Source organism: Apodemus sylvaticus, chromosome 20, assembly GCF_947179515.1.
Source record: "Apodemus sylvaticus chromosome 20, mApoSyl1.1, whole genome shotgun sequence".
In the NCBI taxonomy this organism is placed as follows: domain Eukaryota; kingdom Metazoa; phylum Chordata; class Mammalia; order Rodentia; family Muridae; genus Apodemus; species Apodemus sylvaticus.
In genome coordinates, this window is record NC_067491.1 from 55,432,715 (window position 1) to 55,488,768 (window position 56,054).

The 56,054-nt window shown below is 38.2% G+C and overlaps 1 protein-coding gene across 1 annotated transcript; it reads right to left on the minus strand.

The window, feature by feature from the left end:
• Positions 1-9,871: 9,871 nt before the first annotated feature.
• On the minus strand, positions 9,872-33,537 carry LOC127670573 (vomeronasal type-2 receptor 116-like). Its single transcript, XM_052165074.1, has 6 exons — positions 33,332-33,537; positions 26,251-26,516; positions 25,047-25,894; positions 24,051-24,275; positions 21,366-21,462; positions 9,872-10,779 (listed from the first exon to the last, which is right to left on the minus strand). The coding sequence occupies exons 1-6, from the start codon at positions 33,535-33,537 to the stop codon at positions 9,872-9,874; spliced, it is 2,550 nt and encodes an 849-aa protein (XP_052021034.1).
• Positions 33,538-56,054: the final 22,517 nt, after the last annotated feature.

Here is a 56,054-nt window from a genome sequence, read left to right on the forward strand (position 1 = left end):
TTGTTACCAATTGTATGGTTGATTTTGGAGAAGGTACCATGAGGTGCTGAGAAAACGGTATATTCATTTGCTTTAGGGTGAAATGTTCTATAAATATTAGTCAAATCCAATTGGTCCAAACTTCAATTAGTTTTACTGTGTCCCTGTTTCGTTTCTGTTTTCCGGATCAGTCCATTAAAGAGAGTGGATTGTTGAAGTCCCGCTCAATTATTGTGTTAGGTGCAATGTGTGCTTTAAGCTTTAGTAAAGTTTCTTTCAGGAATGAGGGTGCCCTTGCATTTGGCGCATAGATGTTCAGAATTGAAAGTTCTTCTTGGTGGATTTTTCCTTTGACCAGCAAGAAGTGTCCTTCTGTGTCTCTTTTGATGACTTTAGGTTGAAAGTCAATTTTATCTGATATTAGAATGGCTACTCCTGCTCGTTTCCTGTGACCATTGGATTGTAAGATTATCTTCCAGCCTTTTACTCTAAGGTAGTTTTTATCTTTGACCCTTAGGTGTGTTTCCTGTAAGCAACAAAATGTAGGGTGCTGTTTACATATCCAGTCAGTTAGTCTATGTCTTTTTATTGGGGCATTGAGTCCATTGATGTTAAGAGATATTAAGGAATAATGATTGTTACTTCCTGTCATTTTTGACGTTATTTTTTAAATTTGATTGGTTAACTTCTTTTGGGTTTGATGAAAGGTTACTATCCTGCTTTTTCCAGGGTGAAGTTTCCCTCCTTGTATTGGAGTTTTCCTCCTATTATTCTTTGCAGAGCTGGGTTAGTGGAAAGATATTGTGTAAGTTTGGTTTTGTCGTGGAATATCTTGGTTTGTCCATCTATGGTGAATGAGAGTTTTGCTGAGTATAGTAGTCTTGGCTGACATTTGTGTTCTCTTAGAGTCTGCATGAGATCTGCCCAGGATCTTCTAGCTTTCATGGTCTCTGGTGAGAAGTCTGGTGTGATTCTGATAGGTCTTCCTTTATATGTTACTTGGCCTTTTTCTCTTACTGCCTTTAATATTCTTTCTTTGTTTAGTGCATTTGGAGTTTTGATTATGTGACAGGAGGTATTTCTGCTCAGGTCCAGTCTGTTTGGAGTTCTGTAGGCTTCTTGTATATTCATAGGCATCTCTCTCTTTAAGTTAGGAAAGTTTTCTTCCATAATTTTGTTGAAGATATTTGCTGTCCCTTTCTGTTGTAAATCTTCACTCTCATCTATACCTATAATCCTTAGGTTTGGTCTTCTCATTGTATCCTGGATTTCCTGGATGTTCTGGGATACAACCTTTTTGCATTTTGCATTTTTTTTGACAGTTGAGTGAATGGTTTCTATGGTATCTTCAGCATCTGAGATTCTTTCTTCCATCTCTTGTATTCTGTTGTTTATATTTGCATCTATGGCCCCTGATTTCTTCTCAAGGTTTTCTATCTCCAAAGTTGTCTCCCTTTGTGATTTCTTAGTTGTTTCTACTTCTGTTTATAGATCCAGGATGGTTTTTGCTCAGTTTCATCATTTGTTTGTTTGTGTTTTCCTGTAATTCTTTAAGAAATTTTTGTGTTTCCTCTTTCATGACTTCTGCCTGTTGACTCAAGTTCTCCTGCATTTCTTTAAGGTTTTTTTTTTTTTTTGCCTTTCTTTTTTATTGGCTTCTGTCTCTTGGGCCTTATTCTCCTGCATTTCTTTAAGTGATTTTTGTGTTTCCATTATATGGGTTTCTAGCTTATTCATGTTCCCCTGTATTTCTTTAAGAGATTCATTCATGTCCTTTTTGTGTTCTTCTAACAGCATCATGAACAGTGATTTTAAATCCAAATCTTGTTTCTCTGGTGTGTTGGCATAACCAGGACTTGCTGATGTTGGAGAGTTTGGTTCAGATGCTGCCATATTGCCTAGATTTCTGTTAGTAGAGTTCCTGTGTTTGCCCTTTGGCATCTTGTTCTCTGGAGCTAGTTGGTCTTGTCTCTGGCTAGTGTTTCGGCCTCCTGAGAGGCTCTAGGGCTATTTCTGCAACACTGGATGGCAGGGTTTCCCCTGTTGCAGATTGCTGATGTGCTGTCCTCCTCTTGGGTGCCCTTGCAGCCCTAGTGTTCTTTGCCCCAGATTGTGTCTGTGAACAAATGGTGCCCGTTTGCTCCTTCGGGGAGTGCTGAGGGTATATGCTGCAGGGACCTTTTCTGTGTGCTGATCACTCTCCTGGGCAGCGGAACTCCCAACCAGTTTGGTGCACACAAGGCTAGCCTAGCTGCTCAGGCCCTGAACCTAGGTAAAAGCCTGGCAGGCCAATGTCCGAGCAAACTTCCCCTCAGCTGTGAGTGTTAATTGGGTCTGTCAGGTGGCCAGGATGGCGGCATGCGCGTGCTTCCTGAGAGTGCTGGGAGAGTCTGCTGGGCTAACAACCTCCTGGCCGGGTTGGCACACAGATGGCCCACCGAGCAGCCCAGGGCCTGAGGGCAGTCCAGGGCCTGAGGGCAGTCCAGGGCCTGATTGTCTTAGACCACTCCTATGTGCGCCTCAGGCTATGCCTGTTAGCTGGTTTGGTTTTGCCTGCTAGGTCTCTCTGGCTTCCCGTAGGCAAAATGGCAGGGGTGCGGGTGCAGCCAGCCTGGGCAAACAACCTCCTGGCTGGGTTTGCACACAGGTGGCCCCCCGACCAGCGCAGGGCCTGGGTGCAGGCCAACGCCCGTCAGACTTAGACCCCCGCAATGTTGGTCTCTGGTTGTATTTGCATACCTCAGTTTGTCTGATCTCTCTGGTGTCCGAGAACCGATATGGAGGCCTCGTAACTGGCTGGCTGGAGGCAGAGTTCTGATGTGGCCTCTTTTTGGTGAAATGCGCCATAAATCCTCTGCTGCTTGCAGCAAGGCTGGCCAGAGATGGCCAGTGGTCGTGGGTGCAGGGTCTGCCTGGACCCTGTCAGCTGGGTTCTACTGCTGCTAGCCCTTCCTCTGGACCAGCCACTGCTGCTGTTGCTGCTGCCGCCTCCGCTCCCATGTTCCTTTTATTGATATATTTTTATTTACATTTCAAATGATTTCCCCTTTTCTGGGTCCCCACTCCCTGCAAGTCCCATAAGCCCTCTTCCCTCCCCCTGTTCCTCCATCTACCCCTTCCTGCTTCCCTGTTCTGGAATTCCCCTATACTATTGCACTGAGTCTTTCCAGAACCAGGGGCCACTCCTCCATTCTCTTTGGACATCATTTAATATGTGGATTATGTCTTGGGTATTCAAAGTTTCTAGGCTAATATCCACTTATCAGTGAGTACATACCATGATTGATCTTTTGAGACTGGGTTACCTCACTTAGTATGATGTTCTCCAGCTCCATCCATTTGTCTAAGAATTTCATGAATTCATTGTTTCTAATGGCTGAATAGTACTCCATTGTGTAAATATACCACATTTTTTGTATCCATTCTTCCATTGAAGACACCTGGGTTCTTTCCAGCTTCTGGCTGCTACAAATAGGGCTGCTATGAACATAGTGGAGCATGTGTCCTTGTTGCATGCTGAAGAATCCTCTGGATATATGCCCAGGAGTGGTATAACCGGGTCCTCAGGAAGTGTCATGCCCAGTTTTCTGAGGAACCGCCAGACTGATTTCCAAAGTGGTTGCACCATCTTGCAATGTACCTCTTTCTCCACATCCTCGCCAACACCTGCTGTCTCCTGTGTTTTTGACCTTAGCCATTCTGACTGGTGTGAGGTGAAATCTCAGGGTTGTTTTGATTTGCATTTCCCTAATGATTAATGATGCTGAACATTTCTTAAGGTGTTTCTCAGCTCTCTGAAGTTCTTCATGTGAAACTTCTTTGTTTAGCTCCATACCCCATTTTTTTTTATTTTTATTATTTTTTTTATTCGATATACTTTATTTACATTTCAAATGATTTCCCCTTTTCTAGCGCCCCCCACTCCCCAAAAGTCCCGTAAGCCCCCTTCTCTTCCCCTGTCCTCCCTCCCACCCCTTCCCAGTTCCCCGTTCTGGTTTTGCCGAATACTGTTTCACTGAGTCTTTCCAGAACCAGGGACCACTCCTGCTTTCTTCTTGTATCTCATTTGATGTGTGGATTATGTTTTGGGTATTCCAGTTTTCTAGGTTAATAACCACTTATTAGTGAGTGCATACCATGATTCACCTTTTGAGTCTGGGTTACCTCACTTAGTATGAAGTTCTCTAGCTCCATCCATTTGCCTAAGAATCTCATGAATTCATTGTTTCTAATGGCTGAATAGTACTCCATTGTGTAGATATACCACATTTTTTGCATCCACTCTTCTGTTGAAGGATACCTGGGTTCTTTCCAGCATCTGGCTTCCGGGCGGCCAGCTGGGAGAAGTTGGTGTGCTCCAATAAATCCTGCGGGCCCCAGCGGGAGCCTTCAGGTGCCTGCTTCGGGATCTGAACAGCCTGGACAGCAGCACCCTGTCTACAGGCAGTGCAGGGTGTAAGCTGTGCACCAGAGGCCAACGGGGAAGGGGCAGCTTGCACTGGTGAGTCCAGCACTGACAAGACCAAGTAACACCAGTGAAAGCTAGATGGCAAAAGGCAAACGCAGGAACGTCACTAACAGAAATCAAGGCAATATGGCAACATCTGAACCCAATTTTCCTCTACCAGCATGTCCTGGATACCCCATCACACCAGTAAAACAAGATTTGGATTTAAAATCACTGGTCATGATGCTGGTACAGGAACACATGAAGGACATACTTAAAGAAATTCAGGAGAAAATGGATCAAAAGTTAGAAGCCCTTGCAAGGGAAACACAAAAATCATTGAAAGAAATCCAGGAGAATACAAAAGCCAACAATGAGGAAATGCAAAAAACACTTAAAGAAATACAGGAGAACTTTGGTCAACAGGCTGAGGTCATGAAAGAGGAAACACAAAAATCTCTTAAAGAAATACAGGAGAACTTTGGTCAACAGGCTGAGGTCATGAAAGAGAAAACACAAAAATCTCTTAAAGAATTACAGGAAAGCACAAACAAGCAAGTGAAGGAGCTAAGCAAAACCATCCAGGATCTAAAATCAGAAGTAGAAACAACTAAGAAAACTCAAAGGGAGACAACTTTGGAGATAGAAAGCCTTGGGAAGAAATCAGGGGACAGAGATGCAAATATCAACAACAAAATACAAGAAATAGAAGAAAGAATCTCAGATGCTGAAGATTCCATAGAAACCATGGACTCAACAGTTAAAGAAAATGCAAAATGCAAAAAGCTTGTAACCCAAAATATCCAGGAAATCCAGGACACAATGAGAAGACCAAACTTAAGGATTATAGGCATAGATGAGAGTGAAGATTTACAACTTAAAGGGCCAGCAAATATCTTCAATAAAATTAAGGAAGAAAACTTCCCTAACCTAAAGAGAGAGATGCCCATGAATATACAAGAAGCCTACAGAACTCCAAACAGACTGGACCAGAACAGAAATACTTCCCGTCACATAATAATCAAAACACCAAATGTTCTAAACAAAGAAAGAATATTAAAGGCAGTAAGAGAAAAAGGCCAGGTAACATATAAAGGAAGACCTATCAGAATCATAGCAGACTTTTCACCTGAGACTATGAAGGCTAGAAGGTCCTGGGCAGATCTCATGCAGACTCTAAGAGAACACAAATGCCAACCAAAACTACTATATCCAGCAAAACTCTCAATCACCATAGATGGAGAAACTAAGATATTTCACGACAAAACCAAGTTTACCCAATATCTATCCACAAACATGGCCCTAAAAAGGATAATAGGAGGACAACACCAATACAAGGAGGGAAAATTCACCCTGGAAAAAGCAAGATAGTAACCTTTCATCAAACCCAAAAGAAGTTAAGCAATCAAGTTTAAAAAATAACGTCAAAAATGATAGGAAGTAACAATCACTATTCCTTAATATCTCTTAACATCAATGGACTCAATGCCCCAATAAAAAGACACAGACTAACTGACTGGATACGTAAACAGGACCCTACATTTTGCTGCTTACAGGAAACACACCTCAGGGTCATACCCCATTTTTTAATGGGGTTATTTGGTTCTCTGGGTTCTACCTTCTTGAGTTCTTTGTATATATTAGATATTAGCCCTCTTTTGGATTTAGGGTTGGTGAAGTTGCTTTCCCAATCTGTTGGTTGAAGTTTTGTCCTTTTGACAGTGTCCTTTGCCTTACAGAAACTTTGTAGTTTTATGAGGTCCCATTTGTCAATTCTTGATCTTAGAGCGTAAGCTATTGGTGTTCTATTCAGGAACTTTTCCCCTGTGCCCATGTCCTCAAGGTCTTCCCCAGTTTCTTTTCTATTAGTTTCAGTGTGGGAGATTTCAACACCACCCTCACTAATGGACAGATCATTGAAGCAAAAACTAAGGAGAGACACAGAGAAACTAAGTTTGAAGTTATGAACCAAATAAATGTATTGAAAAATACATACAAAAACATTTTACCCTAAAACAAAACAATACATCTTCTCAGTACCTTATGGTACCTTCTCTGGTACTGACTATATAATCAATCAAAATAACTAGCCTCAACAAATACAGGAAGATTGAAGTATTCCCATGCATCCTATCAGATCACCATAGATTGAGGTTAGTCTTCAATAACAACTAAAACAATAGAAAGACCACATAGTTGTGGAAATTGAACAACTCTCTACTAAATAATAACTTGGTCAGAGAATAAATACAAAAAGAAATTAAAGACTTCTAGAGTTCAGTGAAATTGGTGACACAGCATACCCAAATATATAAGATACAATGAAGGCTTGCTAAGAGACAAATTCATAGTGTGAAGGCCCCTGTAAAAAAGAGAGTTTCTACACTAGCAAATTATCAGTACACCTGACATCTCTAGAACAAAACAAAGCAAGCATGGTTCTCCTTCCCTAATTACTCTGAAATTCTCCTCACCTCTAGGACAAACCAAATCCACATCTTCACTCCTGCCTCTGGAAAATAAGCAGACATTAAAATAGAATACATTGTATTAACATACAAAGTGCTAAAAAAAAAGCATAAGACACACATCTTTCTGTATAGGTATACACCTATAGGCGTGCACAGAAACTCCATAAAAGGAAAAAAATTGAAAATCCTGTTATAAGAGGAAAAGTACTACTGAGTTTGCTTTCTGTTGACCATCATCTACTGCTTGGCAGAAGACCTGGCCTCCTCAGTAGTTTGCATCCTAAACAGGAATCAGAAAAACAAGCTGTTTTTTTTTTTAATTTTTCTTTCTTTCCTCTCTCTCTCTCTCTCCATCTATCTATCTCTTTACCTATCACCTTAATTTTCATTTGGACATAGCTTCTTGATTAGGATCCAGGTTTTGTAATGACTTCCATACTTAACATTGGGAAGCCATCAACCTCAAATATATCCATGCTGGCATACTGTCTATAAATTCTTAACTGTAATTGTCCTACTATGTTTAGAAGGATGTGTTTTCTTGGTGTTCTCTATCCACTCTGAAACTTACATCTTCCTAACAACTCTCTTGCAGGGTTCCCTGTGTTATGCAGAAAAGGAAATAGTGGAATCATGCAATTCATTACTGAGCGTTCCAAGGTCTCTCAATATGTGCACATGGAGAGTCACTGTAATTACATTCAGGCATTTACTGCAGAAGGCAATTTCTCTTATTATGTCTAAGCTTGAGAATGATCTATGACTATAGTAGAATGTTGTTAGGACTCATTTTATGGCTACATTCCATAATAATATGTGATTGCCCAATATGTGTATGGCCGATCTAGTCTCAAAACAATATTCACCCCAATTGTATATATAACCGGTCCATCTCAGAGGGTAAACCTTAAACCAAATCCCATGGGATTTGTTCCAATTTTTTACTAGTGTATGTTGTAGGCAGGGTACTATAGGGGATTAAAGGGTTTTTACCTGATTTGGTGTTTATCTTTTTCCTCTGGAAACATGCAAAATACCATTGATTACCATGAAGACTACTTAGTAAGAGTGAAGTTTTTAGGTAGGTACTTGCTCAAATCCATGTTTCAGTGTTTTATGTGCCTGTTGTCTTCAGCAAAACAGCAATACAACATTAACATAAGATTGTGTGAATCCAATTTTGTCTTAATTCTTTTCCATCTCTTAAAAAAAACAATGTTTATTTATTTATTTTTATTCAATATATTCTTTATTTACATTTCAAAAGTCCCTGAAAGTCCCATAAGCTCTCTTCCTTCCCCTTGTTCCCCCCATCCACCCCTTCCCAGGCAACTATACAAACGTTTAAAATGGAAATTGTAATAAAAAAAAAACAGAATAAGATGAAATGATGCCTAAAGGAAACAAAGAAAAGTGCCCCACAACATGAACAAAAGAAAATTTGTATTGTGTTTTCCTTTTTTTTTATTCGATGTATTCTTTATTTAATTTCAAATGATATCTCCTTTCCTGGATCCTCCATCCCTGAAAGTCCCACAAGACCTCTTTGCTCCACCTGTTCCCCAATCCACTCCTTCCTTCTTCCCTGTCCTGGTACTCCCCTACACTGCAGCACTGAGCCTTTCCAGGACCAGGGGCCACTCCTTCCTTCTTCTTGAGCACCATTTGATATGTGAATTGTGACTTGGGTATTCCAAGCTTCTAGGCTAATATACACTTATCAGTGAATGCATACCATGTGTGTTCTTTTGTGATTGGGCTACCTCACTCTGGATGATATCCTCCAGTTCCATCTATTTGTCTAAGAATTTCATGAATTCATTGTTTTTAATGGCTGAATAGTACTCCATTGTGTATATATACCACATTTTCTGTATCTATTCCTCCACTGAGGGAAATCTGGGTTCTTTCCAGGTTCTGGCTATTATAAGTAAGGCTGCTATGAACATAGTGGAGCATGTATCCTTATTACATATGGGGAATCCTCTGGGTATATGCCCAGGAGTATTATGGTGTAGTCCTCTGATAATATCATGCCTAGTTTTCTGAGGAACCACCAGACTGATTTCCAGACTGGTTTTACGATCTTGCAAACCCACCAGCAGTGGAGGAGTATTCCTCTTTCTCCACATCCTCACCACGACCTGTTATCTCCTGAGTTTTTGATCTTAGCCATTCTGTCTGTGTGTTGTGTTTTTCAACTACAACACAAGACATGACCCGTCTCTGGAATGTGGGTGGCATGACCACTACAACTACACTGTAGAAAACTGATTTTCTCTTGTAAACAGATATGAAGAGAAAATATTTGTTCAGGGATAGGACTTGGAGTCCATGTCCACTTGCACTACTAGGATATTTTGTGGCTTGTACCTGTGCATATATTATTCATGCTTCCAAAATCTCAGAAATCCTTCTGAGTCTTCAGCTTCCAAAGCACTGGTGACACAGTTCTCTGACACACTACAATGCATCCTGCATAGCAAGACTCAAACTCTACTCTGTTTGCCCTAGTAAAACCTGTTTTGTCATCTCAAGTTCTAAGAGCTAAGAGACACTCCTTCCACTTGGTGTAATGGCCATTTACTTACAGTAGAGGGGGCAATGTCTGAGTCATTTAGCTCAGCTGAGTCTGATTCCTTCTCAGCTGTGGAAATGAGCATCTCCTTGTACAGGAGAATGAATGCTTTCTCTAGAACAGGAATATCTTGAGGGCCAATGGATTATAAAGCTTGTTGTGAGAATATGTTTTCAAGAAATAGAAGGTATAATGTACAATCTGACCCACATGTCCCCAAAATGTGAGCTAAGCAAGAAACACATAAAAGAACATGCTAAACTGCATGGGGGAGATATCAAAACGACTCAAGGCTACAAAAGTATTACAGGCAAGTTATTAAATCTAAAAATGGAAGAGGTGGTTATTCTCAGGAAAATAAATATAGGTATTTTAAAATGTAATACTATGCAAGTTTTAATATCGTAATTTATTCGTGTAATTTTGAAGACAGTTTGAATCTGGCATTTTCAAAATAACATAACACTTTGGAACAAAGATGCAGACTAAAAGTCCTGCACTGGAAGCCAAAATGGAGAAGACCTCCACAGCCACCATGTCCTTCCCTTTGGTGCTGTGGTAGACAGGAAGGAAGGTGACCCACACACTGCAGAACACCAGCATGCTGAAGGTTAGGAATTTGGCTTCATTGAATCTATCAGGCAGATTCCTGGCCAAGAAAGCCACAGTGAAGCTTCCCAGAGCCAAGGATCCCAAATATGACAGCACAAGGTGGAAGGCAAAGACTGAGCCTTTGTTGCACACAATGATGATCTGCCCATGTTCAGACTGTGTATCTGTATCAATAAAAGGAGGTGGTACTGCTAGCCATATTCCACAGAGAACAAGTTGGATCAGCGTACAGAGGGGAATGACAAAGTTAGGTGCCCCTGATATCAACATTGATCTCATTCTTCTTCTTGGAGTAGTAATCTTGAAAGCCAGAACCACAGTAATTGTCTTGGCCAAGACAGTAGATAAAGCCACTGTGAAAAAGACACCAAATGTGATCTGCTGCAGGATGCAGGTACCCATGTTAGGATGCCCAATAAAAAGCAAAGCACAGAGGAAACAGAGTGTGATGGAGATTAATAGGATGTAACTGAGATTGCGGTTGTTGGCCTTCACAATGGGAGTGTCACTGTATTTCACAAAAGTACCAAATACAAGACTTGTGAGTACAGAGAAACACAGGGACATGCAAGCAAGAGCCATTCCCAGTGGGTCTTCATAGGCCAGATAGGAGAGATGCCTTTTCAGGCAGTGTGTGTGCTCTATGTTGGCATACTCATCAGGTAGACAGCTCACACACTGTTCCAGATCTGCTGGAGAACATTAACAAGAAACCTTAATAAATTTCCTCATTATACACTCGATCATTTAGTATCTGTATTAATCAGAGGATATCACAATAAATATTTTGTTGTTCAGCAACAATTCTCTTGTTTGATGTTGTAGGGAGCAGTAAGATCATGATGCGCTGAAGCAGTTTGTCCCTGGTAGTATAACATACCACTTTCAAGATAAAGAGAGAAGACACTTACTTTTAAGAATTATCTCTGATATTGATAAAAGTTTTTAAAAGTCATAATTTAAAAGATCACAAATTGGTGAATTTCTTGGGCATTAAATGTTGAAATGTATAATCTTTCTGATTTTTATTTTAAAGTTTTGAAACTGGTACATCATAAGTACTTATGAAGCTAGAATAACTTCATTTTTTGTTATGGTATAACAAAAACTGTAAGACACCAAAAGTAGGTTACATGGGGTTGTTTGAATGAGAATGACACACATGGGGTCATATTTATCTGCTTGTTATTTATTATTTATTATTATTATTTATTATTTATTGAGTACCAAAATTTGAAATGACTAGAAGCTGTGTCCTAGTTGAAGAAAGTGGGCCAATAAGCATAGGCTATGAGATTTTAAAACCTCCAACAATCCAATGGATTTTTAAATCCTGCTGCCTGAAGATGCTGTATAAAACTCTCAGTTACCTCTCTAGAAACATGCCTTCTCAAGAAACATCAGCATACTCAACTCCCCAATAAATAGACACAGTCTGAGAGGCTGGGTTATGTAAAGAGGTTCCATCATTCTGTTTCATACAAGAAACATACTTAAAAAACAAGGACAAAAATATGTCAACACTGAGTTGTATATTTTAAAATAAATTTCATTTGTTTGATTTTTTAAAAAAGCTTAAAAGGGAGTGAATTCCAGAAAAAAATGGCTCAGCGGTAAAGAGCATTCATTGACAGCTCCTCCAGAGGACCAGGGTTCAATCCCAGATGCATTGTGGGAGTTCACAGATTCCTTTAATTCCTATTACAGTGGATCTGATATACTCACATAGACATACATGCAGGCAAAACAATAATGAGCATATAATACAATAATTATATATTTTAACTTGAAAATAATGAAAAAGAAAAATAAATAATAAATAAATGAATAAAGGTTTGAAGAGAGCAGAAATTCATGACCCATGTGTAAACATAATAAAAATTTTATACACTGAGACAATAGGCAACATCAAATTGAATGGAGAGAATGGTGAATCGATCACATTAAAATCAGGGGCAAGACAAGGATGCTCACTATCTCTCTCCCTATCTTTGAAATATACTATTTGAAATTATTGCTAGAACAATTAGACAACAAATGGAGATCAATGGGATAAAAATTGGAAAGGAAGAAGTCAAGGTATTACTATTTGCAGAATGATCATATGTATAAGGGATCCCCAAAATTCTACAAGAGAACTTCTAAAGCTAACGAACAACTTCATCAAAGTGGCGGATATAAAATTACACTCAAACCAGTCAGTAGCCTTTGTTTGTAGAAATGTTTAGTTGCTGAGAAATAAATTAGAGAAACAAAACCAGTAACTGTAGCCTGGTTACTGAGCAGTAGGATTAACAGTGAAAATAACCATGTGACCAAAGAAATCTGCATGTTCAATGCAATACCCACCAAAATTCCAACACGACTCTTCAAAGGCATGGGAAGAGCAATGCTAAACTTCATATGGAAAATAAAAATTGCACGATAATCTCAACAATTCTGCAAAATAAAAGAACTTCTGGGGTGATCACCATCCCTGTCTTGCAAGTGTACTACAGAGAAATGGTGATAAAGATCACATGCTATTGATACAGAGACAGACAGGTCAATGTATGGCATAGAATCAAAGACCCAGAAATAAATCCCCACAGGAATATACACTTGATCTTTGACAAAGAATTCAAAACCATAAAGTGGAAAAAGAAAATATCTTCAAAAAGTAGTGATGGTCTAACTTGTGATTCGCATGTAGAAAATTGGAAATCAATCCATTTTTATCATCCTGCACATAACTCAAGTACAAATGTGTCAACGAAAAGAAAATAAAACCAGAAACACTAAATCTAATGGAAGAGAAAGTGGGGAAATAGCCTTGAACACATTATTGGCACAGGAGAAATTTTCCTGAACAGAACACCAACGTCTCAGAGTCTAAGTTCAATAATTGATAAGTGGGACTTCATAAAAAAACGGAAAGACTTTGGTAAGGCAAAGGATACCATCAATGGGAGAAAAGAACATCCTGCATATTGGGAAAAGATCTTCCCTGAACAAGGGTTATTATCCAAAATATACAAATAACTCAAAAATTTAGACTCCAGAGAACCAAATAACCCTATTAAAATTGGGTTGCAGGCCTCAATAGAATTTTCAAGACAGGAGTCTTGAATGGCTGAGAAGCTCTTACAGAAATGTTCAGTATGCTAATCCATCAGGGTAATGCAGCACAAAACAACCATGAGATTTCACTTTACAGCAATCAGAATGGCTAAGATAAAAAACTCAAGTGACAGCACAAGCAGGCCCCAGATATGGAGAAATGTGAACACTCCAGCAAACCTGTACAACTGCTCTAAAAAACAACTTTATGGTTCTTTAAAAAGTTGGAAATAGTTCAACCTGAAGACACAACTATACCACTTCTGGACACATACCCAAAAAGATGCTCTAGCAAAGATAGCACAGGACCAGAAGGTTTTAGTGCAGAATTCTAGTAGAACAAAGAACTAATATGAACAGTCTTCGAATATACCACAAAAAATAAAGAGAAGAAACACTACACAACTCATTCAATCAAGTCACAATTATGCTGATACCAATACCACATGAAGATCCAACAAAGAAAGAGATCTTCAGAACAATTTCACTTATGAAAATATCTGTGCAAAAATACTCAAAAAAAATTCATGCCAACTAAATCCAAGAACACATCAATACAATCTTTCACCACAATCATGTAGGCTTCATGCCAGGGATGCAAGAATGGTTCAACATATGGAAATCCATCAATGTAATCCACTACATAAACAAACTCAATGGTCATAAAAAACACATGATCATTTGATTAGATGCTGAAAAACCATTTGACAAAATTCAGCATCCCTTCATGATAAAAGTCATGGAAAGATCAGGAATTCAACACCCATATCTAAAAATAGTAAAAGCAATATACAGAAAACCAATAGCCAACATCAAACTAAGTAGAGAGAAACTTGAAGCAATGCCACTAAAATCAGGGAATAGCTGCCCTCTTTCTCCATATCTATTCAATATAGTACTTCAAGTTAAGGCTAGAACAATTGGGCAACAAAAGGAGGTCAAAGTGATACAGATCGGAAAGGAAGAAATCAACGTATCACTATTTGCAGATGATATGATAGAACACTTAAGTGACCCCAAAAACTTTACCAGAGAAATTCTACAGTTGATTAACAACTTCATCAAAGTGGCTGGATATAAAATTATCTCAAACAAATCAGTAGTATTCCTATACTCAAAAGATAAACAGGCTGAGAAAGAGAATAGGGAAATGTACCCTTTACAATTGTCTCAAACAATATGAAGTATATTGATGTGACTGTAAGCAAACAAGTGAAACATCTGTATGACAAGAACTTCAAGCCTCTGAAGAAAGAAATTGAAGAAGCCCTCGGAAGATAGAAAGACCTCCAAACTTGTGATTGGCAGGATTAATATAATAAAAACAGCCATCTTGCCGCAAACAATCTACAGATTCAATGCAATCCCCATCAAAATCCCAACTTACTTCTTCATAGAGTTAGAAAGAGCAATTCTCAACTTCATGGGGAATAACAAAAAACCAGGATATAAGAACTGGGGGAATCAGAATCCTGGGTCTCAAGCAAAACTACAGAGCAAAACTGGTAAAAAGTAAATGGTCATGGTACAGTGACAGGCAGGCAGATCAATGGAATAGACTGAAGACACAAAAATGAACCCACACAGCTATGGTCACTTGATCTTTGACAAAGAAACTAAAAACATCCAGTGGAAAAAGACAGCCTTTCAAATCGTGCTGGTTCAACTGACAGCATGCAGAAGAATGCAAATCGATCCATTCTTATCCCCTTGATTAAATTTATTCTTAATTAATGTATATATAGTGTATCTCTATAGTGTCCTTTTGCTACTAATGGGGTACAAGAAGAATGGAGGAGTGGCCCCTTGTTCTGGAAAGACTCAGTGAAGCAGTATAGAACAAAATCAGAACAGGGAAGTGGGAAGGGTTGGGTGGGAAAACAGGGGGAGGGAAGGGGACTGATGGGACTTTCGGGAGTGGGGGACCAGAAAAGGGGAAATCATTTGAAATGTAAATAAATATATCAATAAATTTAAATATATATATATCTCAACATCAATAGAAGCAAAGGTTTTCCACTCTTTCCCTTCCTGTTCAATATAGTACTCGAATTCCTAACCAGAGTAATTAGAGAACTAAAGGAGATCAAAGGATTTTACATTGGAAAGGGAGAAGTCAGAGTATCACTATTTGCAGATGATAGGATAGTATAATTAAATGAGCCCAAAAATTCCACCAGAGAACATGTAAACCTGATAAACAACTTCAGCAAAGTGGCTGGATATAAAATTAACTCAAACAAATCAGTATCCTTCCTATACTCAAAGGATAAAGAGGCTAAGAAAGAAATTAAAGAAATGACACCATTTATAACAGTCACATATAATATAAAGTATCTTTGTGTGACTCTAAGCAAGCAAGTGAAAGATCTGTATGACAAGAACTTCAATTATCTGAAGAAAGAAATTGAAGATCTCAGAAGATGGAAAGATCTCCCATGCTCATGTATTGGCAGGATTAATATAGTAAAAATGTCCATCTTGCCTAAAGCAATCTACAGATTCAATGCAATAACCATCAAAATTCCAACTCAATTCTTCATAGAGTTAGAAAGAGCAACTCTCAAATTCATCTGGAATAACAGAAAACCAAGGATAGCAAAAATGATTCTCAATACTAAAAGTAGTTCTGGAAGAATCACCATCCCTGACCTCAAGCTCTACCAGAAAGCAATAGTGATAAAAGCTATATGGTATTGGTACAGAGACAGGCAGGAAGATCAATGGAATAGATTGAAGACCCAAAAATGAACCCACATACCTATGGTCACTTGAACATTGACAAAGGAGCAAAAACCATCCAGTGGAAAAAAGACAGCATTTTCAACAAATGGTGCTGGTTCACCTAACAGTCAACATGTAGAATGATGCAAATTTATCCATTATTATCTACCTGTACAAAGCTCACGTCCAAGTGGATCAAGGACATCCACATAAAGCTAGATACGCTGAATCTAATAGAAGAGAAAGTGGTGAAGAGTTTGGAATACATGGGCACAGGGGAAAAGTTCCTGATTAGAACACCAATAGCTTCTGCTGTAAGATCAAGAATTGACAAATGGTGTAAGATGAAATCTCAGGGTTGTTTTGATTTGCATTTCCCTAATGACTAATGAAGTTGAGCATTTTTTAAGATGCTTCTCTGCCATCCGAAGTTCTTCAGGTGAGAATTCTTTGTTTAACCCTGTACCCCATTTTTTAATAGGGTTGTTTGGTTTTCTGGAGTCTAACTTCTTGAGTTCTTTATATATATTGGATATTAGCCCTCTATCTGATGTAGGATTGGTGAAGATCTTTTCCCAATGTGTTGGTTGCCGATTTGTCCTCTTGATGGTGTCCTTTGCCTTACAGAAACTTTGTAATTTTATGAGGTCCCATTTGTCAATTCTTGCTCTTAGAGCATACGCTATTGGTGTTCTGTTCAGAAACTTTCTCCCTGTACCGATGTCCTCAAGGGTCTTCCCCAGTTTCTTTTCTATTAGCTTCAGAGTGTCTGGCTTTATGTGGAGGTCCTTGATCCATTTGGATTTGAGCTTAGTACAAGGAGACAAGAATGGATCAATTAGCATTCTTCTGCATGCTGCCCTCCAGTTGAACCAGCACCATTTGTTGAAAAGGCTATCTTTTTTCCATTGGATGTTCTTAGCCTCTTTGTCGAGGATCAAGTGGCCATAGGTGTGTGGGTTCATTTCTGGATCTTCAATCCTCTTCCACTGATCCTCCTGCCTGTCACTGTACCAATACCATGCAGTTTTTAACACTATTGCTCTGTAGTATTGCTTGAGGTCAGGGATACTGATTCCCCCAGATTTTCTTTTGTTGCTGAGAATAGTTTTAGCTATCCTGGGTTTTTTGTTGTTCCAGATGAATTTGATAATTGCTCTTTCTAACTCTGTGAAGAATTGAGTTGGGATTTTGATGGGTATTGCATTGAATCTGTATAGTGCTTTTGGCAAAATGGCCATTTTAACTATATTGATTCTACCAATCCATGAGCATGGGAGGTTTTCCCATTTTTTGAGGTCTTCTTCCATTTCCTTCTTCAGAGTCTTGAAGTTCTTGTCATACAGATCTTTCACATGTTTGGTAAGAGTCACCCGTCAGAATGGCTAAGATTAAAAATTCAGGAGACAGCAGGTGTTGGAGAGGGTGTGGAGAAAGAGGAACACTCCTCCACTGCTGGTGGGGTTGTAAATTGGTACAACCACTCTGGAAAGCAATCTGGCGGTTCCTCCGAAAACTGGGCACCTCACTTCGAGAAGATCCTGCTATACCACTCCTGGGCATATACCCAGAGGATTCCCCACCATGTAATAAGGATACATGCTCTACTATGTTCATAGCAGCCCTATTTATAATTGCCAGATGCTGGAAAGAACCCAGGTATCCCTCAACAGAAGAGTGGATGCAAAAAATGTGGTATATCTACACAATGGAGTACTATTCAGCCATTAGAAACAATGAATTCATGAAATTCTTAGGCAAATGGATGGAGCTAGAGAACATCATACTAAGTGAGGTAACCCAGACTCAAAAGGTGAATCATGGTATGCACTCACTAATAAGTGGTTATTAACCTAGAAAACTGGAATACCCAAAACATAATCCACACATCAAATGAGATACAAGAAGAAAGGAGGAGTGGTCCCTGGTTCTGGAAAGACTCAGTGAAACAGTATTCGGCAAAACCAGAACGGGGAACTGGGAAGGGGTGGGAGGGAGGACAGGGGAAGAGAAGGGGGCCTACGGGACTTTCGGGGAGGGGGGGCGCTAGAAAAGGGGAAATCATTTGAAATGTAAATAAATTATATCGAATAAAAAAAAAAGAATTGACAAATGGAACCTCATGAAATTGCAAAGCTTCTGTAAGGCAAAGGATACTATCAACACAAAACAACAACCAAAAGATGATTGGGAAAAGATCTTTACCAATCCTACATATGATAGAGATCTAATATCCAGTACAAAGAACTCAAGAAGTTTGACTCCAGAGAGCCAAATAACCCTATTAAAAGTGAGGTACAGAGTTAAAAAAAGAACTTTCACCTGAAGAATTTCAAATGGCTGAGAAGCACCTTAAGAAATGTTCAACATCATTAATCATTAAGGGAATGCAAATCAAAACAATTGTGAGATTTCATCTCACACCAGTCAGAATGGCAAAGATTAAAAACTCAGGAGACAGCAGGGGTGAGCAAGGATGTGGAGAAAGAGGAACACTCCTCCACTGCTGGTGGGATTGCAAGCTGGTACAACCACTCTGGAAATCAGTCTGGCGGTCCCTCAGAAAACTGGGGATGACACTTCCAGTGGACCCTGTTATACCACTCCTGGGTATATACCCAGAGGATTCCCCTGCATGCAATAAGGACACATGCTCCACTATGTTCATAGCAGCCTTATTTATAATAGCCAAAGCTGGAAAGAACCCAGATGTCCCTCAATGAAGGAATGGATACAGAATATGTGGTATATTTATACAATGGAATCCTACTCAGCAATTAAAAACAATGAATTCATGAAAATTTTAGGCAAATGGTTGGAACTGGAAAAAATACAGAACTTGATCAATGTAATCCACTAGCTAAAATCAAAGAATAAAATACAGGGTCATCTCATTTGATGCTGAAAAAAGTCTTTGACAAAATATAACACCCCTTCTTTTTAAAAGTCTTGGGGAAATCAGGAATGCAAGGCACATATGTAAACATAATAAAAATCAATATACAGCAAACCAATAGGCAACATCCAATTAAATGGAGAGAATACTTAAGCACTCTTACTAAAATTGGAAACAAGACAAAGCTGCCCACTCGCTCCCTATTTATTCAATATAATACTCAAAGTTCTAGCTAGAGCAATTAGACAATAAAAGGAGATCAAAGGGATAAAAATTGCAGAGTAAAAGGTGAAGGTATCACTATGTGTAGGAGATATGACAATATGCATAAGCAATGCCCAAAATTCCACCAGAGAAATGATACAGCTTATAAACAACTTCACCAAAATGGCAGGACATAAAACTAACTCAAATAAATGAGTAGCCCTCCTTTATATAAGTGATAAACAGAATGAGAAAGAAAGTAAGGAAGTGATATCCTTCAAAGTAGACACAAATAATATAAAATATGTTGGTGTAACTCTAAAAATGCAAGCGAAAGAACTGTATGACAAGAATTTCAAGTGTCTCAAGTAAGAAATCAAAGAAGACCTCAGAAGATGGAAAGATCTCCCATGCTCATGGATCAGCAGGATCATATAATTAAATGACCTTCTTACTAAAACAAAACAAATCTACAGAGTCAATATAATCCCCATCATAATCCTAACTCAGTTCTTCACAGAGATAGAAACAGCAATTGCCAACTTCATAGAGAATAACAAAAAAGACAAAACAGGACAGTGAAAACCATTCTCAACAATTAAAGAACTTCTGCGGGAATCACCATCCTTGACCTCAAGCTGTAATACAGACCTATGGTGATAAAGAGCACATGGTTTTGGTAGAGAAAGACATGTGGATCAATGGAATAGAATCAAAGACCAAGAAATAAACTTGGACACCTATTGATACTTGATCTTTGACAAGGAAGCCAAACCATATAGTGGGAAAAGAAAGCATCTTCAAAGAATGGTGCTGCTGGCCTAAGTGGCAGTCTGCAAGTAAAAGAAGGCAAATTGATCTATAATTATTTCCTTGTACAAAGGTCAAGTTCCAGTGCAACAGGGACATGCACATAAAACCATATATCTGTTCTGAATATAACAGAACAGATAATGGGAATAGCCTCAAACTCATTGGCACAGAGGAACTTTTCCAGAACAAAACACCAATGGCTCAGGCCTAAGATCAACAATTGACTAACAGGACTTCATGGGAAAAAAAAAGCTTTGGTAAAGCAAATGACACTGTCAGTAGGACAAAATGGCAGTGTGCTGATTGTGAAAAGATCTTCCCTAACTCTAAATCAGACAGAGGGCTAATATGTAAGTATATAAAGAACTTGAAAAGTTAGACACCAACAAACCAAATAACCTAATTAAAACATGGGGTACAGAGCTAAACAGAGAATTCTCAACTGAGAATCTCTAATGGCCAAGAAGCACATAAAGATGTGCTCAACATCCTAAGTCATTGGGGAAATGCAAATCAAAATGGAAATTCTCCCTTACAACAATCTGAATGAGTAAGATTAAAAACTCAGATAATGGAAGATGCTGGCAAAGATATGAAGTAGAAAAACGCCTCCATTGCTAGTGAGATTGCAAACTAATGCAACTACTATTTAAGTTAACCTCAAGGTTCTCCAAAAAATTGAAAATAGTACTACCTTAAGACTCAGTTATACTACTCCTGGGCATATACCCAAAAGATGCCTCACCATGTCACAAGGACACATACTAAACTATGTCGGTAGCATCTTTATTTACAATGACTAGAAGCTGGAAACAACATTGATGGCCTTCAACCAAAGAATTGATACAGAAAATGTGGTATATTTACACAATGGAATACTACTCAGCTATTAAAAATGAAGACTTCACAAATTTTGCAGGAAAATGAATAAAACTAGAAAATATCGTCCTGAGTGAGGTAACCTAGACCCAAAAGGACATGCATGGTATTTACTCACTGATAAGTGAATATTAGCCAAAATGTTCCAGGATTCAATTCACAGACCATATGAAGCTTAACAAGAAGGAAGGCTCAACTGTGGATGCCTCAGTTCAACTTAGAAGGGGGAGCAATAATCATGGGAAGCAGAGGGATAAGTGATCTTGGTGGGAGAGGTATGATAGGCAGAAGTGAAATTGAGGGCAGAATCATGTATACATGCAGAAAGGAGAGAAGTACAGAGGGTCTGGAGAATCATAGAACTATACAGGGTGTGGGATGGGAGATGGGATATCAATTAGAAAGTGCCAGCAACCAGGAATGTGAGAGGATCCCAGGACCCAGTGGAGATAACATTAGCCCAAATTCCCAACAGTGGGAATATGGAACCTGCAGATACCACCTGTACATTGAAATGGCCCTCAATTGAGGAATTGGGCCATGCACCCATCTCAAAATTTTTAATTCAGAACTGTTCCTGTCTAAAGGAAAAGAAGGGACAAAAAATGAAGCAAATATTGAATGAAAGGCCATCCAGAGACCAGACCAAGTGGGGTCCATTACATGGGCAGGCACCAAACCCTAACACTAGTGCTAATGCCATGATGTGCTTACAGACAGGAGCTGGGCATGGCTGTTCTCTGGAAGGGTCGACCAGCACCTGATTAAGACAGATGTAGAAACTTACAGCCAACCATTGTACTGAGCCAATGGAAGAGTTAGGGTAACGACTAATGGAGTAGAATGGGATTATAACCACATAGGAAGAACATTAGTATCACTGGACACCTCAGAACTCTCAGGAACTAAGCCATCAATGAAAGAGTATATGTGGACTTGTCTATGACCCCACTACATATGTAGAAGTCTGCCTTCTCTGTCCTCAGTGGGTTGGGATGTACTTGGTCCTGTGGAGGCTTGATGCCCCAGAAAAGAGAGATGCTAGAGGGATATGTGGGAGTTGGTGGGGGAACACCACTTAGAGGTGAATGGGAAGGGGTATGTGGTTGTGTGCTTATGGAGTAAGGACCGGGAAGGGGCCAACATTTGAAATGTAAATCAATAAAACAATAAAAATATAAAGAAAACATCGAACCAATTTTTGTGTGATATTTCTGCATGTTATATAATTATAATATTAATATTTTGAAACTATTTTTGCAATTTTTTTAATATTTTTATTTTCTCTATTCTTTGTTTACATTCCAAATGATTTCCCCTTTCCAGGATCCCCCCTCCCCATATGTCCCATAAACCTTCTTCTCTCCATCCCTTCTCCAATCACCTCCCTCCTTTTTCTCTGTCCTTATATTCCCTTCCCATGCTAGATCAATCCTTTCCAGGATCAGGTCCCTCTCCATACTTCTACATGGGAGTCATTTGTTATGCAATTTGTGCCTTGGGTATTCAGGGCTTCTGGGCTAATTTTTGCAATTTTTTAATGTTTTATTTATTTACATTTCAAATGTTATCCCATTCCCTGGTTTTCCCTCCACAAATCCCCTATTCCATTCCCCTCCCCCCAATTCTATGAGGGTGCTCACCCACCCACTCCCACTTCACTCAAGTAGCATTCCCCTAAACTGGGGCATCAAGCCTTCCCAGGACCAAGGGCCTCCCCTCCCACTGATGCCACATAAGGCCATCCTCTGCTACATATGCACCTGAAGTTATGGGTTCCGCCATGTGAACTCTTTGGTTGGTGATTTAGTCCCTGGGAGCTCTCAGGGGTCTGGTTGGTTGATACTGTTGTTTATGGTGTTGCAAATTCCTTCAGCTCCCTCATTACTTCCCCTAACTGTTCCATCGGGGTTCCCATGCTCATTCTGATAGTTGGCTACAACCCAACAACTGGAGCAAAGGCTGACTCTAAAGCTGCTGCCTATCTGTGGAATCCATTCCCAACAGGGATGCCATGTTTATCCTCAGTGGAAAAGAATGCATATAACTGTGCAGAAACTGGACACACCAGAGTGTGGGGGGTACCCAAGGGGTGCCCACCCTCTCAGAGAAGAAGGGGATGCAGAATGGAACGACAGACTACTGTGAGGTGGGGACCAGGTGGGAGGTCAGAGATTGCCATGAAAAAAAGTAAAATAGGGACAGATATATAATTGCAAATAATCTTGCTTAATACGAAGAGCAATAGAGTGTGTACAAGAAAAGAGAAACTCAAATGCTGTGCAGAATATATTAGTTTACTGTGGTCCGTAGAACCATGTAAGAAGAGTTGGGAATATAAAAATAGTTACCCATATCTCCATCAGTGTCAAAATAGTTTAGGGTTATGTGGTTTGATGGCATCTTTTCTAAAGCTATATACTGATAAGAAAAATAACTCTGTGTGTAGGAGTATACTTTTCATTTAAGAGACTTTATTCCTTAAATCAATTCTAGTTTATTGAATGCTTAGCAACTAGTTCAAAGATTTCATTACATAGTGTAGTCAGAGTTCTCTAAGGAAACAGAACTGAATATATATGTTGTAATATATATTATATTAATATGTATTATATTATTAATTATATATTATATAACTAATTTATATTAATATAGTATAAATAATGCATATATTATATATAATTATACAGTATATACATATTATTTATAGTATATTGTAGATGTTTTAAATATATTTCTATTATATAAATATATAATATGCTATATATTATAATATATTGTTAAATGCAGTTTTATTCATATATATATACTATTTCTTTTTTACATCCCCTCACTGTTATTTTGTTAAATGTGTTTTACAGGTTTTACTTTCTGCCATCATAAGGCACTCCAGATTCATCTTAAATATTGTGTGCACTGGTCTTAAAATCAGTTCTTTCCCATGCCAAGCTGGTTGACTCAAAATACTCTAGGCATGCTCGTTGCCTCTGTGGTGCCATTGCTTCAACGTCCCCGTGGCTGACAAAGCAAGGAAATATTTGGGACACTAGAGAGATGGTTCAATAGTTAAGAGTACTTACTAGTCTTACTACAAAATTTAATAGGCTAAATATCTTTACCATATTTTCAAGTTTTTATACATGTTTTTGCCTCCTGGGATATTCCAAGGAAGCCAGAGCCACTGGATCTCCAATAGCTAGATTTACAGCAATTTGTAAACGATCATATGTGGGTGCTTGACTCTGTCACAAGACATGAAGTTGTTCTCTACCACTAACCCATGACCCAGTGCCACAAAATTTTATAAAATAAACATGCAGAAAAGAATAAAAATTACAGTGTACACACCGGTGTTTCTCCCATGGCCCACTTCAAGTCTTCAGATATGTGCAGTTGTTGACTCTTTGGGAAATAAGGGAAGTAACCTCCTATTTTCAACTTTAGTCCAAAGCCTTGAGGAAAATTCCAAATGTTGAAAATCTCATATTCTGCACACAGGTTTTCTCTTAGATTCATGTTCACCAGTTCTCCGACAGGATTAGTAAATACCCTCTTCTTCAGCAATGAAGCAATCTAAATGAGATGCATCATTAGATGATTACATATGCCAACTCACTAAGGCAAAGTGACACTGTGAATGTCCAATAATTTATAATATATTACAGGAAAGCAACTGTATTGAAGGTGTCCTACCTAATGGAACACAAGATATCTCACAGGTAAAAAAAAAAAACTTCATATATATTTTATGACAGAAATTGACAAAACAAATGTTTTTGAACAATTGAGTAACATAATGACAGAGATGTGAACATTTATTAATTACATGAAAAGAGTCAGAAGTCATAAAATTCAGAAAGAGTGGAGGTTCTAGGAGTTGTTAACAGGAAGACAGGGGGTTTTAAAATCATGTAAATACAACACAGATATAAAAAATAAGTTTAATAAGAACAAAGTCCATATAACTGTGTATACAATTAATTGACACTTCATAAAATAATTATGCATGACCTTGACCAATGTGAATTCTATTTGTTAAGAAAAATGCTAGTTGTCACTTGAAAATTTTATGATAAAAATTCCAGTTACTATTTCAAATATTAAACTAATTTGGCAAAATATTGAGAAATATTCTGACAAAAGTAACTAATCTTCATATAAAAATGTTGTCATACATTGAATGTTAGTGTTGTTCAATCTATTTATCTACAAAGTTTACATTAGGGAGTTTTAAGTTATATAAATCCTGATATTGAGAGAAGTCTCTGCCAAATTTATAGCAGCATTTCTGAAGCCATTTAAAAATAACATAATTTAAGTATTATAGAAAGTAAGATACCTTACCTTCTGACAATCATAGAATATTCCAATGGATTCTTCTGTTTCCTGAGAGTCTACTTGTTGAAGAATGGCTTCATGGTAAGTGTGGGCCACAGCATACACAGCATTGTATAAATTGTAACCTTCTTCACTCAGGACCATATCAAAATTATGCTGGGATAACCATTCCAATGAAGTGTTGAAAGAATAATGATTCATTGAGCTATAGTTGGTATTGGAACCTGAACAATTAAAAGAATTCCACTTCTGTCTCATTTGAGAAATATCTACTGGATATTTTGAAGTGTTCATTGTTTCCATAAAGTTTCTAAATTTAGATATCTCAACATGATGCTGTGCAAAAGTGACAGTGCCATGGAAGGCATCAAGGATGAAATCTCTTTTACGTGTGATGACATCCCATTGTGAGGTGGTGACCCAGATTCTCTGTACACCTAAATATACCCATCTTCTGAAGCTACCTTCTAGGGTAGAGATCATTTCACCATAAATGATAACAACCTTTGCTGAAGATGTTATGATTCTAGTATCATATATTTCAGCCCTGGTCATGTATGTCTGCACGCTATCAGGGATCACATTCACAAAGGCTAAACAGACTCCATTTCTATGCATCTCTTCTCTTAAATCCAAGAGAAACTGAGTTCCCTGGTCATTATCCAAAATGAGCAACCCGATCCAGTTCCATGTAAAATAATCCATTAAAGAGACCATGGCATGAGGTAAACATGTATCCTTGTGTGCTATCTGGTAGACATGGGGAAATCGGACATTGTCACTCAGGATAGGATGAAATGGTCCAAAGAAAATCTGAAGGATGAAGAACAGAGGAAACAATGTGAGTAATATGACTGGCTGGAAGTCCATTCTCAGCTATGAGTTGTGTTACTTACCTTCCAGAACTCCTCCAAAGGACGATAAGTTTACCCTGTAAATGTTCTGTATTATTCCTATTGGATTCTATAATATTTATCTGAATATAATATTTATCTGAAAGTTCAATAAAACATTTGCTTATTTTTCCAGTTCATTCATTCTCATGATATAAACTTTACTGTCCTGTCAATATCTGATTCCTTAATACTTTAGAATATAAAGACAAGCACATCCAGACCCATGCTGCCCATTCATTCTCTGTGGGAACTTGGGATAGGCACAGACCAACCGTTAACTCTTCTTTTCCCAGAGAGCCTCACCTTTTGAGAACTGGAAGAGAGTTCCAGTTTTAAAGACATAGTCCATGATGGTCCTGTAAGACCTATGTCACATCCAGGAAATATACACACATAATTTGGAAAATTATTATTTTTTTGTGGTAAATTTATTTCATCAATTATTTCCAATGTATCAAAACACATGTCAACAGGGAAGGTAAATATCAAAGACATGTTGGGTAAAAGGTAGGGGTTCCTGTTAATCTCATCAGTAGCAAAAAGCAGTATAAGAATAAACTCATATTTCCATGTTGGTATTCTAAAAAAAAAGCACAGTAGCATTATGGAGGATGTTGCAGACATGAAATATTCAAATCAATTGAAGTAATATTTACACTATATCCCCTATATATTTCTGCTTAAATTCTATCTGCCCTAATATAAAGGCATAGAAGAAGAGACCTTTAAAGCTGAAATTATTTTCAGAATTCATCAAACTAGATGACTCTTATATGAGATATTTTGAGTTAATGAAAATTCATAAAGTGCTTGTTTGATCTCTGAATTCCATCCATGAACTAGAACACAACATAAGACATCCAGTTTGCTATATATTGGTCTTTCAATTCTCATTCTAGAGAAAAATAAAAAAAAAATGTGACTTGAATCACAACTGTCTTTTCTTCAGAGATTAGTTTGATCATATATTCAAACTGCGTGAATTCAAAACTCCATTCATATGAAAAGACTATTTGTAATTAGTTATGAGAATTTTGTAGCCAACAACATTTATTGGACATATTAGCTGAAGTTCTGGCTGGATACATATATATTTCAGAGTGGTTTCAAAAGAGAGTATATTAGCACTATACATTACTAGTGCATTTGGTCCTTTGAATTTTCTCCTGTCTGCAACTGAGATCTTCAGGGAATCTCCATTTATCAAATCTGATCTTTGTTACTTTAGAAAAATTCCAAAGCCTTTTTCTTCTTTCCTCTTAACAAAAATGTAGAGCCTCTCTTCCAAACAGCATATCCCTGGTTCAGCAATCTGATGTCACAAAAAGTATAGATTGATTCAATCCAGCAGTACCTGCTACCCACACACCTTTTTAAAAGGCCTACGCTATTTTGTTCTGATGAAAAGGGAATACACCATACAATTAAAATCATTTCACTTATGAGTACCTTCATTTTGATAATATAAAACAATTAATATGATTTATTGAGACAGAGTTCCTTTGCATTGGCCAGACTGACTTGAATTTTTTCTGTAGGCTAGGCAAGCCTCGAACACACAAGGAACCTACCTGTCTCTGCCATGGTCTCCCAAGTATTCAGATCAAAGGCCTAGATTTATTTCCTTATTTATTTATTTATTCATTTCCTTATTTATTTATTTATTTATTTATTCATTTATTCATTTATTATCTATGTATGCTTCAAAATATTTATATCAATTTCCATTCCATCCTTCTTTGGAAATTAAAATCTATGTGGATAAATATCCTACATACCCTGTTCTTTGTATAAATTAATTTAATATTTTTCTCGTTATTTTACTTCATTCAAATTGCCTTTCATTCGCTGAGGGTTTTTGACTTGAGCCATGTGCCATTTGCTAGACTGAGCGGTCACCAGTTTCCACATGGGAGCCCACGTTCAAGGAAACCAGCTGCTTAAGGTAGCATTGACACCTTAATTCAGGTTATTCTCTATAATTCTTTTGACTGCAGGATGTATGAAGCCCCACTCTCTGCTCTCTGCGCAGCAGGACTTTGCCTGCCTCACTGCACAGCTAGGGCTTTCCACATTTGCAGGATTAGGCTGAATCTCTACAGCAACACAGCAGCACCATGGAAGAGCCCAGGCTGACTTTTGAGTCTGACAATTTATAGCTTATGAGTTCTGACATTTGCCAATCGGTTTGGGGTTGGACACATAGCTGTATTTTAGTCTACTCTTCAACGCCAGGAATCACCTCCTGGAATCATGTGTACCAAACCAGCATTCATAATATTCCCAGACTCTCCCTTACCACCTCACAAGACTTAGGAAAAACCAAACCTTTCAAATGAACTATTTCTCCCCATCTTCCTAGTCTTAAAGAGACAGCACACATTTTAATTGGAGTTTCTGAAATCAATTTTGTTAAATGTGAGTTCTTAATAGCTTCTCGGCCTTTTGGCTAAGATCAAGTGTAAATGTGAGTTCTTGCCCCCACAATGTTTTGGTAATTTGTTGTAGTTCATATTTAATATTGAGCTGGGGGAGTTCTATGCAGCCTTTGAGCATTCAGTTCCCAGATGAAAGACACACACCTTTAGTTTTACAATAACTGTTTATACCACTAGAGCTGGGAGGATATCTACGCTCTAAACTGTTAGAATTTACTTTCCGATCAATAATCATGTTCCATCTGGGCATATCTTAGATCCAAATGACTGGCACTCATGGTCAATTTCAGTCCTACACCATGTAACATTGTCCTCTCAACACCTTCTCGCTATTCTTCTCATGATCTCTCTTTACACCCCCAAACCCAGGAACTCAAATCTGGCCTATCTCTCTTCTGCTATAAGTATCCTTATTCACCAGCCAGGTCTAAATTAGGAGGCAAGGTTACCTAGAATCCCTTGGGTCTACTTTAGGATTCTTTCATCCCTGTAGGACAACCAGGCCTTGGCAGCTAGTATTTAGCATCACAATACACTATTAGAAGACCAAATCTGAACAGAACTCCATGACAAATCAAATCAAGCCTCAGCAGATACCAGAAGATAAAAAAAAAAAAAAAAAAAAAAAAAAACCTTGCATCTTATCAGAACACCATGAATTAAAGGTGGACAGAAACAGCAGAAAGCACACAAACTCATAGAAATTAAGTAAGTTTATACTCATTGACAAATTTATCAAAGAAAAAAATAAATGAAAGAGTTTCAAAAATTCAATGAAAATTAAGGCACAAAATACCCAAACTTATGGGTAAAAATGAAAGCAATGCTAAGAGAAAAGTTGACATCACTAAATGCCTTCACAAAGAAATTAGACAGCTCTCATACTAGCAATTTAAAAGAACACCTGAAATCTCTAGAAAAAAAGAAGTAAATACACCAAGAAAGAGTAGACAGGGGTTTCCATCAGTCCCTGAGCTGATCCTCTGACACAGGGCTCCATACCCAAATAGCACCTGGAGAGAAGGAGTGTAGACAAGCCTGTGAACTGAGGAAAAACTACCACTGCTGCTCAGAGGGAACCAACAAGAACCGACAGGACACAGGAACCTAGGAGCAGCCTGGGACAGGAGACTTCCAGTTTCTGTTTACACCCAGAGCTGATCCTGTGTCACAGCACTACACACACAAATACAAGTATGGGACACCTGGCCTCCCAGGAGAACTGACACACCAACGAGCACAGGTAAGACCACCACTTCTGTTCAAATTCCTGGCCCAAGAGGCATCCTCCCAGAGCCATCAGTACACAGGTACCAAGGAACAGCTGAGGACAGGATCCCTCTGGTTTCTCTCTGAACCCCAGAGCTGACTCTGTACCATAGCACTTCATACTCAGATTCCTCTCAGAGATAGCTGGTCTCCAAGGAGCACTGACACAGAGGCTTGCAAGAGGGACAAGCCACAGTCAGAGACAAGAAGAACAGCTAACACCAGAGATAACCAGATGGAGAGAGGGAAGGAGAAGTACCTAAACAATAGAAACCAAGGCTACTCAACATCATCAGAACCCAGTTCTCCCACCACAGTGATCCCTGGATACCCCAACACACCAGAAAAGCAAAACTCTGACTTAAAATTATATCTGGTATAGGGGAATACTAGGACAAGGAAGCAGAAGTGGGTGGGTTGGTGAGCCTTGGGAGGATGGATTGGATAGAGGGCTTTCAGTGGGGAAACAAGGAAAGGAATTTTTATTTGAAATGTAAATAAATAAAATAGCCAATGAAAAATAAATAAATAAAATCACATCTCATGGTGCTGATAGAGGACTTTAAGAAGGACATAAATTACACCCTTAAAGAAATACATGAGAACACAGGTCACAGGTAGAGAAGCCCTTAAAGAGAAATCACAAAAATCCCTTAAAGAATTGAAGGAAAACAAAATGTACCAGGTAAAGGAATTGAACAAAACCATCCACAATCTAAAAATGGAAATAGAAACAATAAAGAAATACAAGCATCACCAACAGAATACAAGAGATAGAAGAGAGAATCTCAGGCACAGGAGATACCATAGAAAACATTGACACAGCAGTCAAAGAAAATGCAAAATGCCAAAAGCTCCTAACCCAAAACATCCAGGAGATCCAGGACACAATGAGAAGACCAAACCTAAGGATAATAGGTATAGAAGAGAATAGCCATTCCCAGCTTGAAGGGCCAGTAAATATCTTCAACAAAATTATAGAAGAAAACTTCCCTAACCTAAAGAAAGAGATGCACATGAACATAAAAGAAGCCTACAGAATTCCAAATGGATTGTACTAGAAAAGAACATCCTCCCATAACATAATATTAAAAGCACCATATGCACAAAACCCAGAAAGAATATTAAAATGAATAAGCGGAAATGTCAAGTAATATATAAAGGCAGTCCTATCAGAATTGCACCTGACTTCTGACCAGAGACTATAAAAGCTAGAAGATGCTGGGTAGATTGCATACAGACCTCAGAGAACACAAATGCATACAAAATCTACTATACCCTGCAAAACTCTCAATTACCATAGATGATAAAGCCTAGATATTCCATGACAAAATCAAATTTACACAATATCTTTTCCACAAATCCAGCCCTACCAAGGATAATAGATGAAAAACACAAGTACAAGGAGAGAAACTACACCCTAGAAAAAGTAAGAAAGTAAGATTCTTTCAACAAACCCAAAAGGAGATAGTAACACAAACTTAAAAATAACATCAAAAATAACAGGAAGCAACAATCACTGTTCCTTATTATCTCTTAACATCAATGGACTCACTTCCCCAATAAAAAGGCATAGACTAACAGACTGGATACTTAAACAGGACCCAGCATTTTGTTGCTTTCAGAAAATGCACCTCAGTGTCAAACACAAACACTATCTCAGAGTAGAGGGCTAAAAAACAATGTTCCAAACAAATGGTCCCATGAAACAAGCTGGAGAAGCCATTCTAATATCAGATAAAATTGAATTTCAACCAAAAGTCATCAAAAAAAGATAAGGAAGGACACTTCATATCTATCAAAGGAAAAATCTACCTATTCATCAAAGGAAAATTCTGACCATCTATGCTCCAAATATAAGGGCACCCACATTCATAAAAGAAACTTTACTAAAGTTCAAAGCACACATTTTACCTCACACAATAATAATGGGAGATTTCTACACCCCACTTTCATCAAAGGAAAGATCGTGGAAATAAAAACTAAACAGAGACACAGTGAAACTACCAGAAATTATGAACCAAGTGGATTTAACAAATATCTATACATTTCATCCTAAATAATAGAACATACCTTCTTTTAGTACCGTATGGTACCTTCTCCAAAATGAACTAAATAATTGGTCACAAAACAGACCTCAACATATACAAGATTGAAATAATCTCATGCATCCTATCAAATCACCACTAACTAAGGCTGGTTGTCAATAATAACAAAAACAACAGAAAGCCCATATACACATGGAAGCTGAACAATACTCTACTCAATGATAACTTAGTCAAGAGAGAAATAAAAAAAGAAATTAAAGACTTTTTTATACTTTAATCAAAATGAAGGTAAAACATACAAACAGATACACCAAATTTAATCCAAAAGAAAGTGAAGAAGAGCCTCCAGCACATGGGACAGGGGAAAAGTTCCTGAACAGAACACCAATCAACAATCTGATCAACAATCAACAAACAGGACCTCATAAAATTGCAAAGATTCTATAAGGCAAAGGATACTGTCAATAGGACAAAATGGCAAGCCACAGATTGGAAAAAGATCTCTACCAATCCTACTTCTGATAGAGGGCTAATATCCAAAATAAACAAAGAACTCAAGAAGTTAGATTCCAGAGAACCATGTAACCCAATTTTTAAAAATGGGGTACAGAGCTAAACAGAGAATTCACAGCTAAAGAATCCCAAATGACTGAGAAGCACCTAAAGAAATGTTCAACATCTTTAGTCATCTGGGTAATGCAAATCCAAACAACCTTAAGATTCCACCCCATACCAGTCAGAATGGCTAAGTTCAAAAACTCAGGTGACAGCAGATGCTGGCAAGGATGTGGAGAAACAGAAATACTTCTCCATTGCTAGTGGGACTACAAGCTAGTAAAATCAGTCTGAAAATCAGTCTGGCAGTTCCTGAGAAAATTGGAAACTTTTATTCTGAAGACCCAAATATACATCAATGCAATCCACCATATAAACAAGCTAAAAAACAAAAAACATAATCAGCTCATGCTAAAAATTATTTTATAAAATTTAACACATTTTCTCATAAATGTTTTAGAGCAATTATGGAAATAAGGGACATATGTAAAAAATAATAAAGCCAAATTAGACTAAGCCTATAGCCAACATCATGTTAAGTGGAATCACAAAGCAATTCCAGTAAAATCAGGAACAAGACAATGCTTCTCACTTCTATAATATTTATGCATTATACTACTTGAAGTTTTAACTAGAGAAATAAGACAATAAATCAAGGAGATAAATGATGGAAAGAATGAAGTCAAAGTATCTTTTTTTGCAGATGATATGATAGTGCATCTCAGTGACTCAAAAAATACAATTAGGGAATCCTTTCCAGAAACGTGAAGATACTGTGATGCAGGCTTTTTATAATAATCTCGTGCCAGTGGTGTGGATTCTGTTTTCATGTCAGATCATCAGACACTGTGCAATGACAACACTCAACATAAGGAGATTCATGAGGAGGCAGGCTCTCTTACCTTATATCTCAGTGAACTGGCGTCTAACATAAAAAATACACACTACAATGAAATGCATTTGAAAATATTAAAATAATGATTTTAAAGAGAAAATTTTCTGTAGTTTATAATTTCAGAGGAAAGAACATAACAGTTTTTTTATTCATGACATTTAGGCAGGAAGTGGAGAAGGTAATGATTTACCTAAAATCAATGAGAGTGTTATAAAAATCTTCCTCTACAAATTCTGGAGACAGGAAAAGAAAAAAGTAACAGTCAGTTCTCATATCTCCATCATCATCTGCATTGTACTTTATTCTCCAAAAGCAGCTGATGTCTGTCAAACTGCACAAGATGAGAGAAAGCTTCAGAAGCAATAAGGACACAATGAGAGCACACTGCTCCCTCATGTCTTCCAGTATCTAAGACTGAGCAGATGTAAAAACAGTTCCTCGTGCAGACAAACATAACACACACACCTCTGTGCCTCTTTTATGACTGTGAATGACTTGGTGAAGGAGGACACATTTATATCCCCTAGTTCCCTTATACAATATTGTGTCATACTCCCTAGATACATCTGAACTATTCTGGCCTCGGGATCTGGATATGAGGTCTGCAATATTTTTCAAGACTAGTAAGAAAACATGTTATGAAGGCCATGCACTCCAGCTCTGGGTGCCATAATTTCTTCCATGTCCATGACATGAATGCCCCAAGGACAATATTCTCTTGAGCAACTTTGGTCCCCAGCCTGTGTCAACATCCATTTGTGTGAATAACATTTTCAAAGATTCTAGACAAATGGAACCTCGTAAAATTAGAAAGTTTTTGTAAGGCAAAGGACACTGTCAAAAGGACAAATAGGCAACCAACAAATTGGGAAAAGATCTTCACCAACCCTACATCTGACAGAGGGCTAATATCCAATATATACAAAGAACTCAAGAAGTTACACCCCAGAAAACCAAATAACCTTATTAAAAAATGCGGTACAGAGCTAAACAAGAATTTTCACCTGAAGAACTTCAAATGGCTTAGAAGCACCTTAATAAATGTTCATCATCATTAGATATTAGGGAAATGCAAATCAAAACAACCCTGAGATTTCACCTCACACCACCCAGAATGGCTAAGATTAAAAACTCAGGAGATAGCAAGTGTTGGCGAGGATGTGGAGAAAGAGGGACACTCCTCCACTGCTGGTGGGACTGCAAGCTGGTACAACCAGTGATTTTCCACCACTCTGGAAATCAGTCTGGTTCTGGCAGTTCCTCAGAAAACTGGGGATGATGCTTCCAGAGGACCCTGCTTTACCACTCCTGGGCAAATACCCAGAGGATTCCACAGCATGTAATAAGGAAACAAGCTCCACTATGTTCATAGCAGCCCTATTTAAAATAGCCAGAAGCTGGAAAGAACCCATATGTCCCTCAACGGAGGATTGGATACAAAGAATGTGGTATATATACAAAATGAAGTACTATTCAGCCATTAAAAAACAATGAATTCATGAAATTCTTGGACAAATGGATGGAGCTGGAGAACATCATTCTAGTAGATTTCATTAGAGTTTCCACAATAAGATGAGAGGTGAGAAGGTCACCATGAAATTTCCAGAAAATTTATGACTTATAGTGACTCAACAGCCACCCAGTCCAATACCCATTATGATACAGATGTTTACAAACAAATTGAGTTCAGAAAACTTGATCACTTTGTAATTCAATTCCTATCTTTATTGCCTTCTAATGAAATATTTCTTTATTCAGAATGGGGATTTCCTCCAGACTTGTTTCTATTGCTGGGTAATTTCATATCTAGTTTCAATATTCACTCTTATTTAAAAAAAAAAAAAAAAAAAAACCTTTGCCGATAAAAAGAACCTTTGTTTGGTTAGCATGTAGAAAATCATTGCCTAATACAGAGTCTCTGAATTAATGTGAATTGGATTTTTTCATGAATCATTATGGATGTCAGAGAAAACATATTCAAACAATACATTAAATGAGTGAATCTCACAGTTGCTATGGCAGAATATATATCTCCTTTTAGTCGTTCATCCATCTAATGATGACACTTGTGTGATTTTTCTTATCTTGACTATCCTGGATTATAGGGTCATAAATGTGCATAAAACTGTAGGATGGTGAGTTACACAGGTTGGTTACAGGCCCTAGAGTGGTAAAGAGGGACCACATAGTTTAAATTGTAATTTGTTGATGGAATCTTTTACTACTTTCCATAATGGTCACAGTAGGTAGATTCAATTTCCTCTTGAAGAGAATTCTGTCACTATAAATGCTGAACTACTTTGCTGCAATTATTTTCTGCATGCTTTCTGTCCTTAGTATGTTGGTATGGAATCACATGTGGATGTAAGTTGTGCTTTCTCTGTCAGTAGAAGTTGGAACCTTTTTAATAAAAGACTGAATTCTATGTTTGTTATTTTTCATATCTTCTCAGTACTTTTGCAAGCTTACTGAATGGGTGAATAGAGCACAGTACAAACTGTGCCTAAGGGAACCAGGGGGTATAAATGTGCTCTCCTCCAACACCCAGTCATTCACAGGCATAAAAGAGGCACATAGGTGTGTGTTATGTTTCTCTGTGTGAGGAACTGTTTTCACCTCTGCTCAGTCTTAGACACTGGAAGACATGAGGAAGTAGTGTCCTCTTGTTATGCCCCATCTTTATGTATTCTGGATGCTAATCACTTGTAAAAGGAAGAGCAGACAGACTCGTTTTGCATTTTTGAGGCTGTCTTACCACTGGGTTCTTGTTGTGAAGACACTTTCTAACTGCAGTGTTTCATGTGGCAGCTAGTAAAGGTTCTTTAAAGCTGTTGACAGACAGCAGGGATGCCACTGACTTCACATGTGCTTGGAAGAAGAATCATACAATATATTAAGTCTATTTCAAACCTACAGGTCATATATTCACCTTTAATGTATTTTTCCCCATAGAGTAAGAGACAAAGTTCCATATTGTTTTGGAACACAAGGATTTAACTTATACTTAATTTGTTTTCTGCCTTGATACCTAATTACTGGACTCATATAGTAATGGGAGAGACAAGTAGGCGGAACAGACATTTCTTGAAGTGAGAAATGAAAGCATAGCAATGAAGGATTTGATCAGAAATAATGACTTGTTAAACATGGCTGGGACCATTGCCTGAGAATGTTATTTGTCATTGACACAGCCCTGAAAAGGAAGATTTAAGTAATAAGAGATTAAATGGCTAGGACATATGGTCCTAAAGACTCTTGCATATTCTGGTTATTATGCCACATGAGCTTACTTTGAAGTACAGCATTTTATATATTGTCTTTAAAGGTGACATAGGTCAACAATTACAAAAATTACACAATGGAACTAAGTCAGCAGTAGTTAATTAAACCATGTTGTACCATAAAAACACAGGATTTCTCAAGACATTTACAGACCAAACACACAGGGGCTTTAGGACTAACAACCATACCTGGCCACCATCTTCACTCCTGTTACTGAGCAGGCTGCTATAGCCAGGAATGCAGAGACACCCAAGTGGAAGATTACTTGGGACTTGGTTTGCCAGGGCCCCACCTACACCCAGGAGTTGGGCAGCCCCACAGCAAACTTTTCCATGGGGAAAACAGTCACCCAGGAGTGCTGAGATAGACTTTCAGGCACACAGGAGGGACAAGCACCAGCCAGTGACAGCAGGACCAACTAATACCAAAGATAAATGCAAATGTAGGAACATGGCTAACAGAAATCAAGGCAATATGGTACAATCTGAACCCAATTCTCTCACAACAGCAAGTCCTGGATACCTCAACACACCATAAAAGCAAAATTTGGATTTAAAATCACAGCTCATGATGCTAATGGAGGGCTACAAGAAGGACATGAATAACTCCCTTAAAGAAATACAGGAGACCACAAGTAAACAGGGAGAAGCCCTTAAAGAACTAAAGGAAAACACAACAAAACATGTGAAGGAAATGAACAAAACCATTCAGGATCTAAAAATGGAGGTAGAAACAATAAAGAAATCACAAAGGGAAACAACTCTGGACATAGAAAAGCAAGGAAAGAAGTCAGGAGTCATGGATCCAAGCATCAACAACTGAATACAAAGATAGAAGAGAGAATCTCAGATGCAGAAGATACTATAGAAGGCATTGATACAACAATCAAAGGAAATGAAAATTGCAAAAAGCTTCTGACCCAAACATCCAGGAAATCCAAGACAAAAATGAGAAGACCAAACCTAAGGATTATAGGTATAGAAGAGAGTGAAGATTTCCAACTTAAAGAGCCAGTAAATGTCTTCAACAAAATTATAGAAGAGAATTTCCCTAACCTAAAGAAAGAGATGCCCATGAACATACAAGAAGCCTACAGAACTCCAAACAGACTGGACCCGATCAGAAATTTCTACCAGCACATAATAACCAAAACACCAAATGTACTAAACAAAGAAAGAATATTAAAAGCAGTAAGGGAAAAACATCAAGTAATATATAAAGGTAGACAGACCTACCAGAATTACACAGGACTTCACACCAGAGACTATGAAAGCCAGAAGAGCTGGGCAGATGTCATAGAGACATTAAAAGAACACAAATGCCAACCCAAGCTGCTATACCCAGCAAATCTCTCAATTACCATAGATGGAGAAAACAAGGTATACCATGACAAAAACAAATTTACACAGTATCTTTCCACAAATCCAACCCTTCAAAGGATAATGAATGGAAAACACCAACATGATCCTAAGCTACATAACAAAGCAGACTGAGTAAGGCAGTACAGGCAGGTCAAACAAAATCTTCCCCCCACGGACTCAACTTCAGTTGCTGCCTCCATATCCTACCTTGAGTTCCTCTCTGATTTCATCAGTGATATATTTACGTGCTGTAATGTGAACACCCTTCCTCCATAATTTGCTTTTGCTCATGGCGTTTTAGGAAAGGAGCATAAACCTTATGAGTATTCACCTTAGAATACTCATTTATTTATACCTAAATTAACAAGTGAACATGGTTGTAATAACAATGCAATGAATTGAAACTGTAAAATGTATCAGGGAAAAGGAAATCTTGGCCATCCCTTCATGACAAATTTCTATTACCTACGGATATGGATCAGTGTGTGAAGTGTCCAGAAACTTATTATGCAAATGTAGAAAAGAGACACTGCCTCAAGAAAACAGTAACATTTCTGTCCTATAGCAATCTCTTGTGCATGGGACTCACAATCATGTCTGTGAGATTCTCTGCACTCACAGCTCTTGTTATTTGGGTATTTGTCAACCACAAAGACACTCCAATTGTGAAGGCCAATAATAGATCTCTCAGATACACCCTGCTCACCACTCTGACACTCTGTTTCCTCTGTCCTTTGCTCTTCATTGGCCTTCCAAACACTGCCACATGTATCCTTCAGCAGAACTTATTTAGACTCCTGTTCACAGTGGCTCTGTCTAGTGTGTTGGACAAAACCATCACTGTTGTTATGGCCTTTGAGATTACTGCTTCTGGAAGAAAGGCAAGATGGTTGCTTATATCACCGGTACTGAATTTCATCATTCCAGTTGGTACCCTGAACCTTTTTTGGTGTATGACTGGTTATAGCACCTCCATTTGTTGACATGAATGTACCCTCTGAACAAGGACACATCATCATTTTGCGAAACAAGAGCTCAAATCTTGCCTACCATGGCACTCTGGCCTATTTGGGTGTCTTGGCCTTTGGTAGCTACTTCATGGCTTTTTTTGTCCAGGAATCTGCCTGACATATTTAATGAGGTCAAGTTCCTGGCTTTCAGCATCTTGGTGTTTTGTAGTGTCTGGATCACCTTCCTTCCTGTCTACCACAGCAACATAGTGAAGGCCATGGTGGTTATGGTAATTGTCTTTATCTTGGCTTCCAGTGCAAGCATTCTCAGCCTAATCTTTGCTCCAAAGTGCTATGTTATTTTGTTCAAATCAGAGGAAAACACATTTCATCAAATCAGGAATAAAAGACATCAAAGGAGCAAAAATTTGCTTCAAACATAGTTCACATGATTCTTCAAGTAAACTGAATATTACTAGTTATCTACCACACTAATAGTCATATATAAGGTTATAAGATGGTGTCCCAAAAATAGCTTTGAGGGATTCTTCTTACCAAATCTTATATTCTGAGCTTGATTCTTTTGAAACACATGATAAACTAAGGGACAACCAATTTTCTGTGGTTGAACTAGTGTTTGTCTAGAATCCAAAATCAGTCTGTTCCTTTTTTAACTTTTAACGAATTATCTTATCTAGTCACAACCCATATGTTGCTGCCCCCTCCTAGTTGCCTACTCCAAGAATTCTTCACCCAACACTGCTCTTTTATATGCATAGCCCATCTCTGCATCATCAAGTCTGTACTACACTTTGTACATCAACTCCTTCTGAGGCCATACAAGGCATTCAGTCCTCTGATATATACATTCCAGGGACCTCAGACCAGCCAGTGTATCATTGGTTTGTGGATTTATCTCTGTGAGCACCCAAGGGTCAGAGTACTTGGAACTTTTGGTCTTCCTATGGGATTGCCATCCCCTTCAGTTCTTTCAATCCTTCCCCTAACGCTTCATTAGGGGGTCCCTGAAATCAGTCTAATGTTTGACTGTAAGTACATGCATCTATCTTTGTCAGCTACTGGTAAAGCCTTTCAGAGGATAGCCAAGCTAGGCTCCTGTCTGCAGGAACACCGTAGCCTCATTAATATGGTAAGGGTTGGGTGCATGCCCATGGGATCAATCTCTGTTTGGGTCTGTCACTGGCCAGCCATTCCTTCAGTCACTGGCCCATTTTTTGCTTGTGTCTCTTTTAGATAGGAACAATTCTGGGCAAAACGATTGGACCAGAACAGAAATTCCTCCCATCACATAATAATCAAAACAGCAAATAAACTAAACAAAAAAAGAATATTAAAAGCAGTATTGGAAAAAGTTCAAGTAACTTATAAAGGCAGGCCTATCAGAATTATACCAGACTTCTCACCTGAGAAGATGAAACTAGAAGATCCTAGGCAGATCTCAGATAGACCCTGAGAGAACAAAAATGCCAGCCCAGACTACTATACCCAAGAAACCCTTAGTCATGATAGATGGAGAAACCAAGATATTCTGGGATAAAATCAAATTTACACAATATCTTTCCACAAACCCAGCCCCACAAAGGAAAATATATGGAAAACGCCAACACAAGGAGGGAAACTACACCATTGAAAGAGCAAGAAACTGGTGGCAGCGGCGGCAGCGGCTGCGGCGGTGGTGGCTATGGCGGCGACAGCAGTGCAGCAGTGGCTGGTCCAGCTGAAGGGCCATCAGCAGTGGAACCAAGGCGACACAGGGTCCAGTTAGGCCCTGTGTCCACGACCACTGACCTTCGCTGACCAGCCGGGCTGCAAGCAGCTGCAGTTTTGCGGCGACTTTCATTGCCTAGAAGCCACTTCAGAACTCGGCCTCCCGCCAGTCAGAAGAGGCTCATCTCCATCTTGGTTTCGTACTCCAGAGAGATCGGACAGACTGGGGTACACAAACATAATCCGAGGCCAACACCGCAGGGGTCTGAGCCCGATGGGCGTTGGCCGGCACCCAGGCCCTGGGCTGTTCGCGGGGCCATCTGGGTGCCAACCCAGCAGGAGGTTTTTTGCCCTGGCCTGCGCGCGCACCGCCATTTTGCCTACAGGATGCCAGAGAGCTCTGGCGGGCAGAGCCTTAACAGGCATAGCCTAAGGCTAACAAAGCGGGGTCTAGGCCCCAAAAGGCCCAGGCCTGACCCCAAGAACTGGGCGGCTTGGTGGGCCATCTGTGTGTCAACCCGCCCAGGAAGTTGTTAGCACAGCAGACTCTCCAGGCGCTTTCGGGGAGTGCGAGCACACACGCCCTCCATCCTGGTCACCTGACAGACCCAATTAACAGTCATAGCCCTAGGGGAACTTTGCTCGGACCTTGGCCTCCCAGGCTTTTGCCTGGACTGAGGGCCTGGGCAGCCAGGCTAACCTTGTGTGCGCCAGCCCTGTTGGGGGATCAGCTGCCCAGCGGAGTGATCAGAACACAGGGGAGGTCCTGGCAGCATACACCGTCGGCGTTCCCTGGGGGTGGGGGGCTAGAAAAGGGGTAATCATTTGAAATGTAAATTAAAAATTATATCGAATAAAAAAAGTAAAAAAAAAAAAAAAGAAAAGAAAAGAAAAAAAAAGGATAAGATGTTCTATATATGTTAAATATAATTGGTCCAAAGCTTCAATTAGGTTCATTGTGTCCCTGTTTATTTTCTGTTTTCCTGATCGGTCCACTGAGGAAAGTGCAGTGTTGAAGTCACCCACCATTATTGTGTTAGGTGCAATATGTGCTTTGAGCTTTAATGAAGTTTCTTTTATGAAAGTGGGTGCCCTTGCATTTGGAGCATAGTTGTTCAGGATTGAGAGTTCTTCTTGTATTTTTCCCTTGACCAGCAAGGAGTGTCCCTCAGAGTCCCTTTTGATGACTTTGGGTTGAAAGTCAATTTCGTCTGATATTAGAATGGCTACTCCAGCTTGTTTCCTGGGACCATTTGCTTGTAAAATTGTCTTCCAGCCTTTTAATCTAAGGTAGTGTTTGTCTTTGACCGTGAGGTGTGTTTCCTGTAAGCAGCAAATTGTAGGACCCTGTTTACATATCCAGTCAGTTAGTCTATTTCTTTTTATTGGGGCATTGAGTCCATTGATGTTAAGAGATATTAAGGAGTAGTGATTGTTACTTCCTGTCATTTTTGACGTTATTTTTTAAATTTGATTGGTTAGCTTCTTTTGGGTTTGATGAAAGGTTGCTATCTTGCTTTTTCCAGGCTGAAGTTTCCCTCCTTGTATTGGTGTTTTCCTCCTATTGTCCTTTGTAGGGCTGGGTTTGTGGATAGATATTGGATAAACTTGGTTTTGTCATGGAATATCTTAGTTTCTCCATCTACGGTGATTGAGAGTTTTGCTAGATATCGTAGTTTCAGCTGGCATTTGTGTTCTCTTAGAGTCTGCATGAGATCTGCCCAGGATCTTCTAGCCTTCATAGTCTCAGGTGAAAAGTCTGCTGTGATTCTGATAGGTCTTCCTTTATATTTTACTTGGCCTTTTTCTCTTACTGCCTTTAATATTCTTTCTTTGTTTAGTACATTTGGGGTTTTGATTGTTATGTGACAGGAAGTATTTCTGTTCTGGTCCGGTCTGTTTGGAGTTCTGTAGGCTTCTTGTATATTCATGGGCATCTCTTTCTTTAGGTTAGGGAAGTTTTCTTCCATAATTTTATTGAAGATATTTGCTAGCCCTTTAAGTTGTAAATCTTCACTCTCATCTATGCCTATAATCCTTAGGTTTGGTCTTCTCATTGTGTCCAGGATTTCCTGGATATTTTGGGTTACAAGCTTTTTGCAATTTGCATTTTCTTTAACTGTTGAATCCATGGTTTCTAAGGTATCTTCAACATCTGAGATTCTTTCTTCTATCTCTTGTATTTTGTTGTTGATATTTGTATCTCTGTCCCCTGATTTCTTCCCAAGGCTTTCTAACTCCAAAGTTGTCTCCGTTTGAGTTTTCTTAGTCGTTTCTACTTCTGATTTTAGATCCTGGATGGTTTTGCTTAGCTCCTTCACTTGCTTGTTTGTGCTTTCATGTAATTCTTTAAGAGATTTTTGTGTTTCCTCTTTCATGACCTCAGCCTGTTGACCAAAGTTCTCCTGTATTTCTTTAAGTGTTTTTTGCGTTTCCTCATTATTGGCTTTTGTATTCTCCAGGATTATTTTCAATGATTTTTGTGTTTCCCTTGCAAGGGCTTCTAACTTTTGATCCATTTTCTCCTGAATTTCTTTAAGTATGTCCTTCATGTGTTCCTGTACCAGCATCATGACCAGTGATTTTAAATCCAGATCTTGTTTTACTGGTGTGATGGGGTATCCAGGACATGCTGTTAAAGGAGAATTGGGTTCAGATGCTGCCATATTGCCTTAATTTGTGTTAGTGACGTTCCTGCATTTATCTTTTGCCGTCTAGTTCTCACTGGTGTTAGTTGGTCTTGTCAATGCTGGACTCACCAGTGCAAGCTGCCCCTTCCCAGGTGGCCTCTGGTGCACAACTTACCTCCTGCACTGCCTGGAGACAGGGTGCTGTTGCCCAGGCTGTTCAGATCATGAAGCAGACACTTGAAGGCTCCCCCTGGGGCCTGCTGGATTCAGCGGAGCACACCGACTTCTCCCCGCTGGCCACCCAGAAGCCCCTCTTGCCTCTTGCAGGACCTGGAGATGTGGTGTTGCCGCCCAGGCTCATCTGGATCCGGAAGCAGAGAGATCTGAGGGCTTCTGCCATAGAGCAGACTACTCTGCTTTTAGTAGACTCTAGATTTCCCAAGAAGGGCTCAGTTCATGTAATTTCCTTCTGTTTAATAGAGGGGATTTCTCAAATATATTACTAAGGAATTTGATTTCTGTGTCTTTGAAAAATTCCTTGTCTTTATATATTCACACTTCAGAACAAATTCTTTTTTACATTGTGTGTCTGAATGGAAATTAAGAGAAGTTTCTCATTGGTGCTCAAAGGTTGCTTCAAGGATTTCTGTCACCACTTATCACTTTTGAAAACATCATGTAACTTTGGTGAACGGGAAAAACTGGAAGAAAAAGGTTCGTCAGATGATTTGAATTTATGCACCCTTACTCTATTATATCCTTCAATAGCCCATACCTCAAAATAATCAGGGAGTTCTACATTTTCTGAAATTGAAATATCACCAATCTGTATTAGCAAATCAAATACATACATACATACATACGTACATACATACATAGACATACAAAACATATGTATATGTGTGTGTGTATATATATATATATATATATATATATATATATATATATATATGAATGAGACTATCTAATGATCTCAGTAGTGAAAAATTAAATATTTGTGTCTAAACCAAAGTTCTTTCTACATGTGTATCTAACAATTCTTACCTTTGAGGTGAGTCGATTTTGGGATAAATGATAGAACTGTAAGGATATATTATGTAAGATTTATGCTTTTGTGTATTTATTTCCTATATGTATCTACTAATTTTGTCTTAAGAGGTATATTATTTTTAGTTAATGTTAATGAAATAACTGGCAAAATGGTAAGCTCAATAAATCTACAAAAGGTCATGTACTTTTTCTGGGAACGTGTTCTACACAATTACAAGCCTAAGCATACTGAGATGCATACATGCATGAGGAAATTGGTAGTAGCATCATTTGCAGCTGAAATATTGACACAATTTAAATATGCATCAATTGTAGGTCAACTAAAAAATTAAGTTTCATGTATACCATGAAATATGGACAGTTTCAAAAATAGATTTAAGTGTACTTTTATGCCCATGATAATACTATCAAATCAAGTTATACAACTATATGTAGTTTTACATATATACACATAATTTATTGAATTGCACATGCCAATACCAAATGTACTTATATACACCATAAAATAATTTTTAAGAATGGAAATCTCTATGGAAAATCTGAAGTGTAAGTTTTGCTTTGTATCCTTCTGTTTTGTTAAAATATATTTTATTCACAACCATGTATATCACATCATGAAATTTTTAAAAATAAAAAAGCATCAATCTCCCCAAGAAATACACTTGTAAATACTAGCACCTTTACTATTATTATTTGTCACCATGCTGTTTAAATATTCCTGAGTTATCTTTAACTGTTGTGATTACTTGTTCATTAAACCCAGATAGGTTTCATGGCTTCCTGTTACATGTTCCTCCAAAGACTTGTACTCATGAATATGAATATATATGTACATCTTTTTATGTGTAAATAGAATTAATGAGATTTGTAACCTAGTGATGTGCCTATTAAAAATTATTTTAAGGGTCAATAAAATGAAAATCCAGAAATAAAACCACACACTTGATATTTGACAATGAAGCCAAAAATATACAATGGAAAAAAGAAAGCATCTTCAATAAATGGCGCTGGTCTAACTGGCTGTCTGTATGTAGAAAAATGAAAATGAACCCATATTTGTCACCATACACAAAGCTCAAGTCTAAGTGGGTCAAGGACCTCAATATAAAACCAGATACACTGAATCTATTAGAAGAGAAAGTGAGAAAGAGCCTTGAACTCATTGGCACAGGGGGAAACTTCCTAAACAGAACTCCAATGGCTCATGCTCTATGATCAAGGATTGATAAATGGGATCTCATGAAACTGGAAAGCATCTATAAGGCAAAGGATATAGTCAAGAAGACAAATTGGCAACCTAAAGAATGGGAAAAAATCTTCACTAACCCCACATCCGATAGAGGGCTAATACACAAAATATATAAAGATCTCAAGAAGCTAATCACCAGAAAACCAAACAACCCAATTTTAAAAATGGGGTATAGAATTAAACCAAGATTCCACAACTGAGGAATCTTCAATGGCTGAGAAGCACCTAAAGAAATGTTCTAAGTCCTTAGTGATCAGAGAAATGCAAATCGAAAGGACCCTGAGATTCCACCTTACACCAACCAGAATGGCTAAGATCCAAACTTCAGATAACAACACACGTTGGAAAGGTTGTGGAAAAAGAGGAACACTTCTCCATTGCTGGTGGGATTGCAAACTGGTACAACTACTCAGGAAATCAATCTGGAGGTTCCTCAGAAAACTGAAAATAGATCTTCCTTATGATCCATCTATACCACTCTTGGGAACCTACCCAAAAGATTCCCTACCATGCCAGAGGGGTACATGTTCCACTAGGTTCATTGCTGCCTCATTTGTGATAGCCAGATGTTGGAAAAAAATCTAGATGTCCAACAACAGAAGAATGGATACAGAAAATGTGGTTCATTTACACAATGGAATACTACTAAGCTATTAAGAATGAAGACTTGCTATATATTGGTTATTAGCACTCTATCTGATGTAGGATTGGTGAAGATCTTTTCCCAATTTGTTGGTTGCCGATTTGTCCTTTTGATGGTGTACTTTGCAATACAGAAACTTTGTAATTTTATGAGGTACCATTTGTCAATTTTTTATCTTAGAGCAATTGCTATTGGTGTTCTGTTCAGAAACTCTCTCCCTGTACCGATATCCTCAAGGGTCTTACCCAGTTTCTTTTCTATTAGCTTCAGAGTGTCTGGCTTTATGTCGAGGTCTTTGATCCATTTGGATTTGAGCTTAGTACAAGAGGACAAGGATGGATCAATTCGAATTCTTCTCCATGCTGACCTCCATTTGAACCAGCACCATTTGTTGAAAAGGCTATCTTTTTTCCATTGGATGTTTTCAGCCCCTTTGTCAAGGATCAAGTGGCCATAGGTGTGTGGGTACATTTCTGGATCTTGAATCCTGTTCCATTGATCCACCTGCCTGTCACTGTACCAATACCATGCAGTTTTTAACACTATTGCTCTGTAGTATTGCTTGAGGTCAGGGATACTGATTCCCCCAGAATTTCTTTTGTTGCTGAGAATAGTTTTAGCTATCGTGGGTTTTTTGTTATTCCAGATGAATTTGCTGATTGCTCTTTCTAATTCTGTGAAGAATTGAGTTGGGATTTTGATGGGTATTGCATTGAATCTGTATATTGCTTTTGGCAAAATGGCCATTTTAACTATATTAATTCTGCCTATCATGAGCATGGGAGGTTTTCCCATTTTTTGAGGTCTTCTTCCATTTCCTTCTTCAGAGTCTTGAAGTTCTTGTCAGACAGATCTTTCACATGTTTGGTAAGAGTCACCCCAAGATACTTTATACTGTTTGTGGCTATTGTGAAGGGGGTCATTTCCCTAATTTCTTTCTCAGCCTGCTTATCCTTTGAGTATAGGAAGGCCACTGATTTGCTTGAGTTGATTTTATAGCCTGCCACTTTGCTGAAGTTGTTTATCAGCTGTAGGAGTTCTCTAGTGGAGTTTTTTGGGTCACTTAGGTAGACTATCATGTCATCTGCAAATAATGATAGTTTGACTTCTTCCTTTCCAATTTGTATCCCTTTGACCTCCTTATGTTGTCAAATTGCCTGAGTTAGTACCTCAAGTACAATATTGAAAAGATAAGGAGAAAGGGGGTAGCCCTGTCTACTCCCTGATTTTAGTGGGATTGCTTTAAGGTTAAAGAACTCAAGAAGTTAGACTCGAGAAAACCAAACAACCCTATTAAAAATGGGGTACAGAGTTAAACAAAGAATTCTTACCTGAAGAACTTTGGATGGCGGAGAAGCATCTTAAATAATGCTCAACTTCATTAGTCAGTAGGCAAATGCAAATCAAAACAACCCTGAGATTTCACCTTACACCAATCAGAATGGTTAAGATTAAAAATTCATGAGACAGCAGGTGTTAGCAAGGATGTGGAGAGAGGAACACTCCTCCACTGCTGGTGGGGTTGCAAATTGGTACAACTACTCTGGAAATCAGTCTGGCGGTTCCTCTGAAAACTGGGCACCTCGCTTCCAGAGGATCTTGCTATACCACTCCTGGGCATATACCCAGAGGATTCCCCACCATGTAATAAGGATACATGCTCCACTATGTTCATAGCAGCCATATTTATAATTGCCAGAAGCTGGAAAGAACCCAGGTATCCCTCAACAGAAGAGTGGATGCAAAATTGTGGTATATCTACACAATGGAGTACTATTCAGCCATTAGAAACAATGAATTCATGAAATTCTTAGGCAAATGGATGGAGCTAGAGAACATCATAGTAAGTGAGGTAACCCAGACTCAAAAGGTGAATCATGGTATGCACTCACTAATAAGTGGATATTAACCTAGAGAATTGGAATAGCCAACACATAATCCACACATCAAATGAGGTACAAGAAGAAAGGAGGAGTGGCCCCTTGTTCTGGAAAGACTCAGTGAAGCAGTATTTGGAAAATCCAGAACAGGGAAGTGGGAAGGGGTAGGTGGGAAGACAGAGGGAAAGAAGGGGACTTATGGGACTTTGGGGGAGTGGGGGGCTAGAAAAGGGGAAATCATTTGAAATGTAAATAAAAAATTATATCGAATAAAAAAATAAAAAAAAGAAGACTTTGCCAGTCACATGATACTAAAACATCAGGATTCTCGACAATTCCATTGATAGATACCAAATACCAAAATTAAATCCGGACCGACTAGACCATCTAAACAGTCCCATAATGCCTAAAGAAATAGAAGGAGTTATAGAAAGTCTTCCAACCAAAAAAAGCACAGGACCAGATGGTTTCAGTGCAGAATTCTATCAGACCTTCAAAGAAGAGTTAACACCAATACTCTTCAAACTATTCCACAAAATAGAAACAGAAGGAACACTACCCAATTCCTTCTACGAAGCCACAATTACACTGATACCAAAACCACACAAAGATCCAACAAAGAAAGAGAACTTCAGAACAATTTCCCTTATGAAAATCGATGCAAAAATACTCAATAAAATTCTTGCCAACCGAATCCAAGAACACATCAAAACGATCATCCACCATGATCAAGTAGGCTTTATCCCGGGAATGCAGGGTTGGTTCAATATACGGAAATCCATCAATGCAATCCACTACATAAACAAACTCAAAGAAAAACACCACATGGTCATTTCATTGGATGCTGAAAAAGCATTTGACAAAATTCAGCATCCTTTCATGCTTAAAGTCTTGGAGAGAACAGGAATTCAAGGCCCATACCTAAACATAGTAAAAGCAATATACAGCAAACCGGTAGACAGCATCAAACTAAATGGAGAGAAACTTGAAGCAATCCCACTGAAATCAGGGACCAGACAAGGCTGCCCCCTTTCTCCTTATCTTTTCAATAATGTACGTGAAGTACTAGCTTGGGCAATTCGACAACATAAGGAGGTCAAAGGGATACAAATCAGAAAGGAAGAAGTCAACCTATCATTTGCAGACTACATGATAGTCTACCTAAGTGACCCAAAAAACTCCACTAGAGAGCTCCTACAGCTGATAAAAAAACTTCAGCAAAGTGGCAGGTTATAAAATCAACTCAAGCAAATCAGTGGCCTTCCTATACTCAAAGGATAAGCAGGCTGAGAAAGAAATTAGGGAAATGACCCCCTTCACAATAGCCACAAACAGTCTAAAGTGTCTTGAAGTAACTCTTCCCAAACATGTGAAAGATCTGTATGACAAGAACTTCAAGACTCTGAAGAAGGAAATGGAAGAAGACCTCAAAAAATGGGAAAACCTCCCATGCTCATGGATCGGTAGAATCAATATAGTTAAAAGAGTGGTTTTCAATAGCAACTAAAACAACAGAAAGCCCACATAAACATTGAGGCTGAACAATACTCTACTCAATGACACCTCGGCCAAAGAAGAAATCAAGAAAGAAATCAGAGAATTTTATTGAGTATTTTTTGCATCGCTGTTCATAAGGGAAATTGGTCTGAAGTTCATTTTTTATAATTTAATGAAAATTAAAGCACAACATACCCAAATCCATGGGACACAATGAAAGCAGTGCTAAGAGGAAAACACTACACCAATCATTCTATGAAGTCACAATTTTGCTGATACCAAAACCATATAAAGATCCAACAAAAAAAGAGAACTTCAGAACAATTTTACTTATGAGTATCTGTGCAACAATATACAAAAAATTCATGCCACCTGGATCTAAGAACACATCAAAACAATAATTCACCGCAATGAATTAGGCTTCGTCCCAGGAATGCAAGAATGGCTCAACATATGGAAATCCATCGATGTCATCCACTACATAAACAAACTCAAGGAAAAAAACACAAAGTCATTTCATTAGATGCTGAAAAATCATTTGACAAGATTCAGCATCCCTTTGTGTTAAAAGTCTTGGAAAGATGAGAATTCAACACCCATATCTAAACATAGTAAAAGCAATATACAGCAAACCAGCAGCCAACATCAAACTAAATGGAGAGAAACTTGAATCATAAAATCAGGGACTAGATGCCCTCTCTCTCCATATCAATTTAATATAGTACTTAAAGTTCTAGCTAGAACAATTAGGCAACAAAAAGAAGTCAAAGTGATACATATTGAAAAGGAAGAAATCAAACTATCAGTATTTGCAGATGATAGGATAGTATACTTAAGCGGCCCAAAAAACTTTATCAGAGAAATCCTATAGCTGATAAACAACTTCAGCAATGTGATCAGATATAAATTTACTTAAGCAAATCAGTAGCCTGCCTATACTCAAAGGATAAACAGGCTGAGAAAGAAATTGGGGAAATGACACCATTCACAATAGCCACAAACAATATAAAGTATCTTGGTGTGAATCTAACCAAACAAGTGAAAGATCTGTATGACAGGAACGTCAAATCTCTAAAAAAAAAAATTGAAGAAAATGTAAAAATATCCCATGCTTGTGGATTGACAGGATTAAGATAGTAGTAATGACCATCTTGCCAAAATTAATATACAAATTTAAATTTGGGATTTATCAAAATCCCAACTCAATTCTTCATAGAGTTCGATAGAGCAATTCTCAAATTCATCTGAAATAACAAAAAACCGAGGATAGCTAAAACTATTCTCAACAGTAAAAGAACTTCTGGGGATATCAGTATCCTAGACCTCAAGCAGTAGTACATAGCAATAGCATTAAAAACTGCAAGGTATTGGTACAGTGACAGGCAGGTGGATCAATGAAATAGAATTGACGACCCAGAAATGAACCCACACACTTATGGTCACTTGATCTTTGACAAAAAAGGTAAAACCATCCACTGGAAAAAAGATAGCCTTTTCAACAAATGGTGATGTTTCATCTGACAGCATGCAGAGGAATGCGAATCAATTCATTCTTATATCCTTGTACTGAATGTATTCTTTTTTTGTTATTTGTTTTGGGTTTTTGTTTGTTTGTTTGTTTTTCAAGACAGGGTTTCTATGTGTGGGCCAGGCTGTCCTGGAACTCATTCTGTAGACCAGGCTTGTCTCAAACTCAGTTATCCACTTGCGTCTGCCTCCGAAATGCTGAGACTTCAGGCGTGTGCCACCACCGCCTGGCTTAAATTATTCTTAATTAATGTAAATACAGTGTATCTCTTGTCCTTTTGCTTCTTAACTGAGAATAGAGGGGACATATATAACAGTGTTTAGTGAGGCTAATAGTGCTGAATAGAGAAATAAAAGGGTTGTAATTCCCTTTCAATTAAAATATAGTTAGGTGAATTATTATGTGTATGTGGTATGCATAAAAGTGTATCCATGATTACATGATTGTAGGTATGAATGATTTTGCATTTCAATATCAGAACATATGCATTTTTTGCATACATTTGACATTCAGAAGACAATCATCAAATCAGATGTATCTCCCCACTTTCCACTATTGGATGTATAGTCTTTTATTGTTCTCAACTATATATTCCAAGCTATATGTCAAGCAACAAAATACATATTACAAATCTTTCCTCTATCTCTCAGTAGGCTACAGAATAACACTACCACATCTTTGTGTGGATTTTTGGTTTTTGCACTCTTACTTAAATTCTGTCATAGTTAGTGCTTCCATTCTACGAGCTAGTTCATATCTTAAATACATTTCATTAAATAATAACAAGAGCCTGAGCCTCTAGTCTCTCTCAGGAACCAATTTGGTTTTCAGGATAACAAGATTGTGTACTGATCATGTTATCAATTTAAATTGTGCATAGGATAGAGGACAATTAGACATATGTATAGCAATACTATGTACAAAATTTTCTGACAGAATAATAGCTAAAATATTTCCATTAAATATTCTTTGTAAAATATAAATTATGTAACCAACATAATATGAAAAAAATGTGTGATTATGGAAGATAGCGCATGTTCATTTCAGGGTTCAGAATATTTTTGATATAAGTAAAATGATTATATTGAAATACATGTCTTATGTCTCCAGTTTCCTTTCAGACTCATTTAAATTTCTGTTTTGTAAAAGACATTTCTGCACACAAACACATACCTGTCTCATTGGAAACCTCATTCTCTGGGCACTGAACACAATCAAAGCAGCAGTCTGCTGTCTGTTCCTGATGAAATCTCCTGAATCCAGGGGTACAGATCACACTGCATGTAGAGGTGGGAACCTGATGTAAATAAAGTATGTATAGATAACTGTGATGGCTTGAAATGTTTGACCCAGGGAATGGCACTATTAGAAGGTGTGGCCTTGTGGGAGTAGGTGTGACATTGCTGGAGGAAGTGTGTCATTGTGGGCATGGGCTTTAAGACCCTCATCCTAGCTCCCATGAACCAGTCTTCTCCTGTTTGCCTTCGGAACAAGATGTAAAACTCGTGACTCTTCCTATGTCATGCCTGACTGGATGCTGCCATGCTTCTCCCTTGGTAATAATGGGCTGAACTTCTGAACCTGTAAGTCAACCCAAATTAAAGGTTTTTCCCATAAGAGGTGCCTTGGCCATGGTGTTGTCCACAGCATCAAAACCATAACTAAGACAGTAACAATTGTGTGATAATACTCTTCTATTTTCATGCATTGTTTGCCAAATTAGGGTATCTGAGCATTTCATATAAACCTGCAATTAAATTAAAGGCCATAAAGCATTGTGGAAGTATTTTCATATTCTAACTGTAAATGTTTGGATGAAGAGATTAAAATTTATTTCTTCTTAAATTTAAGTGATCCACACAAACTATGTAGTAGAAAAATTGTTTTTGAAAAGTTTAGATATCAAAAAGGAAAAAAGAACATTTGGTGAATAAAATGTTGGATGGAATAGTGAAGGCTTATTCAATGTTTATGCTCATAGAAGGTGGCTAGAGACTCTTAGAGACATAATAAAATTAAAGTTACAATGAAAGGCTAAGATATACAAAAATGTTTCACTAAAAAAATTACATGGTGGCCCCATCTTCCTTCTGGTCCATACTTCTACTTGCAATCCGGATTGGCACCATTCTACCCAGCCCACAGCTCTGCCTGTCTCTCAGGAGGTCTGCTTTCACAGGGAACAGCCAGGTGAGACACCCAGACCCCAATCTTCTGCCTGCTAGGACTCCAGCAAACCCAGATCTCTTATGTCTGCTTCATATTTTCAGAGCTCCATCTTTTTTCTGGTCCATACTTCTACCTGCAATCTTGAACTAATACCTTGCTGCCTAGCCCAGAGCTCTGCCTGGGAGGCCAGCTCCCACCTAAGAAAACCAGCTCCATCTTCTAGTCTACAGTGCTACCTGCAAACTAAGATCTGCACTCACAACCATGCCAACAGCTCTCTCCCTGGCCTGCTACCACCAAAGACTACAAGTCTAAGCAGGTAACTACTCCCAGTTGGACTACCAGGCCATGCAACAAAGGAGATAACCAGATGACTAAAGAACAATGCCCTACTAAAATGGTGTACAGAATTAAACAAAGAATTCTGAACTGAGGAATACTCTATGGCCAAGAAACACCTAAAGAAATGTTCAACATTCTTAATCATGGGGGAAAAGCAAATCAATACAACCCTGAGATTCCACCTCACACCAGTCAGAATTGCCAGGATCAAAAACTCAGGGGACAGCAAATGCTGGAGAGTATGTGGAGAAAGAAGAACATTCCTCCATTGCTGGTGGGATTGCAAGCTGGTAAACCCATGCTGGAAATCAGTTTTGTCATTCCTCAGAAAATTAGACATAAAACTACCTGAGGACCCCAATATACCACTCCTGGGCATATACCCAGAATATGTTCCAACATATAATAAGGGCACATGCTCTACTATGTTCATAGGAACCTTATTTATAATAGCCAGAAACTTGAAAGAACCCAGATGTCCCTCAACAGAGGAATGGCTACAGAAATTGTGGTGTATTTACACAATGGAATACTAGTCAGCTATTAAAAATGAATGCATGAAATTCTTAGACAAATGGATGGGGCTAGCAAATATCATCCTGAGTGAGGTAACCCAATCACAAAAGAACACATATGGTATGTAGTCACTGATAAGTGGATATTAGCCTGAAAGTTCAGAATACTCAAGGTATAACTCACAGACCACATGAAGCTCAAGAAGAAGGAAGACCAAAGTGTGGACACTTTGATCCCTATTGGAAACTTGATCAAAATACCCATGACTCACAGGCAACTATTAGGATGAACATAGGGTCCCCAATGGAGCAGCTACAGAGAGGACCGAAGGAGTTGAAGCAGTTTGCAGCTCTGTAGGAGGAACAATAATATGTACCAACCATTACCCGCAGAGTTCCCAGGGACTAAACCACCAACCAAAGAGTACACATGAAGAGACCCATTGTTCCAGCTACATATGTAGCACAAGATGACCATTTCAGACATCAATGAGAGGAGAGGCTATTGGTCTTGCGAAGGCTCCATTCCCCAGAATAAAGGAATGCAAGTCAGGAAATGGGGGTTTGTGAACAGTGGGAGAAGAAATGGGAAAGGAGGTTTTCGGTGGGGTAACGCAAAAAGGGAATTCCATTTAAAATGTAAATAAAGCAAGTATCTAATGAAAAATTAAAAAATAATAACTACCCACACTCCCTCAAAGCAATGACAGTATGTTATACTCATCTGTGTGGGTGTTGATTGATGTGATATGGTGTATATACTGTATGTATTATATATATATATATATATATATATATATATATATTAGTCATTATTTTATATCTTTAATATATGTAACATTTTAAAATTTGCTGCAGTGTTGCTGAAACTACAGCAAAACTTGTATTCTGCACACCAAGATAGCAATCTTCCCATCCTTGGTAACATCCACATAGAATACATGATCATTCTTGTGGAAAACAACAACAACAAAAACAAAAAAAAATAGAAGTACATCAACAATCCGATCCATCTCTGAATATTTCAGAATAGACAGTTTATAAAGTAATCCAAGGCAGCTGGAACATTCTATCAATTAATAAAGCTCAACAAATCAATGCTTCCACAGATGGAGGACTACTCTGCTTTTAGTAGACTCTAGATTTCCCAAGAAGGGCTCAGTTCATGTAATTTCATTCTGTTTAATAGAGGGGATTTCTCAAATACATAACTAAGGAATTTGATTTCTGTGTCTTTGAAAAACTCCTTGTCTTCATATATTCACACTTCAGAACAATTTTTTTTAAACTGTGTCTGAATGGAAATTAAGAGAAGTTTGTCATTGGTGCTCAAAGGTTGCTTCAAGGATTTCTGTCACTACTTATCACTTTTGAAAATATCATGTAACTTTGGTGAATGGATAAAACTGGAAGAAAAAGGTTCGTCAGATGATTAAAATTTATGGGCCTTTACACTACTATATCTTTCAATAGACCATACCGCAAAATAAAAGTTCTTTCTACATGTTAAGAATGTATCTAAGAATTGTTACCCCTGAGGTGAGTCCATTTTTTGGGATAAATGATAGAACTGTAAGGATATTTTACATAAGATTTATACTTTTGTGTATTTATTTCCTCTGTGTATCTACTAATTTTGCCTGAAGAGGTATATTATTTTAAGTTAATGTTAATGAAATAACTGGTAAAATGGTAAGCTCAGATAGTCTACAAAAGCTCACATACTTTTTCTGAGAATGTGTTCTACAGAATTACAAGCCTAAGTATACTGTGAGGTATACAAGCTTGAGATAATTGGTAGTGGCATGTATCATTTGCAGCTGAAATATTGAAGCAATTTAAATATACATCAATTATAGGTTAACTAAATAAGTTAAGTTACATGTATACCATGAAATATGGACAGTTTCAAAAATAGATTTAAGTGTGCTTTTATGCCCATGATAATACTATCAAATCAAGTTGTAGAACTATATGTAGTTTTACATATATACATTCATATAATTTGTTGAATTACACATACCAATACCATATGTACTTATATACATCATAAAATATTTTTAAAGAATAGAAATCTCATGGGAAATCT

Coding starts and splice junctions, on each gene's coding strand:
- LOC127670573 (XM_052165074.1), bottom strand. CDS start 33,537: ATGAGGGAGCAGTGTGCTCTCATTGTGTCCTTATTGCTTCTGAAGCTT. Junction 25,895..26,250: donor AAAACTGGAACTCTCTTCCA/GTTCTCAAAAGG, acceptor ACTTCCAGCCAG/TCATATTACTCACATTGTTT. Junction 21,463..24,050: donor GGGCCATGGGAGAAACACCG/GTGTGTACACTG, acceptor TGTCTTAATCAG/GTGCTGGTCGACCCTTCCAG.